General features: G+C 37.4%; 1 pseudogene and 11 gene segments (V, D, J or C); all 12 read right to left on the reverse strand.

Annotated features, from left to right (window-relative positions):
* The window catches only part of LOC120574599, a 540-nt gene extending 337 nt beyond the window's left edge, over nt 1-203 (reverse strand). Inside the window, 2 exon segments of the V gene segment in view lie at nt 1-27; nt 155-203. The exon segment at nt 1-27 is cut by the window's left edge and continues 337 nt beyond it. Of these exon segments, the coding sequence occupies nt 1-27; nt 155-203 (76 nt within the window).
* A 26,383-nt stretch (nt 204-26,586) lies between these two features.
* LOC120574348 lies at nt 26,587-27,118 on the reverse strand. The segment is given in 2 exon segments: nt 26,587-26,972; nt 27,069-27,118. Coding segments are annotated over 2 exon segments (429 nt in total).
* A 507-nt stretch (nt 27,119-27,625) lies between these two features.
* Nucleotides 27,626-28,124, reverse strand: LOC120574641. The segment is given in 2 exon segments: nt 27,626-27,954; nt 28,044-28,124. Coding segments are annotated over 2 exon segments (333 nt in total).
* A 1,946-nt stretch (nt 28,125-30,070) lies between these two features.
* LOC120574662 lies at nt 30,071-30,501 on the reverse strand (the record flags this gene model as incomplete). The annotated part of the segment is given in 2 exon segments: nt 30,071-30,363; nt 30,453-30,501. Coding segments are annotated over 2 exon segments (342 nt in total), but the record flags the coding sequence as incomplete, so codon positions are not given.
* A 715-nt stretch (nt 30,502-31,216) lies between these two features.
* LOC120574349 lies at nt 31,217-31,810 on the reverse strand (annotated as a pseudogene).
* A 1,501-nt stretch (nt 31,811-33,311) lies between these two features.
* Nucleotides 33,312-33,761, reverse strand: LOC120574350. The segment is given in 2 exon segments: nt 33,312-33,616; nt 33,705-33,761. Coding segments are annotated over 2 exon segments (348 nt in total).
* Nucleotides 33,762-45,454: 11,693 nt separating this feature from the next.
* Nucleotides 45,455-46,064, reverse strand: LOC120574657. The segment is given in 2 exon segments: nt 45,455-45,753; nt 45,843-46,064. Coding segments are annotated over 2 exon segments (258 nt in total).
* An 811-nt stretch (nt 46,065-46,875) lies between these two features.
* LOC120574593 lies at nt 46,876-47,388 on the reverse strand. The segment is given in 2 exon segments: nt 46,876-47,256; nt 47,339-47,388. Coding segments are annotated over 2 exon segments (363 nt in total).
* Nucleotides 47,389-49,193: 1,805 nt separating this feature from the next.
* LOC120574351 lies at nt 49,194-49,825 on the reverse strand. The segment is given in 2 exon segments: nt 49,194-49,585; nt 49,717-49,825. Coding segments are annotated over 2 exon segments (438 nt in total).
* Nucleotides 49,826-50,487: 662 nt separating this feature from the next.
* LOC120574352 lies at nt 50,488-52,742 on the reverse strand. The segment is given in 5 exon segments: nt 50,488-50,563; nt 50,652-50,728; nt 51,886-51,987; nt 52,414-52,607; nt 52,694-52,742. Coding segments are annotated over 5 exon segments (498 nt in total).
* A 3,142-nt stretch (nt 52,743-55,884) lies between these two features.
* LOC120574652 lies at nt 55,885-56,315 on the reverse strand (the record flags this gene model as incomplete). The annotated part of the segment is given in 2 exon segments: nt 55,885-56,180; nt 56,267-56,315. Coding segments are annotated over 2 exon segments (345 nt in total), but the record flags the coding sequence as incomplete, so codon positions are not given.
* Nucleotides 56,316-58,279: 1,964 nt separating this feature from the next.
* Nucleotides 58,280-58,819, reverse strand: LOC120574355. The segment is given in 2 exon segments: nt 58,280-58,686; nt 58,778-58,819. Coding segments are annotated over 2 exon segments (447 nt in total).
* Between the last annotated feature and the right edge of the window lie 2,129 nt (nt 58,820-60,948).

Consider the following 60,948-nt stretch of genomic DNA (forward strand, 5'->3'; position numbering starts at 1 on the left):
ATTCTGTCAGAGTCTGACCATCAACACCTGTCAAACCAAAAACGATAAGCATATCATGCATTACCTTGGTACAAAGATCAGAGAAAATCTTCATGTGAAATATGTCAGTAATACAAATGGGGAATGTCAAGTCAAGATCAGTGAAAATCTTCACCTGCCCAGCAGAGAGTTAAAAGCAGCAGTCCTGTCCTATAGTCCATCATGTTAAACTGTGTGTCCACTGTTCTCTGTCCTCCTCTCTGCACTCAGATAAGTAGAGGTGAAGATATCTGAGTTTTGCATTGACTCCTCCTTTTTGGCTTTCGCTTAACTGAATTTTGTGGTTTTCACAAATCATCTCACCGTGATCTCTTACCATTTTGACTTTGTTTCACATTTTTAACCTGATGTTACCTAATCCTCTGTCACTTTGTAACATTTTAATGTATTTATTTACTCTCACTTTTGTCCAATGCAAGTCAAAGAATGGAATAATGTTATTGTTCCTGAATAACAGTTATTAATAATATTTTCATTCCAAAAATTGCTTTCAGTTTATGTAGTAGGTAAATCACCTTGTCAGATTGAGATAGGTAAACAACATCTCGGAGCCTCAAGTTATTTTTGATCAAATTTTGTTTTTCATGTGAATAAAGCTTATGTACAATATCATTAGACCAAACATCGATTTTTAAACTAGTAAAATTCAGAGCACAAAATTCTACTTTTGAAGAAAATTCAGCTGCATTTCTACATAATCGGTAAAATAAGGTAAATTAATGTTAAACAATTTCTAAACGTCTAATTCAGTGTGTCTTGTGGGAGTACAGACAATGATGTATCAGTGATTGAAACTTCCAAGTATTTAAACTAGGGCTGTCAAAATTAACGCCATAATAAAGAGTTAACGCAAACGCTTTTAACACCACTTGTTGTTTTTGTTGTAGGATTAATGTATGCGCGTTTTGGGATTTGGACCTCGGGACGCTCTTTAGTTTTGGGAAACCAGGAAGCGATGCACAGTAATGTTGTGGTTGGCTAGCAGAAACAAGTCTTGAGCAGAAATGGATGAAGAAAAGAGTTTTGAATGGCAAGTTCAGTTTCAAAGCCCTTCCAGATGGTTCTCTTGACAAGACGAGGGGTAGTGGTGGAATTGTGGAAATTGATTGATTGATAAACACATTTTAGATTGTTACTGTAACAGTGAGCTGGTGTTGAAACCATTAGTGGTCTGAGGGTCCTCCTCTGGTGGCTTCATGTTACAAGTGTTCAGGCTCTGAGGGGTTTTTGTTCAGGTCTACTGATGAGTCACTGGGAGAGTCTTAATTTGATACTGAACTTGTTCTTCAATGAATCTTTGTAGTTTGGTGGATGTAACACCACCATGTACAATCACTCCAGTCCTTTCCCTGCATGCTGTCTGATCCAAGCTGTGTAGTAGCTGCTACCTGCATTTATTTTTTCATATATTTGCTTACTGACTGTATTTCGAGGAAACATAAAAACATTGACAGCAGCCACAATCATTTGAATAATAATATATTTTGCAGCTTTTAATAAAATTATTTTAATGGTCTCAGTGTTTGCAGATGTTTAAAGAAACAGACATACAGAGAAACTTGGAGCCCTTTAGAAGGAAAAACAGCTGCTCAGGAACTGAACACGTGACAAAATGAAAATAAATAAATCCTTTAACAAAGATGAAAACTATTGTAGTTCATCCATTTTACAAGTTACTCTTCTGTAATAAACAACATATTTTACCTTGATATGTATGTGGTCATGTCAAAAATAAAATCATATATCTAATATCATGCAGCATGATTTTTACTTGGTTTTATTCAGAGTTCTTAAAAGCCAGTCATACAACAATCATACTCAAATGTCTGTGTTGTCTCATTTTGAATGACTTGACCTGAGGACATTAGTCATGTGAGACGGTAGCAGCAGAGTTTATAAGCCAGCGGAGGGTGAGGAAAGACAAGAAATGTTTCTTACTGCAGGAGCTGAAGTAGTTTCATTTAAGCAACCAGATCGTTGTGAGTGTTTTTGGCACTTTTATCAACAAGTGATCTTTATTGTGTTTTTGTGTGTTTAATGTTGAGTCGTAATATACTCAGGAAAGCAGGAAGATAATAATAATGAAGAGACAAAGGGTAATTTATTATCTAAAAATGAAATCTAATTTAAAATTTAGGGAAAAAACTTATAATGTATAAAATATATGATATAAATATTACATTAATATATTATCTCCATTATTTGGCTTAATCAGCTCAGTAAGAATACTGTAGGATTTTTGTACAGCTGCTCAACCAACTCCGGTCACTGTGGGTGTCGAAGCACAATAATAAACAGCAGAATCTTCAGTCTTCAGACTGTTCATCTGCAGAAACAGCTGCTCTCTGCTGTTGTCTCTGGAGACGGTAAACCGGCCTTGTCTTTGGACCTTGTATCAAGGAGTGATCTTTATTGTGTTATTAATGTGTTTCCGGGTTTGTATATAATGCAGGGAGGATTATTAATTTATAATGAAAACATTTATGAAAGTAGAATTACAGAATATAAAACAACTTAACAAACTGAAAACAACACAAAATGTAATATAAAATGTTTAAATATATACATTTTATGAAATATATTTCAAACTTGTGCACTACCAGTCTGAAAGAATGAGTACTGTAGGATTTTTGTACAGCTGCTCAACCAACTCCAGTCACTGTGGGTCTCGGAGCACAATAATAAACAGCAGAATCTTCCGTCTTCAGACTGTTCATCTGCAGATACAGCTGCTCTCTGCTGTTGTCTCTGGAGACGGTAAACCGCCTTGAACTGACTGAGAGTAGTATTTGCCACTACTACCAGCTTCAGTAGCAATCCACTCCAGTCCTTTTCCAGGAGCCTGTCTGATCCAGGCCATCCAGTAGCTACTGAATGACAATCCAGATGTTGTACAGGTCAATCTGTGAGATTCTCCAGGTCTTTTAACCGCTGGTTCAGATTCTGTCAGAGTCTGACCATCAACACCTGTCAAACCAAAAACGATAAGCATGTCATTCATTACCTTGGTACAAAGATCAGAGAAAATCTTCACGTGAAATATGTCAGTAATACAAATGGGAATGTCAAATCAACATCAGTGAAAATCTTCACCTGCCCGGCAGAGAGTTAAAAGCAGCAGTCCTGTCCTATAGTCCATCATGTTAAACTGTGTGTCCACTGTTCTCTGTCCTCCTCTCTGCACTCAGATAAGTAGAGGTGAAGATATCTGAGTTTTGCATTGACTCCTCCTTTTCTGACTTTCTCCTAACTGTATTTTGTGTTTTCACAAATTATCTCACCATATCTCTTACCATTTTGACTTTGTTTCACATGTTTAACCTGATGTTACTAATCCTTTTTTTCTTTACTTTAAGTCACTTTGTAACATTTGAATGTGTTTATTTATGCTCAGGTTTGTCCAATGCAATGTACCAATTATGGAATAATGGAATATGTATAATATAAATTGCTTTCAGTTCATGTCAGGTGTCAAACTCAAGGCCGTGGGCCGAACCCGCCACTGGCAGGTTTTGATCCGACCGCAAAATCAATTTAGGTTCACGATAAATATTGGCCCGCATTTTGGGCACCAAAACAAAAGTGGCAACTAAACCACATTTAGAGCAGAATTTGGTAGATTTGCGCATTTGAAACTCCCAGAAATTCCCACAGAAGCAGAGAGTTTTGAAATTAAAGCTGGGAAACAGGTTGCTGTGGAGTCGACTTTTAAAATGTAATCTTTGTTTTGCTTGATTTGCTAAATTCTAAGATTTCGAGGAACTATTTGCTGCCTTTTTAGGACTTTATGTGGACCAAACTGTAAGTGAGAAGATTATATGGGACATGGAATAATACAGTCAAAGATATTTGACTTTTTCTAAATAAAAGCTGAAAATAAACTCTACATTTCTGGTCCTTGATGCAATTCTCCTTTTCCAGTGTGGCCCTCTGGGAAGTTGAGTTTGACACCCCCTGATGTAGTAGGTAAATCACCTTGGTGGCTTGAGATAAGTAAACAACATCTCATGTCTCTAAAAGTTATTTTTGACAAAATTGCTGTTTTTCATGTGAATTAAGCTTATGTATAATATTATTAGACAAAAGATCGATTTTTAAACTAGTAAAATTCAAGCAACAAAAATTCAACTTCTGATGAAAATTCAGCTGTATTTATTTTGAATTACTTAAATAAGGTTAATGTTAAACACTTTCAAAAATCTAATTCAGTCTATCTTGTGGGAGTACAGACAATGATGTATCAGTGATTGAAACCTCCAAGTATTTAAACTAGGGCTGTCAAAATTAATTCAAACACTTTTAACACCATTAGTTGTTTTTGTTGAGGATTGTGATTTGGGCCTCGGTATGCTCTTTAGTTTTGGGAAATCAGGAAGCGATGTACAGTAATGTTGTGGGTGGCTAGCAGAAACAAGCCTTGAGCAGAAATGGATAAAGAAAAGTGTTTTGAATGGCAAGTTCAGTTTCAAAGCCCTTCCAGATGGTTCTCTTGACAAGACTAGGGGTAGTGGTGGAATTGTGGAAATTGGTTCTCTGACAAACACATTTTAGATTGTTACTGTAACAGTGAGCTGGTGTTGAAACCATTAGTGGTCTGAGGGCTCCTCCTCTGGTGGCTTCATGTTACAAGTGTTCAGGCTCTGAGGGGTTTTTGTTCAGGTCTACTGATGAGTCACTGGGAGAGTCTTAATTCGATACTGAACTTGTTCTTCAGTGAATCTTTGTAGTTTTGTGGATGTAACACCACCATGTACAATCACTCCAGTCCTTTCCCTGCATGCTGTCTGATCCAAGCTGTGTAGTAGCTGCTACCTGCATTTATTTTTTCACATATTTGGTTACTGACTGTATTTGCTGCAAACATAAATACATTGACAGCAGCCAGAATCATGTGAATAGTAATATAGTAATTTAATAAAAACTTTTAATGGTTTCAGTGTTTGCAGATGTTTAAAGAAACAGACATACAGAGAAACTTGGAGCCCTTTAGAGGAAAACAGCTGCTCAGGAACTGAAACGTGACAAAATGCAAAAAACTAAATTCTTTAAAAAGATGAAAACTATTGTAGTTCATCCATTTACAAGTCACTCTTCTGTAATAAACAACATATTTATCTTCATATGTGTGTAGTTATGTCAGAAATAAAATCATATATCAAATATCATGCAGCATGATTTTTACTTTTTCAGAATTGTTAAAAGCCAGTCATACAACAATCATACTCAAATGTCTGTGTTGTCTCATTTTGAATGACTTGACCTGAGGACATTAGTCATGTGAGACAGTGCAGAGTTTATCAGCCCAGGGAGGGATGAGGAAAGACAGGAGTTGAAGTTTAGTTTAAGCAACCAGATCCTTGTGATGTTTTTGGCAGTTTTACCAACAAGTGATCTTTATTGTGTGTTTTGTGTGGTTTTTTAATGTTAAGTAAAATTATTTCTCAGGAAAATGGGCCATTGAAGAGACAAAGGATAATTTGTTATCTAAAAATTATATTTAATGTACAATTTAGGGGAACAAAGTAGTAATTTTAAAAATATAATGTATGAAATATATAATATAAATATTACATTCATACATCATCTTCATTATTTGGCTTCATAAGCCCAGTAAGAGTACTGTAGGATTTTTGTACAGCTGCTCAACCAACTCCAGTCATTGTGGGTCTCGAGCACAATAATAAACAGCAGAATCTTCAGTCTTCAGACTGTTCATCTGCAGATACAGCTGCTCTCTGCTGTTGTCTCTGGAGATGGTAAACCGGCCTTGAACTGACTGAGAGTAGTAGATGCTAGCACTGTCATATCTTATAATCGCAATCCACTCCAGTCCTTTTCCAGGAGCCTGTCTGATCCAGGCCATCAAGTAGCTACTGAATTACAATCCAGATGTTGTACAGGTCAATCTGTGGGATTCTCCAGGTCTTTTAACTGCTGGTTCAGATTCTGTCAGAGTCTGACCATCAACACCTGTCAAACCAAAAACGATAAGCATGTCATGCATTACCTTGGTACAAAGATCAGAGAAAATCTTCATGTGAAATATGTCAGTAATACAAATGGGAATGTCAAATCAAGATCAGTCAAAATCTTCACCTGCCCAACAGAGAGTTAAAAGCAGCAGTCCTGTCCTATAGTCCATCATGTTAAACTGTGTGTCCACTGTTCTCTGTCCTCCTCTCTGCACTCAGATAAGTAGAGGTGGAAGATATCTGAGTTTTGCATCGACTCCTCCTCACAGGGAGGAAACATCTGGACTGGAGATATTTAATGAAACTGGGTCAGAGTCAACCCTCCAAGTCAGCTGTTTTGACCTTTGTCTATCATGATTTAATTTGTGTAAACATTTTCAGTATTAACACCACAACCAAATTTATTATAATAATATACAAATGACATCTGACACATTGACATACTGTATATATAAGTGTTATTAAAATGTGATAAATCATAATTAATCTTGTTATCAAGGCTGTTTCTCATTAGTCAATTTGAGAGTAATAGGCAGCACATGGAGTATTTACAATCATATACAATTTCATTCAGATCAACATATCGTTTTGTTTTTTGACAATTAAGTTATTGTCATTTAACCATTTAGTTCTATAATAACATCATGGTTTGTACTTGACTTTGGCAATTTAGTATTACAGTAGATAATACTTTGACAATTGAAGAAACTCTGTCTAATACTTTAGTAATGTAACATCATGAACTGAATAAATATTTACTCATCAGTTTAGTAAAACTTAAAATATATAGAAATATAATGTAGATCTATCAAAGTGCTTTGTGGGGAGGTTTTTTGTGCAGCTTCTCCACTGTCTTCAGTCACTGTGTCTCTGCGAGCACAGAAGTAAACAGCAGAATCTGCTGCTGTCAGGCTCTGGACCTCGAGGTACTGAGTGCTGCTGGGAACATCTTCAGTCATGATGAAACGGCTTTGAAAGGAGCTGCCATAGCTAGCAGAGTTTGAACCTGTATCCATCCTCCCAATCCACTCCAGAGCTTCCCCTGGTCTCTGTCGTATCCAGTGAATATAGTAGCTTGCCATGCTATAACCAGATATGATACATGACATCTTCACTGTCTCTCTAGGTCTTTTCACCTCAGAGGAAGACTGGTCATGTTTGATCTCACTCCAAACTCCTGTAAGTTGATAGAAAAAAGTGATCATCATTTAACAGACTTGTAAATCACAGGTTGGACATTTACTAAGGAAGTATTACAGAATTGATTTTCTCAACATGAATAGTAACTAGAAATAATAAACTCCAGATAACGGTATTTTCCATTCTGTGAGAAACACTGTAGTTCACTGCTTTCTGATCTGAGTGTTTCAAAAATACAGTACTGTGCAAAAGTCTTAGGCAGGTGTGAAAAAATGCTGTAAACTAAGAATGCTTTCAAAAATATAAATAATGATTGTTTATTTTTATACATTTACAAAATGCAAAGTGAGCGAACAAAAGAAAAATCTAAAACACATCAATATTTGATGTTACTATGCTTTGCCTTCAAACCATCATCAATTCTTATAGGTACTTGCAAAAAGTCAGGGATTTTATATGATTGTAGTCAGGTGTATGATCAACCAATTATAGTATATAGGTAGTTATACTGCATCAGCAAGGTCTCTCCCAGACAAATATTTCAAAGCAGACTGGTTTTTCAAGATGTGCTGTTCACGCTCTTTTCAAAAAGCACAAAAAACGGGCAATGTCGGGGATTGTAGAGGCAGTGGTCAGCCAAGGAAACTTAGCGCAGCAGATGAAAACCACATCAAGCTTATTTCCCTTCGAAATCGGAAGATGTCAAGCAGTGCCATCGGCTCAGAACTGGCAGAAACCAGTGTGACCCAGGTACACCCATCTACTGTCCGGAGAAGTTTGGCCAGAAGTGGTCTTCATGGAAGAGTCACAGCCAAAAAGCCATACTGCCGACATAGAAACAAGGCCAAGCGACTCAACTGTTTCACCAAAACATAGGAACTGGGGTGCAGCAAAATGGCAGCAGGTGCTCTGGACTGAAGGCAGGTTGTACGCCGAAGGGCTGTAGAGCAGTACAATAATGAGTGTCTGCAGGCAACAGTGAAGCATGGTGGTGGTTCTGTGCAAGTTTGGGGCTGCTTTTCTGCGAATGGAGTTGGAGATTTGGTCAGGATTAATGGTGTCCTCAATGCTGAGAAATACAGGAATATACTTGCAATACCATCAGGGAGGCATATGGTTGGCCCCAAATTTATTCTGCAGCAGGACAACGACCCCAAAGGTCTTTAAGAACTATCTTCAGCATAAAGTAGAACAAGAAGTCCTGGAAGTGATGGCATGGCACCCACAGAGCCCTAATCTAAGCATGATTGAGTCTGAAAGCTTTCATTTCTGAGAGCATTCTTACTTTACAGCATTTTTTCATACCTGCCTAAAACTTTTGCATAGTACTGTATATTAAACTGCCCCGGTGTTCTGGCACAAGTTGCTGTCTAGAGTTTTAAAACAGGAACGGTAGCTACTTTTAACATCAAGAAGATAACTCACTTGTGACACCCAATAAGATTAGTTTGTTATTCAAGCCCTGTGCTTTTTCACTGTTTCCCTTCCACCCATTGCATGCTGGGATACACTCAAGCACCAACATGACAGTGAATGAAAAGCAGAAGATGCATTGTTGTAACTGATGTTTTCATTTTTTTTCATTTTTCATCTTTACAGCTCACAATGTTCTTTATTAGCTGTAGATTTTTAACCCTTGTATGGTGTTCTGGTCTGTGGGACCCGTTTTCAGTGTTTGCTGAAAGAAAAATTATGCTATTATTATTTCTTCTAACTCAAACTCATTGGCCTTGGCTCATATTCTGTGAAGAACATAAAAAATTAAAGCTACAAGCAGCATTGGACAGGCCCTCGCTCCTCTGCCAGCGTTACTGGCGCACACCAATCCACGCGACCCTGCATTTGCGCAACCGTCTGACAGCACACGGTAGAGTGTGCACTGTTTGAGATGATGCATTTCAAAAGTTGTACCAAGTGTAGAAGGTGGGGATAACCATAATCAATGAAAAAGGAACTCACTGGTGAGTTCAATGATACCTCACACAAGAATCTAGGATAAACGCGTCACTAGTTATGAAAGGGGCGGGGCTTAAGCTTAGAGGGCGGCTCAAACCATCACCAATGACGAAGGAACTCTCTGCTGAGTTCAATGATACCTCACAAAAGACTCTACCTTAAATGGGTCACCAGGTTGGTTGTTGATGCTTGCTTTTAATGGCTGTAAAATGTGTGAATAGGAATTGGTGTAAAATTGGTTCTGTCATTTCTGTCATTTTCATGAAAAAAAAACTTGTACAATCTGAAAATCATGTGGAAGCTTTTTCTTTTTAAATGCTACCAAAATGTAGATTTTTGCATGATCTTCATGCATTTACTTGTGGTACTTGTGTACTTATCAGCAGTATGGCACAAAAAAGTAATACTTAGTCAACTATATGATCCCAGTGGTAATTGTAAATAGAGGAAGTAGTTTTTGTATGACTCTCCTATTATCGTCTCTCACTGTGTCTGTCGGGCACAGTAATACACTGCTGTGTCCTCGGTCTTCAGACTGTTCATCTGCAGATATACTTTACTGCTGGAGTCATCTCTGGAGATGGTGAATCTCCCCTGGACTGACTGGGAGTAAAAGAGATGAGAACTGCCTGTGTATACAAAAGCGATCCACTCCAGTCCTTTTCCAGGAGCCTGTCTGACCCAGTTCATATGGTAGCTGCTGAATGTGAATCCAGATGTTGTACAGGTCAATCTGTGGGATACTCCAGGTCTTTTAATCGCTGGTTCAGATTCTGTCAGAGTCTGACCATCAACACCTGTCAAGAGGATAAAAAACATCAAGTGAAATAAGATGATGACACCAAATAAAAGCTATGTTAAATTAAGATCAGTGAAAATCTTCACCTGCCCAGCAGAGAGTTAAAAGCAGCAGTCCTGTCCTATAGTCCATCATGTTAAACTGTGTGTCCACTGTTCTCTGTCCTCCTCTCTGCACTCAGATAAGTAGAGGTGAAGATATCTGAGTTTGCATTAACTCCTCCTTTTTGATTGAACAGTGTCCTTTGTTCAATCTCTCCTCAAAACATATTTGCATGTTATGGCTTTCTCCTTAATTGTTATTCTTACAGTAAGAATAATCTTACTGTATCTTAGAATTCAGATTCTATTTCAATTTTTAACGTAATTATTATCCATGTTTTACTGTTATTCACTCCAACATTTTAACACATTTATTTACTTGGCAGATGTTTTTTGATAAATGCAACTTACAAAAGATGTAATAGTGTAACTAATAAAAGAAAAGAAAAATGTTTTTTCTTTTATTAAATCACCTTGTATGCTTGGTTTGAGATCGCCAAACATTATCTTATGTCTCCTTTTTTCCTTTCCTGATAATAAGAACAGAGTTTCATGCATTTGTTCCAGGAAAACTCTGACATCCAACACATTTCAGTTGTGTGCATTTAACAATGTAAATATGTAATTCAGTTTTTGTTGTGGAAGAAGAGACAATGATCAGTGATCGAAACCCCAAAGTATTTAAACTCAGACAAGAGTGCAGGCTGTGTGCTGGTGTTGAAACCATTAGTGGTCTGAGGGCTCCTCCTCTGGTGGCTTCATGTTACAAGTGTTCAGGCTCTGAGGGGTTTTTGTTCAGGTCTACTGATGAGTCACTGGGAGAGTCTTAATTCGATACTGAACTTGTTCTTCAGTGAATCTTTGTAGTTTGGTGGCTGCAACACCACCATGTACAATCACTCCAGTCCTTTCCCTGCATGCTGTCTGATCAAAGCTGTGTAGTAGCTGCTACCTGCATTTATTTTTTCATATTTGCTTACTGACTTTATTTGGTGCGAACATAAATACATTGACCAGTGGCGCAAAAAGTCTGTCTCATAAGATTCCATCATAGATGAAAAGAGGGAGCGGGGGGCGCTCCCGTTTATATATGTCAATGAGCGCTCCCTACTATGGTCACGCCAAGACCCGATCTATTGAAGGGCGGGTCCGGTCTTGGCGTGGCCGTAGAAAAAAAAAACTCCATGAAATCATATTTTCCATTCTGTAATAAATACTGTAATCCAGTGTTTTCTGATCTGAAGTTTTCTAAAGTGTCCCAGTTGTTCTGTCATAAATTATTATTTATATATTATTATTTAATTATGTCATTAAAATTCTTATTCTTCTTCTGACATACAATTCTTATATATTTACTGTATATGTGGAAATCAAAATCTTTATTTTCTTGGATTCTAGTCTTGAAATTTTGACGAGCAGGTGACATGATATTTTTCATGGCCAAATTACAATAATGTTATTTGGATATGTTTATCTTGCTTTTTTCAAATGTTATTGCCTGATCCAGCTCTTTGTATGTAACAGGAAATCATTTTTTTCTTGTCTGTTCTAAGTATCTAAATACAATTACACAGATACAAAACCTCACATCCTTGTAGCGACAATTTTCTCAAATACATTTAATCATAGACAATCTCTCTATCAGGGAGTAACTGGCCACATATACTCTGCTGTTTCCATTTATTTTACAAACTGTGTGTGATTGAGTCTTGCTGGTTGCTGGGTATTTGTGCAGGTCTGTTGGTGGTTTGTATCACTGTGGGGTGGTCATTCATCTGACTATTCAGTGTTTCTAATGTGTGTATTAGTCTTCAAGAGACATACCATTTTCAATATGTGGATTCCATGAATAAACATCTATATACAAGTATTTAGTCAAAGCAAGATGTGAAGATTAAGAGCATTTCAAAACACAGTTATGAGCCAAAATAATGCTGTCTGTCATTCACATGAATTGTGTTATTCAGACAGAGAAGACACTTTTGGAAAACACCTCCATTTATTTAATAGTATTGTACATATTGTTATATTACTTTTACTTTTCATTGCTAAATATGTCTGTTTCTCTCTTTACTGTAACAGTGAGCTGGTGTTGAAACCATTAGTGGTCTGAGGGCTCCTCCTCTGGTGGCTTCATGTTACAAGTGTTCAGGCTCTGAGGGGTTTTGTTCAGGTCTACTGATGGTTTGTGTTACTGTGGCTCTCTGGCACAGTAATACACAGCAGTGTCTTCAGGCTGCACATTCTGTCCATTTAGAGTCACTGTGTTACTGGAAGTCTCTAAGTCGATACTGAACTTGTTCTTCAGGGAATCTTTGTAGTATGTGGTGGATCCAGCTGCCATCCCAATCCACTCCAGTCCTTTTCCTGCAGGCTGTCTGATCCAAGCTGTGTAGTAGCTGCTGAGAGAATAAGAGACCTGACAGGTGATGGTCAGACGTTGACCTGGCTCCACAGTCACAGAGGCTGGCTGGGTCAACTGTTCACACTTCACACCTGTTAAAATAAGAAAATGATCAACAAATGATCAAGTTATAATGCAAAAGAATAACTGTTGACTTTAACAAATCCAGAGAGACTCACATCCAGCTGCCAACAGCAGCGCAGAGCGCGAGAGCACATGGTTTATGTTGAAACTGAGGTGCTGTGAACTCCACTGACAGCCTGATGTGATGTTTTTATAGCTGAGAAACAAGGAAGGTCACTGAGTTTGCATAAAATCAAACATATGAAGCATCAATGTTGGTCTAACTGGAGTCAATAGAAGAGTTTGTTCAGTGTTATTATATCTGCAGAGTGAAAATATGCATGTCATTTTTGGATTTCTTCATATCTAGGTACAGATAACTTTATTGCATTAAACTGACAATATTGTCTCCACTTATTTTCTAGACTTTAATTTGCATTAATACACAACAATAATTCCTTAATGACTGTATTATTATTCTATCTTCAAATATTAATAATCTTTTTTATATAAATTAGGTATCTCCATACCGATACAAGTAAATTCACTCTAAACAATAATGTTAAAGCCTGTCATCACTCATCTCCACTTTCAGCTGTGTTCTCTTGGAAATAATTTTAATGAAACTACTGTATGTGATAGAAAGAGTGACATATTCTTATTTACCTATTGATTTTATTACAGAGCAATATGAATCATTTCAGAGTTTGAGTATCAGTCAGTTAAGATCAATGAAAACAGCAGATCTGAGTTTCTCCTTTTAGTAACAGAGGAGAGAGAAACTAGACACTGACTGTCCTCTACTGATTTTATTGAAGAAACATTAACATTATTTTTCATTCTTATAGATTCCACATCATATCATTTACTGACAGTATTGTGTCTCACTTTGTAGAAATGTAAAACATTTCTAGAAGTTTAATTTCAGCAACCAGATTGTTGGGCTGCCTTTTATCAATGAGTGATCTTTATTGTGTTTTTAATGTGTTTTCAAGTTTGTGCATAATGCAGTTACGATTATTAATTTATAATAAAAACATATATGAAAATAATATTACAGAATATAAACCAACTTATAAATACTTAAAACAATACAAATGTAATATAAAATGTTGAAATATGTACATTTTATGAACAATATTTCAAACTCATGCACTACCAGCCTGAAAGAATGAGTACTGTAGGATTTTGTACAGCTGCTCAACCAACTCCAGTCACTGTGGGTGTCGAGCACAATAATAAACAGCAGAATCTTCAGTCTTCAGACTGTTCATCTGCAGATACAGCTGCTCTCTGCTGTTGTCTCTGGAGATGGTAAACCGGCCTTGGACTGACTGAGAGTAGTAGATGCTGTTACTGGTATAACTGATAGTAGCAACCCACTCCAGTCCTTTTCCAGGAGCCTGTCTGATCCAGGCCATATAGTAGCTACTGACTGACAATCCAGATGTTGTACAGGTCAATCTGTGGGATTCTCCAGGCCTTTTAATTGCTGGTTCAGATTCTGTCAGAGTCTGACCATCAACACCTGCAAACCCAAAACGATGAGCATGTCATGCATTACCTTGGTACAAAGATCAGAGAAAATCTTCATGTGAAATATGTCAGTAATACAAATGGGAATGTCAAATCTAGATCAGTGAAAATCTTCACCTGCCCAGCAGAGAGTTAAAAGCAGCAGTCCTGTCCTATAGTCCATCATGTTAAACTGTGTGTCCACTGTTCTCTGTCCTCCTCTCTGCACTCAGATAAGTAGAGGTGGAAGATATCTGAGTTTTGCATCGACTCCTCCTCACAGGGAGGAAACATCTGGACTGGAGATATTTAATGAAACTGAGTCAGAGTCAACCCTCCAAGTCAGCTGTTTTGGCCTTTATCTGACATGTTTTAATTTGTGTAAAATGTTTCAGTATTAATACCACAACCAAATATATTCTAATAATACACAAATTACATCTGACACATTGACATACTATATAAGTATTTAAATCATATACAATTCCATTCAGATCAACATCTACTATCATTGTAATTAAGTTATTGTCATTTCACCATTTTATACTATTATAACATTATGGTTTGGCCTGACTTTGGCAACTTAGTATTACAGTAGATAATGATTTGACAAATGAAGAAACTCTGTCTAATACTTTAGTAATGTAACATCATGAACTGAATAAATATTTACTCATCAGTTTAAAGTAAAATGTAAAATATATAGAAATACAATGTAGATATATTAAAGTGTCCAATGTGTAGGAATTTCTCCCATCTAGCACTGAGATTGTATCAACACTCTCGCACCACGCAGTTAAAATTTCGTTTTCCACTGCCCGCTCCGGCCGCCACTGCCCACTGGTCAAACTAACCTGTACGGCGGTCGCAGCAGCCTCTTATTCCGAACATTCATCTCTCCCCCCACGGTCTATGAAATTTCCCTGTAGATTTTTTTGTCCAACTCCACCGCAGAATATATTAAGATAACGTGTGGTCCTCCATGTTTCCTTCTTCAAAGTTGCCGGGGCCGGGAAGCTACGATACCCATTAGCAGCATTAGCAGCACCTGTTAGTTTGTAAAGTGACAGTGAAAACGCAAAAGGCGGAGCAGTATGTCCTATATGTCCCTTACTGACTAACGTATTTCAAGATGCCGCATGATTATGGAGCATCTACCCCAGTTCATGCGAATGCAAACGTAAAATTTCAAGCCAAAAGGAATACTTGGAATTGATGGTGGCAGTACATATTCATGACAAAGGACACGTTTGTGAAGGGGCAACACAGATTTTGATAATGAACAACTAAACACATTACACACTGGACCTTTAAGATCAAATTGCTGTTTGCTGTCTGTGGAGGTTTTGGCAGCTGCTCCACTGTCTTCAGTCACTGTGTCTTCCGAAGCTCAGACGTAAACAGCAGAATCTGCTGCTGTCAGGCTCTGGACCTCGAGGTACTGAGTGCTGCTGGGAACATCTTCAGTCATGATGAAACGGCTTTGAAAGGAGCTGCCATAGCTAGCAGAGTTTGAATCTGTGTTCATCCTCCTAATCCACTGAAGAGCTTCTCCTGGTCTCTGTCGTATCCAGTGAATATTGTAGCTTGTCATGCTATAACCAGATATGATACATGACATCTTCACTGTCTCTCCAGGTCTTTTCCCCTCCAGAGGGAGACTGGTCATGTTTGATCTCACTCCAAACTCCTGTAAGGAAAGAAATTGTGATAATCATCCATCACAGAGGTTAAATATTAGACTAGAGTGTCTTCATTGTGAACAGCAGAAATTACTCTTAACATAAAAAGTAACTATAAAGAATAAACTCAATGAAATCATATTCTAAAGTGTCCCAGTTGTTCTGTCATAAATGTTCTAAGAGCTGTTGATGGTGTGATTATAAGGAAGGAAGAGTTTGCATGGACCTCCCTCTTCAGGTTTAAAAGGGGAACATGGAAAGCAGATGCACTTTATCATCAGTAGTTTTCTACAAGAGCAGGAAACTAAAAATACCAAATACCTGTCAACTATTTCTGCTATGAAATACTACAGGGACAGACAAGATGTATTTTTCTGACAGTATATTGAACTGAGAAATATTTCTTAAATTCAGGTACGGTATGGTGATTAATATCCACGGTAATACAACATGTATTGAATAATAATGTGAATAAAAAGATGCAAACATTCATCAACACCAATTACAATCCAGCTGAATCAATTACAAGATTAACTCAAACCACCACCTGCATTAAGAGGAAGTTTTTCAAATGTTTTCTAAGAAACATATAAATATCTGTCGGCTCTGTTTTCTAGTATGTCCAACATCAATATAAACTATATTAGCTATAAGTTAAACTTCTCTAGCACCAATAATCACATTCAAAAGTAAAAAAATAATCTTCTGACTAATAATATATTGTTTAAATGTGACTTACCTGTTACTGTGACTTCAGTCCGCGCTGCCCCAGTAGTCAAAGTAATCACAGTGCTGCATCTCCACTCACTGCTGGAACAAAAACCTGACATACCAAAAATAATGTGTGAAAACTCCTCATAACGTGACTAAAGAACACATACATCCTGATCAGCATTATCCTCTGATGTCATCCTGGGAGCATGTGTTTTGTGCTGATTCTTAATCAGCTCTTAAAGTTAGGATTTACTGCAAGATGACAATTACATCTGTGCACCAACTCTGACTTTAAAATAGTAATTTGAATATGAATCTGCTCATTAAAAATGATAAACATAGTAGTTACCTCATATTTCAGTAGGAAATATAAAGTAACAAGAATGGGAGAGCTAGATTATTGCTCTTAGGTTTTGTATGGATCTATATCTCAGTGTGTCCCATCCCATCATTGTGTTAAACCCTAAAACAATAAAAACACTGTTTCCTTCACTAGAGGGAAGGGCCTGTATTATCAGCAGTGGGTAAGAATAAAAGAAAATATTCTAATCATCATAACTATATTCAAGGTTGTAAGTTGGTTAAATTGGCGTTTTGCATTTAACATATCTTTTTTCAGTTCATCAAAGTTTTAAATTCAATTTTGTTTTGTTTTATTTATCATTAATATACCATGACATGACTTATGTATGTATTTGAATATGAAGAACATTTTTTTTTCATTTAAAAAAACATTATATATATTGATAGAACACCATGCCAATAAAGGTTGGCCAACATCCTTTATTCAGACCATAATACACATTTTTTATCCAAAAACTCTTCATGAAAATGTGTAGAACTGTGACACTGAGTAAAAAAAGAAACTATATTGGTTACAAATATATATTTTTAATTACATTTTTTAATTAGTCCATCATGTTAAACTGTGTGTCCACTGTTCTCTGTCCTCCCTCTCTGCACTCAGATAAGTAGAGGTGAAGATATCTGAGTTTTGCATTGACTCCTCCTCACAGGGAGGAAACATCTGGACTGGACTTAATCTAACATCTTCTTTGGTGAAACTAGAATGAATGTGTACTTAACAGGAAGTGTCCATATTAGTTTGAACATTTTTAAATGCTATTTAACAATGACTAACTTGGGTATCAACATTACCACAACAATAATTTAAGGACAATGTCATCTGATTGATTATATTTAAACAATAAGCTACAATCAGTGGATCAGTGGTGCCCAGCACACCTGGATGTGGCATTGTGATGGTTTATGGTCATGGCAGAGAAGTTGGTAACAGATCATCATTAGGAGGAGAACATCAATCTCTGGAGCAGTAGGGGCTGAAAATAATTAAATATAACATGTACTGCTTTTCTTCCCTGTCTTTGTTCCTGTATATGGACGTCACTGGGATAAGTGTTAAAGCCAGTCCTTGTCTGCCATCTAGAGTTTTAAAACAGGAATTGTAGCTACTTTTAAACAGAGAATGATAACTCACTTGTGACACCCAATAATATTTGTTTGTTATTGAAGCCCTGTGCTTTTTCCCTGTTTCCCCTTCCTCACCCATTGCATGCTGGGATACACTCAAGCACCAACATGACAGTGAATGAAAAGCAGAAGATGCATTGTTGTAACTGATGTTTAGAGGACTAGAATGTATTTTATTTTTCTTTCATTACAGCTCAGAATGTTTTTTATTAGCTTCAGATTTTTAATTGAAAACAAAACAAATGGCATTTTGTCCTTATATACACTGTAAACCCTGATTGAGGAAATCATTTGCCATTTTTGGGTTTCTAACTAATTTTCATGATTCTGCCCCGCCGTGTTAAATTCTGAAGCATCACAAGGTGTGAACATATACTTTCAACTTGTAAAGGTTAACCTTCAAAGATGGAGAATGTCAGACAGTTGTGCTCTTTAAGTCCATTAAGTTCTTTAGGATTTTGTACAGATGCTCAAACAACTCTGTGGCCATCGGGCACAATAATAAACAGAAACTTCAGTCTTCAGACTGTTCATCTGCAGATACAGCTTCTTTCATAATAGGAAGACTTTTTGCTAAGATCTATTAACAGACAAAAACAATCTTTCAAGTCAGAGTTATTTTAAAACTGAAAGAGACTAAATGGCATCAAGGTTTTGGTTTGTTGATGCTCCTTTTTAATGGTTGTAAAATGTGTGAATTCCAGGATTTGGTGTAAAATTGGTTCTTTAATTTTCATAAAAATACTTGTGTACAATCTGAAAATGATGTGGAAGCTTTTTATTTTTAAATGCTACCAAAATGTAGATTTTGCATGATCTTCATGCATTTACTTGTGGTACTTGTGTACTTATCAGCAGTATGGCACAAAAAGTAATACTTAGTCAATTATATGATCCCAGTGGTGATTGTAAATAGAGGAAGTAGTTTTTGTATGACTCTCCTATTATCATCTCTCACTGTGTCTGTCGGGCACAGTAATACACTGCTGTGTCCTCGGTCTTCAGACTGTTCATCTGCAGATAGAGTTTACTGCTGGAGTCATCTCTGGAGATGGTGAATCTCCCCTGGACTGACTGGGAGTAGTAGATGCTAGTACTGTAGATACTCGAGATCCACTCCAGTCCTTTTCCAGGAGCCTGTCTGATCCAGTCCATCCTGTAGCTACTAAATGTGAATCCAGATGTTGTACAGGTCAATCTGTGAGATTCTCCAGGTCTTTTAACCGCTGGTTCAGATTCTGTCAGAGTCTGACCATCAACACCTGTCAAGATATAAAAAACATTACATGAATTTTTTGTTACACAATTCAGAACTATGTTTAACCAAGATCAGTGAAAATCTTCACCTGCCCAGCAGAGAGTTAAAAGCAGCAGTCCTGTCCTATAGTCCATCATGTTAAACTGTGTGTCCACTGTTCTCTGTCCTCCTCTCTGCACTCAGATAAGTAGAGGTGAAGATATCTGAGTTTTGCATTGACTCCTCCTTTTTTGGCTTTCTCCTAACTGTATTTTGTGTTTTCACAAATCATCTCACCGTATCTCTTACCATTTTGACTTTGTTTCACATTTTTTACCTGATGTTACCTAATCCTTTATTTTTATTTATTTTTACCGTAAGTCACTTTGTAACATTTTAATGTATTTATTTACTCTCACTTTTGTCCAATGCAAAGTACAAAGAATGGAATAATGTTACTGTTCCGGTTACAGTTATTAATAATATTTTCATTCAAAAAATTGCTTTCAGTTTATGTAGGAGGTAAATCACCTTGTCAGATTGAGATAGGTAAACAACATCTCATGCCGCCTCAAGTTATTTTTGATCAAATTGCTGTTTTTCATGTGAATAAAGCTTATGTACAATATCATTAGACCAAACATCGATTTTTAAACTAATAAAATTCCGAGCACAAAATTCTACTTTTGAAGAAAATTCAGCTGCATTTCACAAAAATCGGTTAAATAAGGTAAATTAATGTTAAACAATTTCTAAAAGTGTAATTCAGTCTGTCTTGTGGGAGTACAGACAATGATGTATCAGTGATTGAAACCTCCAAATATTTAAACTAGGGCTGTCAAAATTAACGCCATAATAAAGAGTTAACACAAACGCTTTTAACACCACTAGTTGTTTTTGATGTAGGATTAATGTATGCACGTTTTGTGATTTGGACCTCGGGACGCTCTTTAGTTTTGGGAAACCAGGAAGCGATGCACAGTAATGTTGTGGGTGGCTAGCAGAAACAAGCCTTGAGCAGAAATGGATAAAGAAAAGAGTTTTGAATGGAAAGTTCAGTTTCAAAGCCCTTCCAGATGGTTCTCTTGACAAGACTAGAGGTAGTGGTGGAATTGTGGAAATTGGTTCTCTGACAAACACATTTTAGATAGTTACTGTAACAGTGAGCTGGTGTTGAAACCATTAGTGGTCTGAGGGCTCCTCCTCTGGTGGCTTCATGTTACAAGTGTTCAGGCTCTGAGGGGTTTTTGTTCAGGTCTACTGATGAGTCACTGGGAGAGTCTTAATTCGATACTGAACTTTTTCTTCAGTGAATCTTTGTAGTTTGGTGGCTGTAACACCACCATGTACAATCACTCCAGTCCTTTCCCTGCATGCTGTCTGATCCAAGCTGTGTAGTAGCTGCTACCTGCATTTATTTTTTTCATATATTTGGTTACTGAATGTATTTGCTGCAAACATAAATACATTGACAGCAGCCACAATCATGTGAATAGTAATATGTTTTGCAGGTTTCAATAAAAGACTTTTAATGGTTTCAGTGTTTACAGATGTTTAAAAAAAAGACATACTAGAAACTTGGAGCATTTTGGAGGAAAACAGCTGCTCAGGAACTGAAACTAAATCCTTTAACAAAGATGAAAACTATTGTAGTTCATCCATTTACAAGTTACTCTTCTGTAATAAACAACATATTTTACCTTCATCGGTGTAGTTATGTCAGAAATAAAATCATATATCAATTATCATGCAGAATGATTTTACTTGTTTTTATTCAGAATTCTTAAAAGCCATCATACAACAATCATACTCAAATGTCTGTGTTGTCTCATTTTGAATGACTTGACCTGGGGACATTAGTCATGTGAGACAATGCAGAGTTTATCAGCCCAGGGAGGATGAGGAAAGACAAGAAATGTTTCTTACTGCAGGAGTTGAAGTAGTTTCATTTAAGCAACCAGATCATTGTGATATTTTTGCCAACAAGTGATCCTTATTTGTTTTAGTTTTTTGTAAAGTAAAATATATATCTCAGGAAAAATGGGGAGACAAAAGGGAATTTTCTATCTAAAAATATGTTATGTAAAATTTAGGGGAAGTAGTCATATTAAAAATATTGTCTATAAAATATATGATATAAATATTACATTCTTATATCATCATCATTATTAGGCTTCATCAGCACAGTAAGAATACTGTAGGATTTTGGACAGCTGCTCAACCAACTCCGGTCACTGTGGGTGTCGAGCACAATAATAAACAGCAGAATCTTCAGTCTTCAGACTGTTCATCTGCAAATACAGCTGCTCTCTGCTGTTGTCTCTGGAGACGGTAAACCGCCTTGGACTGACTGAGAGTAGTATTTGCCACTACCAGTATCAGCATAAGCAATCCACTCCAGTCCTTTTCCAGGAGCCTGTCTGATCCAGGCCATCCAGTAGCTACTGAATGACAATCCAGATGTTGTACAGGTCAATCTTTGGGATTCTCCAGGTCTTTTAATCGCTGGTTCAGATTCTGTCAGAGTCTGACCATCAACACCTGTCAAGATATAAAAAACATCAAGTGAAATAAGATGATGACACTAAATAAAAGCTATGTCAAATATAGATTAGTGAAAATCTTCACCTGCCCAGCAGAGAGTTAAAAGCAGCAGTCCTGTCCTATAGTCCATCATGTTAAACTGTGTGTCCACTGTTCTCTGTCCTCCTCTCTGACTCAGATAAGTAGAGGTGAAGATATCTGAGTTTTGCATCGACTCCTCCTCATAGGGAGGAAACATCTGGACTGGAGATATTTAATGAAACTGAGTCAGAGTCAACCCTCCAAGTCAGCTGTTTGACCTTTGACTGACATGGTTTAAGTTGTGTAAAATGCTTCAGTATTAACACCACAACGAAAGTTATTCTAATAATACACAAATGACATCTGACAAATTAAGATACAAGGGTTTTTCAAATGTTAATTCATAAATCATCTTGTTATCAAGGCTCTGTTTCTCATTTTGAGAACAATAGGCAGTACATGGAGTATTTACAATCATACAATTTCATTCTGATCAACATCTATAATTTTAAATAGCCAAATAGCTGTTGGCAAATGACATACTCTAGCATTGCTAGAGATACTCTATGACATACTCTAGCAATGCTAGATTGTGTATTTTTTCTCCTTAGTGTAACATTGAGCTGGTGTTGAAACCATTAGTGGTCTGAGGGCTCCTCCTCTGGTGGCTTCATGTTACATTGACAGCAGCCACAATCATGTGAATAATAATATATTTTGCAGCTTTTAATAAAATTCTTTTAATGGTTTCAGTGTTTGCAGATGTTTAAAGAAACAGACATACAGAGAAACTTGGAGCCTTTTAGAGGAAAACAGCTGCTCAGGAACTGAAACGTGACAAAATGAAAATAAATAAATCCTTTAACAAAGATGAAAACTATTGTAGTTCATCCATATACAAGTTACTCTTCTGTAATAAACAACATATTTTACCTTGATATGTGTGTGATTATGTCAGAAATCAAATCATATATAAAATATCATGCAGCATGATTTTTACTTGTTTTTTATTCAGAGTTCTTAAAAGCCGGTCATACAACAATCATACTCAAATGTCTGTGTTGTCTCATTTTTAATGACTTGACCTGAGGACATTAGTCATGTGGGACAGTGCAGAGTTTATCAGCCCAGGGAGGATGAGGAAAGACAAGAAATGTTTCTTACTGCAGGAGCTGAAGTAGTTTCATTTAAGCAACCAGATTGATATGATGTTTTTGGCACTTTTATCAACAAGTTATCTTCATTGTGTTTTTATGTGTTTAATGTTGAGTCGTAATATATCTCAGGAAAGCAGGAAGATAATAATAATGAAGAGACAAAGGGTAATTTATTATCTAAAATTATATCTAATGTAAAATTTAGGGAAAAACTTATAATGTATAAAATATATTATATAAATATTACATTAATATATCATTTCCATTATTTGGCTTCATCAGCACAGTAAGAATACTGTAGGATTTTGTACAGCTGCTCAACCAACTCCAGTCACTGTGGGTCTCGAGCACAATAATAAACAGCAGAATCTTCAGTCTTCAGACTGTTCATCTGCAGATACAGCTGCTCTCTGCTGTTGTCTCTGGAGATGGTAAACCGGCCTTGGACTGACTGAGAGTAGTAGATGTCAGTAGTGTAGATAATCGCAATCCACTCCAGTCCTTTTCCAGGAGCCTGTCTGATCCAGGCCATCCCGTAGCTGCTGATTGTTAATCCAGATGCTGTACAGGTCAATCTGTGGGATTCTCCAGGTCTTTTAATTGCTGGTTCAGATTCTGTCAGAGTCTTGTGTATGTATTTGAATATGAAGAAAAAAAAAATTTAACATTTAAAAAAACATTATATATATTGATAGAACACCATGCCAATAACGGTTGGCCAACATCCTTTATTCAGACCATAATACACATTTTTTATCCAACAACTGTTCATGAAAATGTGTAGAACTGTGACACTGAATAATCTATAATAGTAAAAAAAGAAACTATATTGGTTACAAATATATTTATTTAATTAGATTTTTTAATTTCTTCAAAATATTTATTGAAATGTTTTGTAAGATATTTGAAAAATACTGGGAGCTTGTAAACATAGAGCTTGTTACAGGACTTGAAGAGCAAGAGAGAGAACAAAACACAGTTAAATAAAAAAAAAATAGATTATATAATTATTGTCATTTGGTGAAATGAAACGAACGCTGTTGTAAAAGTGATGAATAAAAATCTTAACATCAAAGCAATAATTCATGTTTTTATTTTATTTGGACCTTTTGCAAAGCCATCAGTAGTGAGAGATCAGGAAAGACTTAGATCATGTTTTTGTTATTGTTCTTACAGCTCAGCCTCATATAAGAGATGATAATCCTGATGGTGTGTGAACTCCACTTTTTGTTTCTGTTTAGGGCAAGTTGTGACAAAAGCATAGTGTGGGAAATCGTCAAATACTTAGCCTGTAAATCCAGACACAAATCCAAATTCAAATTGTGCTCTTGCGAGAACTCTGGATTTCCAGGGTATCAAATACTGTGAATTATGGGGTATTTAAACTAGCACTTTCTACCAGTGACTGTCACAGTGACATCTGCAGTGGTTTGTGTACAGCTCTGTGGCTTCCTGTATCACTGTGGCTCTCGAGCACAATAATAAACAGCAGAGTCTTCAGTCGTCAGGCTGTTCATCTGCAGATACACCTGGTCCACGTTGTTGTCTCTGGAGATGGTGAAGCGATTCTGGACTGACGTTGAATAAGCTTTGGTGCCTCCACTTGGAGCAGAAATAAAGGCAACCCACTCCAGTCCTTTTCCTTCAGCTTGTCTGATCCAAGCGATATCAGCATTGCTATCTGCTATTCCTGCATATGTACAGGTCAGTTTGTGGGATTCTCCAGGGCGCTTTACCACTGGTTCAGACTCTGTCAGAGTCTGACTGCAAACACCTGGAGAGAAAAGCAGTTTGATCAGAACAGAGCCAAACAACATACCAAGATATATACATATTTTTACAAATAATTAGCCTCAAAGAAAGGTGGTTAAAGTATTCACCTGCCCAGCAGAGAGTTAAAAGCAGCAGTCCTGTCCTATAGTCCATAATGTTAAACTGTGTGTCCACTGTTCTCTGTCCTCCTCTCTCGCACTCAGATAAGTAGAGGTTAAGATATCTGAGTTTTGCATCGACTCCTCCTCACAGGGGGGATACATCTGGACTGGAGATATTTAATGAAACTGAGTCAGAGTCAACCCTCCAAGTCAGCTGTTTTAATCTTTGTCTGACATGTTTTAATTTGTGTAAAATGTTTCAGTATTAACACCACAACCAAAAGTACTCTAATAACATACAAATGAACCTTAACAGATATAAGGTTTATTCAAATGTGTTAATTCATAATTAATGTTGTTATCAAGGCTCTGTTAGTCATTAGTCATTTTGAGAACAATAGGCAGCACGTGGAGAGTATTTACAATCATATACAATTTTATTCAGATCAACATCTACTATCATTTTTGACAATTACGTTATTGTCATTTCACTATTTTATACTATTATAACATTATGGTTTGTACTTGACTTTGGCAACTTACGTATTACAGTAGATAATGCTTTGGCAATTGTAGAAACTGTCTCATAATTGAAGTGATGTAACATCATAAAGAGAATAAATATGTACTCATGAGTAAAAAATAAAATATGTAGAAATATAATGAAGATATATCAAAGTGCTTTGTAAGGTGAGGGGGACTCAGCTGTCATTAATATCACATTGCTGTTTGTTGTCTGTGGAGGTTTTGTGCAGCTGCTCCACGTCTTCAGTCACTGTGTCTCTTCGAGCACAGAAGTAAACAGCAGAATCTGCTGCTGTCAGGCTCTGGACCTCGAGGTACTGAGTGCTGCTGGGAACATCTTCAGTCATGATGAAACGGCTTTGAAAGGAGCTGCCATAGATAGCAGAGTTTGAACCTGTATCCATCCTCCCAATCCACTCCAGAGCTTCTCCTGGTCTCTGTCGAATCCAGTGAATATTGTAGCTTGTCATGCTATAACCAGATATGATACATGACATCTTCACTGTATCTCCAGGTCTTTTCACCTCAGAAGGAGACTGGTCCAGTTTGATCTCACTCCAGACTCCTGTAAGGAAATAAATTGTGATAATCATCCATCACAGGTGAAATAGTTACACTAGAGTGTCTTCAGTGTTTTAAAGCAGAAATTACTCTTACCGTGAAAATGTAAGTATAAAGAATAAACTCAATGAAATCATATTTTCCATTCTGTAATAAACACTGTAATCCAGTGTTTTCTGATCTGAATAGTTCTAAGTTTTCTAAAGTGTCCCAGTTGTTCTGTCATAAATGTTCTAAGAGCTGTTGATGGTGTGCTTATAAGGAAGGAAGAGTTTGCATGGACCTCCCTTCTTTCAGGTTTAAAAGGGAACATGGAAAGCAGATGCACTTTAACATCAGGAGCTTTCTACAAGAGCAGGAAACTAAAAAATACCAAATTCCTGTCAACTATTTCTGCTATGAAATACAGTAGTTTGATGCTACAGGGACAGCAAGATGTATTTCTCTGACAGTATAATGAACTGTGAAATATTTCTTATATATTTACTGTTTAAGTGATAACAAAATGTTTATTTTCTTGGATTCTAGTCTTGACATTTACAAAAGCAGATCACATGACATTTTTCATGGCCAAATTACAATAATGTTATTTGCATACTTAAACTGCATTTTTGAATGGGTATGTTTATCTTGCTTATTTCAAATGTTATTGCCTGATTCAGCTTTTGTATGTAACAGGAAATCATTTTTTCTTGTCTGTTCTAAGTATCAAGATACAATTACACAGATACAAAACCTCACATCCTTGTAGTGACAAATTTCTCAAATACATTTAATCTTAGAAAGTCTCTCTATCAGGGAGTAACTGGCCACATAGACTGCTGGATAATTTATTTGTTAATACACTAATTTTACAAAGTGTGTGTGGTTGAGTCTTGCTGGTTGCTGGGTATTTGTGCAGGTTTGTTGGTGGTTTGTATCACTGTGGGGTAACGTACACAGTAATACACAGCTGTGTCCTCAGGCTGCACATTCTGTCCTTTTAGAGTCACTGTTAGAGCAGAAGTGTCTCTGCTGTAGCTGAACTTGTTCTTCAGAGCATTATTTTGAATAAGGCTACCTCCACCCCACTGATGGGAAATCCAGTCCATTGGTTTTCCTTCACTCTGTCTGATCCAACCTGTTGCATAGCTGTCATCAGTCAAAGAATAACCAGAGACCTGACAGCTGATGGTCAGAGACTGTCCAGGCTGCACAACCATTGAGTCTGTCTGGATGAGATCAATACTGTTCACACCTGTGGAAACACAAATCAACATTATCTCCATCATTCATCTGACTATTCAGTGTTTCTAATGTGTGTATTAGAGTGAATCCACTGAAAGCTCCTCACAGGATCCAGCAGCCAGCAGCAGTATCAGAGCTACAGAGAACATGTTGATGTTGAAGCTGAACTGATGTCAGCTCTTCTGTCTCTCACTGACACACACACTTCACTTCTTTATGAGGCAACACACAAGGAGGCTGATTTACATACTGATGATAGTAAATCAGCTGACTAAAGTAAATTTGAATAAATCAAAATGAAGATGAAATGTTCAGGTGTTCTCACATAAAGAGAAGGTGAAACCTGAATCTCTGATGAACGTACGTATGTTTGGTTGTTAATGAAAAGTAAATAATGATATGATAGAAGATGAACTTTTCATTTATACTGCAGTTAAATCACTGAATTTATTCCATCACTTAAAAGGTTATACATATATTCAATGATGTATCACTGATTGTTATGTCACAGTATTTAAAATGATTGATTGTACTGATAATGTTACATTCTATTAAGAACCTAATACTGTTTCTCTCTTTACTGTAACAATGAGCTGGTGTTGAAACCATTAGTGGTCTGAGGGCTCCTCCTCTGGTGGCTTCATGTTACAAGTGTTCAGGCTCTGAGGGGTTTTTGTTCAGGTCTACTGATGGTTTGTGTTACTGTGGCTCTCTGGCACAGTAATACACAGCAGTGTCTTCAGGCTGCACATTCTGTCCATTTAGAGTCACTGTCTTACTGGAAGAGTCCAAGTTTACACTGAACTTGTTCTTCAGTGAATCTTTGACGTTTGTATCACTACTAATCCACTCCAGTCCTTTCCCTGCAGGCTGTCTGATCCAAGCTGTGTAGTCGCTATCAAGAGAATAAGAGACCTGACAGGTGATGGTCAGACGTTGACCTGGCTGCACAGTCACAGAGGCTGGCTGGGTCAACTGTTCACACTTCACACCTGTTAAAGACAAACATGTTGTGTGATAAATGATCAAGTTCTAATGAAAAAGAAGAACGGATGACTTTAACAAATCCAGAGAGACTCACATCCAGCTGCCAACAGCAGCAGCAGAGCTCCAGAGAACATGGTTTATGTTGAAACTGATGAGATGTGAGCTTCTGATCCTCTTAAACCTCCACTGACAGTCTCATGTGAAGTCTTTATAACTGGGTCAACAGGAAGTTTTCTGAGTTTGCATAGATTCAATCACATGGCATGTTATTGTGGGTTGGTCTGGAGCTAAAAAAATAAAAAGAAAAAAAAGAAACTTGTTATTATTTGGGCCTAAACACCTACGGGTGCGAGGTACAAAAAAACCTCTTGAAGGTATAACCTAAACCCAACAGGAAGTCAGTCATTTTTAATTAAATGTGCTTTCTTTTTTGCTATTTCAGGGCGCTGTGCTTTAATCAACTTCTCCTAAAGACCTTAACCATGAAAAGTAATTAAAAGTTTCATTTTTCGTCAAACAACATGGCTGTAACATGGTGGCAGTTTTGTGCATTTTGCCATGAAAAAGGAAGTTGTTGTATCTCCAATATACATTGTCCAATCAGCCCGGAATTTGTGATGCTTGATAAGAGTCAGGCCTGAGGACATCTACATGCCATTATAGATATAGTCATAGCGCCAACCGCTGGCAACAGGAAGTCAGCCTTATATGACAAACAAAAATCACATTTACATGGAATTTACAATGTGTGGTCTACTCTTCATTTAGAAAATATTATTGTTTTTCATCAACAGATTCAGCAGATTTGTTCTTTTTTTTTACTTGACTGACTCAGTTACATTATGGCTTCACTTTTGTTTAAACACTGGTTTGATTTATTTTTTGAAGTGAAAGCAAGTTAAACTAAATGAACACTATAGTTTGCTGCAGACCTGGATTAGTTTTTCTTTTAAATGTTTCAGTATTCAATTCGAGGCAGTTTCACAGACATGGAGAGAAACTTGGAGCCTCGAGAGGAAATGAACTATTTAGGAACTAAAACCTGTGTGACGATATTAAAAAAAAATAATTGCTGTGCACAGAAAAATACCTGCTGGCGTACCTGTTAAATTATGTGTATGAAAGTGCTGCTTTATATAAGATAAATAAACAAAACAATAGACAACTTGGACTGCTAAGTGAATGTACAGCTGAAAAACAGTTTTAATTTTAATTTTAACCCAAATCCAAACTCCTGCTAAAAGAAGTAAAAGACTTGTAAATCTCAGGTTAGACAATTACCAGAACCATTTACCTACACAAATGCTGTTTATTGTTCAGCTGCTTTCTTCTCTGAGGAGTTGTTTTAATGGAGCTCTGTTATTGAATAAGCAAGATATGCTTATATAGTAATATGACTTCTAAATTCATATCCATGTTATGCTTAGAACTAGTTTTCTAATTAAACAATAGTGGTTCTCACAAAGTGTTTGGTTCAACTGTATTGTGTTATTTTGTTGGACTACAAAGGACATTAATTATGGGAGGTAATGATGGTAAGAATGAGTTGTGTAGGATGTTGTACAGCTGCTCAACCAACTCAGTTAAGATCAATGAGAACAGCAGATCTGAGTTTCTCCTTTTAGTAACAGAGGAGAGAGAAACTAGACACTGACTGTCCTCTAGTGATTTTATAAAAGAAACAGTAGCATTATTATTCACTTTTAAATATCACTCTCTTTAGGTTGCACATCATTTACAGACATAATTGTGTCTTAATTTGTAGAAATGTAAAGTATTTGTAGTGGTTAACCTTCAGCAATTATGTATATATATATATATATATATATATATATATATATATATATATATATATATATATATATATTCATATATAAAAATGTGCCTGTGGTTCACAACAATTTGTATATATAAATAAAATAATCATGCAAGGATTTACAGCACAGTAACAATGAATCTTGTAGAATTTTGTACAGTTTAAGATTACAGTGAGTATAACCTCCACGTATTTAAGTATAAATGATTAATTAGTAGTAATATTTATTAGGATATAGTCATAGAAATGAGTACTGCAGGATTTTTGTACAGCTGCTTAACCAACTCCAGTCACTGTGGCTCTCGAGCACAATAATAAACAGCAGAATCTTCAGTCTTCAGACTGTTCATCTGCAGATACAGCTGCTGTTTGCTGTTGTCTCTGGAGATGGTAAACCGGCCTTGAACTGACTGAGAGTAGTAGATGCTAGTAGTGTAGATAATCGCAATCCACTCCAGTCCTTTTCCAGGAGCCTGTCTGATCCAGGCCATCCCGTAACTACTAAATGTGAATCCAGATGTTGTACAGGTCAATCTGTGGGATTCTCCAGGTCTTTTAATCGCTGGTTCAGATTCTGTCAGAGTCTGACCATCAACACCTGTCAAATAAAGAAATCAAAAAATCACATGAATTTAGTTGTTACACAATTCAAAACTAAGTTTAATCAAGATCAGTGAAAATCTTCACCTGCCCAGCAGAGAGTTAAAAGCAGCAGTCCTGTCCTATAGTCCATCATGTTAAACTGTGTGTCCACTGTTCTCTGTCCTCCTCTCTGCACTCAGATAAGTAGAGGTGAAGATATCTGAGTTTTGCATCGACTCCTCCTCACAGGGAGGAAACATCTGGACTGGAGATATTTAATGAAACTGAGTCAGAGTCAACCCTCCAAGTCAGCTGTTGGACCTTTGTCTGACATGTTTTAATTTGTGTAAAATGTTTCCGTATTAACACCACAACCAAATTTATTCTAATAATATACAAATGACATCTGACACATTAACATACAAGGGTTTTTAAGCTATGTTAATTCATAATTAATCTTGGTATCAAGGCTCTGTTTCTCATTAGTCATTTTGAGAACAATATGCAGCACATGGAGTATTTACAATCATATACAATTTCATTCTGATCAACATCTACTATCATTTTTGACAATTACATTATTGTCATTTCATAATTTTATACTATTATAACATTATGGTTTGTACTTGATTTTGGCAATTTAGTTTTTCAGTAGATAATGCTTTGATAAATGATGAAACTGTCTAATACTCTAAGTGATGTAACATCATGACGAGAATACATATTTACTCATAAGTATAAAGTAAAATATATAGAAATATAATGTAGATATATCAAAGTGCTTTGTAAGGGGGACTCAGATGTCATTAAGATCACATTGCTGTTTGTTGTCTGTGGACGTTTTTGTGCAGCTGCTCCACTGTCTTCAGTCACTGTGGCTCTCGAGCACAGAAGTAAACAGCAGAATCTTCAGTCTTCAGACTGTTCATCTGCAGATACACCTGCTGTCTGCTGTTTTCTCTGGAGATGGTAAACCGGCCTTTGACTGACTGAGAGTAGTAGATGCTGCCACTGCCACTGCTGATAAGAGCGATCCATTCCAGTCCTTTTCCAGCAGCCTGTCTGATCCAAGCATTACGAATATTACCACCAAACCCAGAATATGTGCAGGTCAGTCTGTGGGATTCTCCAGGTCTTTTAACCACTGGTTCAGACTCAGTCAGTGTTTGACCCTCAGTACCTACAGACATTTAAACAGCTCATTAGTTTCTGTAATGCAGCCATGTTGCCTTTGTACCAGGAAGTTTGTCAGAAAAACATCTATTGTTCTTACCTGCCCAGTTAAATGACAGGATGAGAAAAACAACCAAATAATCAGGTCTGATCATTGTTAAAGCCAGTTGTCTCTGTCCAGTCTACAGTGTGTATGTCAGTGATTTAGTGTCTGTCCTTCACTCTGCAACACATATGTAGAGATGGAAGAGGTCAGAGATTTGCATTGACTCCTCCTCCTCAAACAGAAACTCAACACATCTCTGGAAAATATGATTTATATCATTCTTTCATTATATGATTATACGTATGATTTTCTCAATAATGAAGATACATTTATTTATACTCAAATGACATGTATTTATATACTTTTCTCAGCAGTATTTGATGGCCATCCATATACTGGATATATCATGCATAAATGTCGAAATATATTCTCAACATCTGCATTTCAAAATCAAAAAAAGGAACATTATTACCATTTTTTTTGTGGAAAAGCAAATTTCAAATGTAAAACTACAAAACAGCAAGTCACAAACCACGACATCAGCTGTTGCTTCCATTGTGGTCATGAATTTGTGTGTGTGTGATTAGAGACACTGTTATATTCTCCTTTGTGTAATCTGACATATTATCTTCTACTGCCACCTGTAGGTACTTGGAAAAATAATTTGTATGAGGTTTTTGTCAAGCCTCTCTGCTTCCTTTAACCAGTGTGTTTCTCTGGCACAGTAATACACAGCAGAGTCCTCTGGCTTTAAGTTGGACAGTCTCAGATACACCATGCTGTTGCTGTCATCTCTACTGATTTCTACACGGCCCTGCACACTGCTGGCATAAGTGTTTCTGCTTGAAGTAGAGAAGCCGCTCCCTATCAATTCCATTCCTTCTCCTGCAGGTTGTCTGATCCAGCTCATAACACAGCAGCTAAATGTGAAGCCAGATCCCCTGCAGGAGAGACTGAGAGTCTCCCCAGGCTTTTTCACTACTGAACTGGAAGGAATGGACTCCATACTCTGACCTGTACAACTTGATGAAATAAAAGGGAGAGAGGAAACACAGAAGAAATTAATCATCTGGGAAGTTTTCTGGTGTCACTGACTGACCATCAGTCCATGTTGTCTGAGAAAAGATAACACAGCAAGAAGCAGGAGAACTCACAGGGCAGAGAGAGAGCAACCAGCAGAAGAGTGAGTGTGTTCATCATCCTGAGGCTGGAGATGTGACATCTGATGCTCCACACAAAGTACAAGAGCAGTCAGCAGGACAGAAGTACACTGCACAGACTGGAGATTTGCATCAGGACATAATGGGGAGGGAGTGGCTCCTTTTTTGTAGTGTTTTATCATATAACCCCAAAAAAAATGTAAGGTAAGGTTTATGTTAAATGAACTCACAAATGAATGATGTAATTTAAAATGTATGATTGAGTCACATGGGTGCTGGGTATTTTTGCAGGTTTGTTGGTGGTTTGCATGACTGTAGAGCTATATTTTTAGGAAAGAGCTTATATTATAATATATTTAATTTATTTTCTAATTTCAATAATATTTTTACAAATGCAGGCTCTTTATCTCATGATAAACTGTCCCAACATATTGACAAATGCAGTTTTTATTGATGAAATATCTTTCATCATAAATTGTCGATCATTCAGTGGAACATGTGTTTTCACAGCCCTGACATGCTTCAGTGCTTCTCACACAGAGATCAGTGTTATTCAGTTGTTGTACAGTTTAGTAGTGTTGTGTGTCACTGTGGCTCTCGTGCACAATAATAAACTGCAGAGTCTTCTTGTTTCAGACTCTTAATCTCTGTGTGCACAAGGTTTTGGGAAGTATCTTTGGTTATGGAAAACTGGCCTCGGACACTTTGAGCAAATATTGTGCCAGTTCTGCTATCAATGCGTCCGATCCATTCCAGTCCTTTCCCTGGTTTCTGACGAATCCAGTGCAGCCAAGCTAGAGACAGTCCGTCCACCTTACAGGACAGAGTGACTGGTTGTCCAGCTCTGCTCACCACTGGCTCTGAGGAGGTGAGGGACTGGCCCTGAGCAGCTGGAAGAGACAGAGTTTAGATTACAGGGAGCCAGCCGACATCCAAAGCTCCTTTTCTCCTCCTTCACTCAACACCGACTTCACTCACCTGAAATGAGAGCCAAGAGGAGGACACTCTGTACAACTGTCATGGTGGGAACTTGACTCAGTCTGCACCTGCAGAGGCTTTTATGGGGATTATATATTGTGTTGACAGAATGGGTGGGGATTATACATCAGTGTGTGAATTTACATTTTAGCAGTGAAAAGTAGGAATGCTGGACTCTGAGAGAGAGAGAGAGAGAGAGAGAGAGAGAGAGAGAGAGAGACAGAGCTTTTTCGAAACAGACTGATATACAACGTTAAAGATGCTGTTCATTGTTTCTCTTATTTTCCGTGTGTTTGGACAGTTTTTCAGCTGTGTGCATTTCTAAGAGGGTAAGATTGTGTGGTGTGTAGTTCAATGTATACAGTACAAGCTGTAATGTCAGTCTAAGACGTTAATTTAAAAGGTTATTGTTCACCTACGTGAGGTGGATTACTGCTAATAGAGAAAACAATGTGAACAATGAATACATAGTTTTTCCTCTAAGAGCCAATGAAGTAAAAGTTTGCCTTATTACAGTATTACTACAGTATCCATTCAGCTTCCAACGCAATGGCTTACATACACAAGAATAAACAGCAGCTCCTTCAGTCTTCTAGCTGTTTATATTGAAATTGATTTGAATTGATGAAATGGATGTAACCCAAACACTACTTCATACACAAGTGCTAGAACGAACCGGAACCAGAGGCTGCTATACCAGGGCCCTGTACTACGAAGCAAAATCAACATGGCCTGGATTTCTTTCAGTTATCCGGCTTCACTTAACTAACAACCACGGTCCCGCATAACCTGTGTCACGAAGGTGGTTATCAACTAGTTCAATCAACCCAGGTTTTTAAAATCTAGAGACGCACGCATTCACATAAAAGGGGCGGTGATCACGCCGTATGTCCAATCGCAAACATGGACAAAACTAAAGCTGCATATTTCACTCAGGAGGAGCAGACAATAATTCTACAAACATATCAGGAATTTAAATACAGGCTAAAAGCAACACAGTCGCTGCAGCCAAAGCACGGAGGGAAAGCTGGCAGAAAATAGCAGACACTGTAAATGCGTAAATTTCATGACTTATTGATATAAGTGTCACAGGAGAAAGATCTGACCATAATTACACTTGTGCATTACATAACGTTTAACTTGTGTTGCTGTATTATTTTAGTTGCAACCCTGGCAGTGGCAAATGATTCTGGGAGCAAATAAAAATTAAATATAAAAGCATAATTCAAACTGGTAAGTAGCAGTAGCAATACTTGCACATATTTTAAGGCCAACAAGTACAATGCTGAATTGCGGGATCCAGTCCCTTTTGTAGGATATTGGTATACAAAGGGCCTATAGAACAATGAAATGGCTTGCAAAAAAATGAGGCAAAGAAGACTGGAGGGGGCCCTCCCCCACAGGACTTCACTCCTGCTGAGGAGCTGGCACTCTCCAGCAATCAGGGTAAGCCCCTGATGGAAGGAGTGGAAGGGGGCATTTCTTCTGACCCTGGTGGCAGCAGCTCACAGACCCAGGCATATGTACAGGGTATGTGTCAACTAATCTACGGGACCATGTTCATTCAACAATTCTTTATGAATATTGTAGGAGTGAAATGTATTACTGTTCCCTGCAGTGACAGGAAATACAGTGGTGTTGCTGCCACCACCACCCCCCACTGTCGTCCCACTGTGCCATACAGAGGTAACAGTGAAACTAATAATCATACGCCAGTATGTATGCCATTTCAATCAGGAGAGACTTCGTTTGCAGATATGCAAAAATATTTATTGTACAACTGTATGATATTGACTGTACAAAGTCTTTTGGAGATTGGACTCCATTGAATTAATCTTCTTAAAGGGGTAGGGAATAGGAACATAACCCCCGATGGAGTCCAGACACTGGTGGCGGCGGTGAAGAGACCAGAGACTGGACCGAAAGAGGCAACGGAGTCGCAGCTGGGAGAAACACAACTACCGGAGGAGGCAGGGGAGGAGGAGGGACGAGCGCTTTGCCTGAAACGACAGCTGACAGCACAAGGAGAGAACAGATTTAAAGCAGAGTTGTAAGGCTGTGATTGGCCCTTGAATCTCGTGGTCGAGTCTGATTGGTTTAACTGACACGTCACTTCTTGAACAGCTGATTTGATTTAAGAATGGAGTAGTGACTGGGGTAATGACGTCTTCCTGAAAGAATTTGCGCTGAGCTTCATATGTGGTTGCTGAATATTGATCAAATAGACCATTTATTTCCTCAGGTGGAGGTCCTAGTCCTAAATGACACTGTCTGCCAGAGAGCGCTATGGAGGTACACTTTTGAATATTTTTACCACTTGCAACACAGATGGTGAGAGTGTGTGAATGTGTGGTTGTGATTGAAGTGTCTGTAATGACTTGCTAATGGTGGTCTGAACATGAGACACAAGTCCTTAAAGTGCTCATTTCAAATATGACTCAATTGATGAAATTGCTATGGTGTTATTACTCAGCAGGAAGAGGAACCTATTCCACCCCCTGAGCCTAGGGCCTCCACATCAAGGCCAAGACAAAGACACATGGTAAGCAACGGACCTTAAAACACAGTAGTCAAATGGACACCTTAAACTTCCTCGCCTTGCAAAGGGACAATGGGCCTCATTCACCAACCGTTCTTACGAAGAAATGTGTTCTTAAACCCTTCTTACGCACTTTTTACGAAGATTCTGGCATTCACTAATGTTTTCTTAACTTGGATTTGTTCTTAGGTAAGAACAAAATCTACGAACACTGAAAAGCACTCTTACGCACATTTGATTGATGACAATTTGCTCCAAATGATTGCTTACTGCATTTTATTTAATTCTACAGTCGTTTACAATGATAGTATTGTACTGTAATGTATTTCTGATCATTTGTTGAAAAAAAAATCATATTATGCAAAAAAAAAACACTAACACTGCAATTTACATCAGCAATTAAACTGATTAAATCCTGCGTTATTGGTGATTGATCGCTATTTATAGGGCCAAAATGCAGTGGTAGAATGTAACAAAGTACAAATTCGTCGTAACTGTACTTCAGTTATCCGGGCCATGTTTACTTAAGTAGACTCAATAGTGCATAGCTTACTTTTGACTTTTACTTTGTTACATTTTGCAGCAATTATCTATACTTTCTACTCCACTGCATTTCTACAATGTTCCGTTTTCAGTTTCCCCCCTGCCAAAACGTCTTCCTGACCATCACACGTTTGTCTCACCAGTAAAGTTTGGTTGCCGTAGATACTGTATATATGGAGAACCCTCGGTAATACAGAAAATAACATAAAATACATCCATAAATAAAACCAACCGCATTCCGATTCTAACAACACATTTCTGTTTTATGCTGGTTAGGATAGGAACTTTTAAAAGCCAGACCTTGTTTGTGGTAGTGGATACCTTCTACTTTTACTAAAGTAAATATGTCTCTGGTTATTGTACTTTTTACTTATGTATTGAGATTCAGTACGTACTTCCTCCACCGCCCTGGCAATCCGAAAACCTGCTCTCCGGAGATGCACGAAGTGTCATGTGCCTTACATGGGAATTTCGGCGTTTTCTCATGCTAATTAGGAACAACTGGCACGCGCTTTCAGTTACGAAGACGTGGGATTCATCAATCCTAAAAACACAGATGCGAAAAAATCTGCTGTTTAAGAACACGTCATGAATCCGACGTAGACTTTTCTTAGGAACCTTCTTAAGAACATATTTAAGAGAAAACTTAGGAAGATATTGGTGAATGAGGCCCAATGAGAACAGCAGATCTGAGTTTCTCCTTTTAGTAACAGAGGAGAGAGAAACTAGACACTGACTGTCCTCTAGTGATTTTATGAAAGAAACAGTAACATTATTTTTAACTCTCATAGATTCTACATCATATCATTTACACACATAATTGTTTCTTTGTCACGAAACACAAGGATTGAACCCAGCAGCAGACCAGGACAAGGTAGGTAGATTAAAGGTGAGTATTTATTTGGTGATTTGAATGTGAAAGCAGGAGAATCCAGGTGATGGAGCGAGCAGTGGAGGTGAGTAGGTTGGAGGGAATGAGCAGATCCGACATTGTTTCTGACGGCAAGGCAGAGGTGAAGTGAACATCCCGGGAGAGTAACTGCAGACAGAGGAAACGGAGGTAGGTTAACAGCAGGCAGAAAAAACTGAACTGAACCGAAGCTGATACGCAGGCACAACATAGTGTTTAGGCTAACGATCCAGCAGGGAACGGATGTCAGGTCAGGGCTTCTGAAGTGAAGAGGTGATGATCAGGACCAGGTGTGTAGATAGCGGATGAGATGCAGAGGAAAAAACTCAAGCAAAAACAGACTCCAGGACAGAATACAGGAAACTCAGGCAGAAAACAGACTCAGGAAGCGGGTTTCATCACAGTCTTACTTTGTAGAAATTTAAAGTATTTGTTGAAGTTTAATTTCAGCAACCAGATTGTTGGGCTATCTTTGGACCTTGTATCAATGAGTGATCTTTATTGTGTTTTTAATGTGTTTTCAAGTTTGTGTATAATGCAGGGAGAATTATTAATTTGTAATAAAAGCATATAGAAAAAACTACTTAACAACCTGGAAACAACAAAAATGTAATATAAAATGTTTGAATATATACATTTTATGAAAAACATTTCAAACTTGTGCACTACCAGCCTGAAAGAATGAGTACTGTAGGATTTTTGTACAGCTGCTCAACCAACTCCAGTCACTGTGGCTCTCGAGCACAATAATAAACAGCAGAATCTTCAGTCTTCAGACTGTCCAATCACAGAAGAGTTTTTTTTGCTTTTGGCGCGAGTGAGAGAACAATAATTAAGTATTGGTAGGCTGGTGAGTATTTTCAAAAGTGTGTTCTGGGGACCCACAGGGGTCCTTGAGGGTGTCTAAGGGGGTCCCCAGCAAAAAGGGGATTTGTTTATTTTTACTATATTTCCTAAGTACAATGACAGAAGTTCATACACAATGACAGAATGTATAACTATTTGGGTCATGGGTTTAAACACTTTCTGTAGTAAAACATCAAAGAGAAGGTCAGATGGGGGATCCGGGAACAAAATCTTATCAAATGGGGGTCAGTGGTCTAATTTGTGTCAGTGTAGGGGACCTTGATGTGAATAGTTTGGGAACCACTGCAATAAGCCATAAGTTTACATTATACATGCAGACGTCACTAAAACTGAAACCCATTCATTTTATTTGGATTGAGTGAAGATGTTTTTAAATAAACCCTAAGAAATACAAAAACCCTACATTCTTTTTTTAAGCTGTTCCAACATTTCTGCTTATTCAATGTGTCAAAAACTCTGTTACTTGAACAGAGTTCTCGGACGACACCAAATTCTGAACATAGCCATACTGAGAAATCCAGAGAGAGTTGTGTGGAGCTGACAGTCTTAATTAGCTTTGTATCAACACATTTTGGTAATGGCTTGAATGTAATGGACGTTCACTAATATAAAAAAGTTACGCACTAAAGCTTTAACATGCTTATTTCAGACAACATGTCTCCTGAAAAAAAGGTATTCATGTTTTCTAATGATTTTTAGTTCTGACTACTTAGTCTATATCCTTGACGTTGCACTTCAGGGATTGCTCCATTGCCGTCGACGGATTTCACTCATTTAGGCCGTATATCCGTTGCCTTGGGATTTCTTTGTGTTGGTATTTTAAACTCTGGTCGATTTATGAGGACTAAGGTTAACCTTTTCTCAGATCTCTGCAAGGTAAATCCAGACAGCTAGCTTGACTATCGGTCCAATCTTGTCTTCTGTTGTACGACTAAAACAACTTTACAAGTTCCACCAAAACAAGTTCCAGGCCCATGACTATTGTGATTGGTTTATAGAAATGCCAATAAACCAGAGCAGAGATGTTTTTCTCCCATCCAGGAATGCTGTGTGGACTAGCCAGACCCTCCTCCACAGCACTGTGGTGGAGGAAGGTCTGGCAAAGCGAGACTACTGACTACTACAGTAATGTAGACTTGATTTGTCTACTGCATCAACTTACCGCTCTGTATTAATATAACTTGACCTGTTAAGTTTCATTTCCACCTTGAAAAATTTAGGGGTTTTTTAAAAGGCGTGTTTTCCCCCATTTATAGTAAAGTCAACTAATTCGGGATAACAGTGTACACCCCTCTGAAGTCTGTAACAGACTTTGAGAACTCAGCTGATCCCTGATTTACTCACAAATCCTTTATATGACCAGGCCCCATCTTAGCTCACCAACCTTCTTCATCTCCACACTCATTCCTACAGCTGACTGATTCTGATAATAAGTGTGTGTTGTTGTTTTTTCAGTAATGATGAATCAGACTTTGAAAAAAAATATTATTAAATATTATTAGATGATAAGCATTGAAGCTAAGTTGTCAACAAAATTGTTTTTGTTGCTTTAACATGTTAATATAATATATAAAGTGTAATTATTTTTTTTCATGTGGGATAACAATACATTAAAATAACAGTGACTATAACCTCCAAGTATTTAAGTATAACATATTAATAAATATATTATTTCTTAGGATATAGCCATACAAATTAGTACTGCAGGAATTTTGTACAGCTGCTCAACCAACTCCAGTCACTGTGGCTCTCGAGCACAATAATAAACAGCAGAATCTTCAGTCTTCAGACTGTTCATCTGCAGATACAGCTGCTCTCTGCTGTTGTCTCTGGAGATGGTAAACCGGCCTTGGACTGACTGAGAGTAGTAGATGTTATTACTGTTGTAGCTACTCGCAATCCACTCCAGTCCTTTTCCAGGAGCCTGTCTGATCCAGGCCATCCAGTAGCTACTGAATCACAATCCAGATGTTGTACAGGTCAATCTGTGAGATTCTCCAGGTCTTTTAACCGCTGGTTCAGATTCTGTCAAAGTCTGATCATCAACACCTGTCAAATAAAGAAAATCAGTAGTTGCTTTTAATTTTGGTAATGTTTTAAAGACAACTTCAAATTAAGATCAGTGAAAATCTTCACCTGCCCAGCAGAGAGTTAAAAGCAGCAGTCCTGTCCTATAGTCCATCATGTTAAACTGTGTGTCCACTGTTCTCTGTCCTCCTCTCTGCACTCAGATAAGTAGAGGTGAAGATATCTGAGTTTTGCATTGACTCCTCCTTTCTTGTCTTTCTCCTAACTGTATTTTGTGTTTTCACAAATCATCTCACTGTATCTCTTACCATTTTGACTTTGTTTCACATTTTTAACCTGATGTTACTAATCCCTTTTTTTATTACAGTAGTCGTTTTGTAACATTTGAATATGTTTATTTACTTTCTCTGCTTTGCCTGCCCAGAGAATTTGGCCCACCCATGAGAGAGAGACATCATGGTTTCCAAATGAGTGAAGTGGGTCAAGGCCACACCCCCACCCTCCACCTTGCACCCCCCTCTCTCCTCCTCAATAGCTACAGACACAGAAATGGCACATACTAATGAAAGCTCATTGAAAGCTCTAGTGGCTGTAATTCTGCACCAAGGCTGAATTTCGGGAAAGAGACTTCAGATACAGTATTAGGGGACCACTAAGGTCTATATAAAAGCATCCAAAGAGCACCATGTCATGGGACCTTTAAACGGTTTCTAAAAGTGTAATTCAGTCTGTCTTGTGGGAGTACAGACAATGATGTATCAGTGATCGAAACCTCCAAGTATTTAAACTAGGGCCGTCAAATTGAACGCCATAATAAAGAGTTAACGCAAACGCTTTTAACACCACTAGTTGTTTTTGATGCACAGTAATGTTGTGGGTGGCTAGCAGAAACAAGCCTTGAGCAGAAATGGATAAAGCAAAGAGTTTTGAATGGCAAGTTCGGATTCAAAGCCCTTCCAGATGGTTCTCTTGACAAGACTAGGGGTAGTGGTGGAATTGTGGAAATTGGTTCTCTGACAAACACATTTTAGATTGTTAGTGTAACAGTGAGCTGGTGTTGAAACCATTAGTGGTCTGAGGGCTCCTCCTCTGGTGGCTTCATGTTACAAGTGTTCAGGCTCTGAGGGGTTTTTGTTCAGGTCTACTGATGAGTCACTGGGAGAGTCTTAATTTGATACTGAACTTGTTCTTCAGTGAATCTTTGTAGTTTGGTGGATGTAACACCACCATGTACAATCACTCCAGTCCTTTCCCTGCATGCTGTCTGATCCAAGCTGTGTAGTAGCTGCTACCTGCATTTATTTCTTTCATATATTTGGTTACTGACTGTATTTGGTGCAAGCATAAATACATTGACAGCAGCCGGAATCATGTGAATAGTAATACATTTTGCAGTTTTTAATAAAAGACTTTTAATGGTTTCAGTGTTTGCAGATGTTTAAAGAAACAGACATACAGAGAAACTTGGAGCCTTTTAGAGGAAAACAGCTGCTCAGGAACTGAAAAGTAACAAAATGAAAAAAACTAAATCCTTTAACAAAGATGAAAACTATTGTAGTTCATCTATTAACAAGTTACTCTTCTGTAATAAACAACATATTTTACCTTCATATGTGTGTGGTTATGTCAGAAATTAAATCATATATCAACTAATTTTTCTTGTTTTTATTCAGAACTGTTAAAAGCCAGTCATACAACAATCATACTCAAATGTCTGTGTTGTCTCATTTTGAATGACTTGACCTGAGGACATTAGTCATGTGAGACAGTGCAGAGTTTATCAGCCCAGGGAGGATGAGGAAAGACAAGAAATGTTTCTTACTGCAGGAGTTGAAGTAGTTTCATTTAAGCAACCAGATCGTTGTGATGTTTTTGGCACTTTTACCAACAAGTGATCTTTATTGTGTTTTTGTGAGTTTAATGTTGAGTAATAATATTTCTCAGGAAAATGTAACATTATATAATGAAGAGACAAAGGGTAATTTTTTATCTAAACATGATATTTAATGTAAAATATAGGGTGGAAAAAAGTAGTAATATTATAAATATAATGTATAAAATATGATATAAATATTACATTCATATAACACCTTCATTATTTGGCTTCATCAGCCCAGTAAGAATACTGTAGGATTTTGTAGAGCTGCTCAACCAACTTCAGTCACTGTGTGTCTCGAGCACAATAATAAACAGCAGAATCTTCAGTCTTCAGACTGTTCATCTGCAGATACAGCTGCTCTCTGCTGTTGTCTCAGGAGATGGTAAACCGGCCTTGGACTGACTGAGAGTAGTAGTTGCTACTACCAGCAGTATTAGTAGCAGCAACCCACTCCAGTCCTTTTCCAGGAGCCTGTCTGATCCAGGCCATCCAGTAGCTACTGAATGACAATCCAGATGTTGTACAGGTCAATCTGTGGGATTCTCCAGGTCTTTTAATCGCTGGTTCAGATTCTGTCAGAGTCTGACCATCAACACCTGTCAAACCAAAAACGATAAGCATGTCATGCATTACCTTGGTACAAAGATCAGAGAAAATCTTCATGTGAAATATGTCAGTAATACAAATTGGAATATCAAATCAACATCAGTGAAAATCTTCACCTGCCCAGCAGAGAGTTAAAAGCAGCAGTCCTGTCCTATAGTCCATCATGTTAAACTGTGTGTCCACTGTTCTCTCTCCTCCTCTCTGCACTCAGATAAGTAGAGGTGAAGATATCTGAGTTTTGCATCGACTCCTCCTCACAGGGAGGAAACATCTGGACTGGAGATATTTAATGAAACTGAGTCAGAGTCAACCCTCCACGTCAGCTGTTTTGACCTTTGTCTGACATGTTTTAATTTGTGTAAAATGTTTCAGTATTAACAGCACAACCAAATGTATTCTAATAATATACAAATTACATCTGACACATTGACATACTGTATATATAATGGTTATTAAAATGTGTTAAATCATAATTAATCTTGTTATCAAGGCTCTGTTTCTCATTAGTCATTTTCAGAACAATAGGCAGCACATGGAGTATTTACAATCATATACAATTTCATTCAGATCAACATCTACTATCATTTTTGACAATTACGTTATTGTCATTTCACTATTTTATACTATTATCACATTGTGACTTTGGCAGTTTAGTATTACAGTAGATAATCCTTTGACAATTGAAGAAACTCTGTCTAATACTTTAGTAATGTAACATCATTAACTGAATAAATATTTATTCATCACTTTATAGTAAAATGTAAAATATATAGAATTATAATGTAGATATATCAACATGCTTTGTAAGGGGGGGAGCTCCGATGATTAAGATCACATTGCTGTTTGTTGTCTGTGGAGGTTTTTGTGCAGCTGCTCCACTGTCTTCAGTCACTGTGTCTTCTCGAGCTCAGAAGTAAACAGCAGAATCTGCTGCTGTCAGGCTCTGGACCTCGAGGTACTGAGTGCTGCTGGGAACATCTTCAGTCATGATGAAACGGCTTTGAAAGGAGCTGCCATAGCTAGCAGAGTTTGAACCTGCGTTCATCCACCCAATCCACTCCAGAGCTTCTCCTGGTCTCTGTCGGATCCTGTGAATATAGTAGCTTGTCATGCTATAACCAGATATGATACATGACATCTTCACTGTCTCTCCAGGTCTTTTCACCTCAGAGGGAGACTGGTCCAGTTTGATCTCACTCCAAACTCCTGTAAGAAAAGAAATTGTGATAATGATCCATCACTGAGGTTAACTATTAGACTAGAGTGTCTTCAGTGTGTAAAGCAGAAATTACTCTTACCATGAAAAGTAACTATATATATATAAGAATAAACTCATTGAAATCATATTTTCCATTCTGTAATAAACACTGTAATCCAGTGTTTTCTGATCTGAATATTTCTAAGTTTTCTAAAGTGTCCCAGTTGTTCTGTCATAAATGTTCTAAGAGCTGTTGATGGTGTGATTATAAGGAAGGAAAAGTTTGCATGAACCTCCCTCTTCAGGTTTAAAAAGGGAACATGGAAAGCAGATGCACTTTATCATCAGTAGTTTTCTACAAGAGCAGGAAACTAAAAAATACCAAATACCTGTCAACTATTTCTGTTATGAAATACTACAGGGACAGACAAGATGTATTTTTCTGACAGTATATTGAACTGTGAAATTTTTCTTATATATTTACTGTTTAAGTGATAACAAAATGTAAATTTTCTTGTATTCTAGCCTTGACATTTAAAAAAAGCAGATGACATGATATTTTTCATGGCCAAATTACAATAATGTTATTTGCATACTTAAGCTGCATATTTGAATGGGTATGTTTATCTTGCTTGGTTTAGTTATTGCCTGATCCAGCTTTTTGTATGTAACAGGAAATATTTTTTTCTTGTGTAAGTATCTGAATACAATTACAGAGATATAAAACATCACAGCTTTGTAGTGACAAATTTCTCAAATACATTTAATCATAGACAATCTCTCTATCAGGGAGTAACTGGCCACATAGACTCTGCTGGATAATTTATTTGTTAATACACTAATTTTACAAAGTGTGTGTGGTTGAGTCTTGCTGGTTGCTGGGTATTTGTGCATTCATTTAACTGTAGTTAACTCACTGAATTCATTCCATCACTTGAAAGGTTATATAGACATTCAATGATGTATCACTGATTGTTATGTCAGAGTATTTAAATTGATTGATTGTAATGTTAATGTTAAATTTAATTAAGAACCTAAGACTGTTTCTCTCCTTGCTGTAACAGTGAGCTGGTGTTGAAACCATTAGTGGTCTGAGGGCTCCTCCTCTGGTGGCTTCATGTTACAAGTGTTCAGGCTCTGAGGGGTTTTTGTTCAGGTCTACTGATGGTTTGTGTTACTGTGCCTCTCTGGCACAGTAATACACAGCAGTGTCTTCAGGCTGCACATTCTGTCCATTTAGAGTCACTGTCTTGCTGGAAGTCTATAAGTCGATACTGAACTTGTTCTTCAGTGAACCTTTGTAGTGTGAAGCTCCAGTATGTTTCATTCCAATCCACTCCAGTCCTTTCCCTGCAGGCTGTCTGATCCAAGCTGTGTAGTAGCTGCTGAGAGAATAAGAGACCTGACAGGTGATGGTCAGACGTTGACCTGGCTGCACAGTCACAGAGGCTGGCTGGGTCAACTGTTCACACTTCACACCTGTTAAAAAAGAAAATGTTTTGTAACAAATGATCAAGTTCTAATGCAAAAGAAGAACTGTTGACTTTAACAAATCCAGAGAGACTCACATCCAGCTGCCAACAGCAGCAGCAGAGCTCCAGAGAACATGGTTTATGTTGAAACTGACGTGCTGTGAACTCCACTGACAGCCTGATGTGATGTTTTTATAGCTGAGAAACAAGGAAGGTCACTGAGTTTGCATAAAATCAAACATATGAAGCATCAATGTTGGTCTAACTGGAGTCAATAGAAGAGTTTGTTCAGTGTTATTATATCTGCAGAGTGAAAATATGCGTTTCATTTTTGATTTCTTCATATCTAGGTACAGATAACTTTATTGCATTAAACTGACAATATTGTCTCCACTTATTTTCTAGACTTTAATTTGCATTAATACACAACAATAATTCCTTAATGACTGTATTATTATTCTATCTTTAAAAATTAATAATGTTTTGTATATAAAATAGTTATCTCCATACACGATACAAGTAAATTCACTCCTAATAACATTAAATGCTGTCATCACTCATCTCCACTTTCAGCTGTTTTCTCTTAGAAATGATTTTAATGAAATTACAGTATGTGATGGAAAGAGTGACATATTCTTATTTACCTATTCATTTTATTACAGAGCAATATGAATCATTTTAGAGTTTGAGTATCAGTCAGTTAAGATCAATGAGAACAGCAGATCTGAGTTTCTCCTTTTAGTAACAGAGGAGAGAGAAACTAGACACTGACTGTCCTCTAGTGATTTTATAAAAGAAACAGTAACATTATTTTTCATTCTCATAGATTCCACATCATATCATTTACAGACAGTATTGTTTCTTACTTTGTAGAAATGTAAAGAATTTGTAGTAGTTTAATTTCAGCAACCAGATTATTGGGCTGTCTTTGGACGTTTTATTAATGAGTGATCTTTTTTCTGTTTTTAATCCGTTTTCAGGAATGTGTATAATGTAAGGAGGATTATTACTTTATTTTAAAAAACATTTCAAGTAAATCACAGCATATGAAAGAAATTAACAACCTCAAAACAACAAAAGCTAATATAAAAATAAATAAATACATAAATGTTATGAAACATTCTTCATGCTTGGGTTCTACCAGCCTGAAAGAATGAGTACTGTAGGATTTTGTACAGCTGCTCAACCAACTTCAGTCACTGTGTCTGTCGAGCACAATAATAAACAGCAGAATCTTCAGTCTTCAGACTGTTCATCTGCAGATACAGCTGCTTTCTGCTGTTGTCTCTGGAGACGGTAAACCGGCCTTGAACTGACTGAGAGTAGCGGATGCTGCCACTGCTACTGCTAATGTAAGCGATCCATTCCAGTCCTTTTCCAGCAGCCTGTCTGATCCAGTGCATGCTGTAGCCATTAACATCCAATGCAGAGGCTGTACAGGTCAATCTGTGAGATTCTCCAGGTCTTTTAATTGCTGGTTCAGATTGTGTCAGAGTCTGACCATCAACACCTGTCAAGAGGATAAAAAACATTGTATGAAAAAAATTAAAAAATAAAAGATATTTAAGATTAAGATCAGTGAAAATCTTCACCTGCCCAGCAGAGAGTTAAAAGCAGCAGTCCTGTCCTATAGTCCATCATGTTAAACTGTGTGTCCACTGTTCTCTGTCCTCCTCTCTGCACTCAGATAAGTAGAGGTGGAAGATATCTGAGTTTTGCATCGACTCCTCCTCACAGGGAGGAAACATCTGGACTGGAGATATTTAATGAAACTGGGTCAGAGTCAACCCTCCAAGTCAGCTGTTTGACCTTTGTCTATCATGTTTTAATTTGTGTAAAATGTTTCAGTATTAACACCACAACCACATTAATTTGAATAATGACACAAATTACATCTGACACAATAACATACAAGGTTTATTCAAAAGTGTTAATTCATAATTAATCTTGTTATCAAGGCTGTGTTTCTCATTAGTCATTTAAAGAACAATACGCAGAACATGGAGTATTTATAATCATATACAATTTCATTCTGATCAACATCTACTATCATTTTTGACAATTAAGTTATTGTCAATCCACCATTTATTTTCCAACATTATGGTTTGTACTTGACTTTGGCAACTTAGTATTACAGTAGATAATGCTTTGACAATTGAAGAAACTCTATCTAATAATGTAAGTGATGTAACACCATAAAGAGAATACATATTTACTCATAAGTACAAAGTTAAATATTTAGAAATATAATGTAAATATATCAAATAGCTTTGTGGGGGGGGGGGGGGGGCTCAGATCTCATTAAGATGATTATATTCTTTAGATTAAAAAAAAAAGCAGGTAACATATTTTTTATGGCCAAATTACGAAAATGTTATTTGGATACTTAAACTGCATAAATTTGAATGGGTATGTATATCATGCTTTTTAAATGTTATTGCCTGATCCAGCTCTTTGTATTTAACAGGAAAAAAAATCTTGTCTCGTAATGGCAGAACATTTTATTTTAACATTATTGGTTTAATGATTGTTTAATATTCTACAAGATATTCTTACATTTTGTGAAGACTGTGGAAAGTGAAATAGCTGAAATTATGAACCTTGGGTCTAGCTGAAGTTATTTCTTGTTGAGAAGACCTCGGTCTCTCATACTGTTTATTTTTAGCAGATAAAGTGAAGAAGGCTATAACACTGTCTGAACCGTATCTCTTTCTGTCTCCTGAGATAAACTGTTGTTTAGGCTAATGAAAAGAACAGGAGCAGAGGGGAAGGTGATCAACTATGGCCATGCTAAAAGATAAATTTAGAGGGGTGGCTTAACTGAGGTTTTCACTATATGATGTTTGGATGTTTAGACTTTAGGTTAGAAAGACTTTTTCAGACGTGCTGCGTATACCTGTGAAACTGAATTTCTCTATTTGCAAATATAATAAATACTCAAAGACCAAACTTTGGTTTAATTCTCAAACAGTCTTTCATTCGTTTCATCTCGTATCATTGATATTTATCAAAAAACTTCCACCACAATTTGGCGTTGTCCGGCAGGATTGGATGAGAAATGGATGGATGGATTGTAAATTTAAGATTTTGAACAAACATTCTAAACTAAATATGATTATACGCATGATTTTCTCAATAATGAAGATACATTTATTTATACTCAAATGACATGTATTTATATAATTTGCTCAGCATTATTTGATGGCCATCCATATACTGGATATATCATGTATAAATGTCCAAATATATTCTCAACATCTGCTGTTCAAAATCAAAAAAGGGAACATTATTACCATTTTTTTTCGTAAAAGCAAATTTCAAATGTAAAACTACAAAACAGGAGTCACAAACCACAACATCAGCTGTTGCTTCCATTGTGGTCATAAATAAATTGTGTGTGTTTAGAGACACTCATTTTCTCCTTAGTATCATCTGACGTCTTATCTTCTACTGCCACATGTAGGTACTTGGTAAAATAAATTGTGTGAGGTTTTTGTCAAGCCTCTCTGCTTCCTTTAACCAGTGTGTTTCTCTGGCACAGTAATACACAGCAGAGTCCTCTGGCTTTAAGTTGGACAGTCTCAGATACACCATGCTGTTGCTGTCATCTCTACTGATTTCTACACGGCCCTGCACACTGCTGGCATAAGTGTTACTGCTTGCAGAAGAGTATCCGCTCCCTATCCATTCCATTCCTTCTCCTGCAGGTTGTCTGATCCAGCTCATAACACAGCAGCTAAATGTGAAGCCAGATCCCCTGCAGGAGAGACTGAGAGTCTCCCCAGGCTTTTTCACTACTGAACTGGAAGGAATGGACTCCATACTCTGACCTGTACAACCTGATGAAATAAAAGGGAGAGAGGAAACACAGAAGAAATGAATCATCTGGGAAGTTTTCTGGTGTCACTGACTGACCATCAGTCCATGTTGTCTGAGAAAAGATAACACAGCAAGAAGCAGGAGAACTCACAGGGCAGAGAGAGAGCAACCAGCAGAAGAGTGAGTGTGTTCATCATCCTGAGGCTGGAGATGTGACATCTGATGCTCCACACAAAGTACAAGAGCAGTCAGCAGGACAGAAGTACACTGCACAGACTCAAGATTTGCATCAGGATATCATGGGGAGGGAGTGGCTCCTTTTTTGTAGTGTTATATCATATAACCAAAAAAAAAGATTAAAGATGTAATTTAAAATGTATGGTTGAGTCACATGGGTGCTGGGTATTTTTGCAGGTCTGTTGGTGGTTTGCATCTCTGTAGAGCTATATTTTTAGGACAGAGCTTATATTATAATATATTTAATTTATTTTCTAATTCCAATAATCTTTTTACAAATGGAAGCTCTGAGTCATGATAAACTGTCCTAACATAGTGACAAATACAGTTTATATTGATGACATATCTTTCATTATAAATTGTCAATCATTCAGTGGAACATGTGTTTTCACAGCCCTGACATGCTTCAGTGCTTCTCACACAGAGATCAGTGTTATTCAGTTGTTGTACAGCTTAGTAGTGTTGTGTGTCACTGTGGCTCTCGTGCACAATAATAAACTGCAGAGTCTTCTTGTTTAAGACTCTTAACCTCTAAGTGCACAAGATTTTGGGAAGTGTCTTTTGGACACTTGGACTTGGACACTTTGGGCAAATATTGTGCCAGTTCCGCTATCGATGCGTCCGATCCATTCTAGTCCTTTCCCTGGTTTCTGGCGAATCTTGACAGTCTGACAGTCCGTCCACCTTACAGGACAGAGTGACTGGTTGTCCAGCTCTGCTCACCACTGGCTCTGAGGAGGTGAGGGACTGGCCCTGACCAGCTGGAAGAGACAGAGTTTAGGTTACAGGGAGCCATCCGACATCCAAAGCTCCTTTTCTCCTCCTTCGCTCAACACCGACTTCACTCACCTGAAATGAGAGCCAAGAGGAGGACACTCTGTACAACTGTCATGGTGGGAACTTGACTCAGTCTGCACCTGCAGAGGCTGTTATGGGGATTATATATTGTGTTGACAGAATGGGTGGGGATTATACATCAGTGTGTGAATTTACATTTTAGCAGTGGGAGATACAGTTTTCTGTCAGAATAGGAGGAGTGCTGGACTCTGAGAGAGCAAGAGAGAGAGAGAGAGAGAGAGAGAGAGGTTTTCGAACAGACATTAAAGATGTTCATTGTTTCTCTTATTTTCAGTTTTTCAATGTGTGCATTTCTAAGAGGGTAAGATTGTGTGGTGTGTAGTTCAATGTATACAGTACAAGCTGTAATGTCAGTCTAAGACGTTAATTTAAAAGGTTATTGTTCACCTACGTGAGGTGGATTACTGCTAATAGAGAAAACAATGTGACAAATGAATACATAGTTTATCCTCCAAGAGCCAAGGAAGTAAAAGTTTGCCTTATTACAGTATTACTACAGTATCCATTCAGCTTCCAACCCAATGGCTTACATACACAAGAATAAACAGCAGCTCTTTCAGTCTTCTAGCTGTTTTATTGAAATTGATTTGAAATGATGAAATGGAGAACTAGACAACTAAATGAATACATGAAGAATCAGTCACTGCTGATCCAGCACCTAAATGTTCTATTTTTGTTGGGGTGAAGCAAGCTCTCAAAGGGTCTGAGTATAAAATTGTAGTTTTGAGTGGCAGTCAGTCAAAATCAAAGAGATAAGCAGAACTAAGTGTTTCCATATAGAGGACAGAGAAACTTGAGACTGAAGCATTCTAGGGATTTTATGAAAGAAAATGTAACATTATTTGTCACTATCACTTTAGATGCCACATGGCTAAAATGTGTATGTAGTATTTATTTTATTCATACCTGGACAAGGATTGTTTTCATGTCTTTGGCTGTTTTGTTAGGAAGTGATAATTGATAGGAACCCCTCCAAAATGATATGCTACATCTCAAGGGGCTATCCTTTCAATGAATTCAATAAATTGAAATTAAAGATTTATTAAGATGCTTTTGTTGGTTGTTAATAATGTCTATCTTTTTCAGGGCATATTTCATGATTTTATTAAAAAAAGGAAAAGCTAAGAAAAAAAATATATTTTAACTAAGAATATATCTATAAGTACAGGATCTGTAGGATTTTGTACAGCTGCTCAACCAACTCCAGTCACTGTGGGTGTCGAGCACAATAATAAACAGCAGAATCTTCAGTCTTCAGACTGTTCATCTGCAGATACAGCTGCTCTCTGCTGTTGTCTCTGGAGATGGTAAACCGGCCTTGGACTGACTGAGAGTAGTAGATTCTGTCATTATCAAATTCAATAGTTGCTACCCATTCCAGTCCATTTCCAGGAGCCTGTCTGACCCAGGCCATCCAAGAGAGTTAAACCTTCAGAGGCTGTACAGGTCAATCTGTGGGATTCTCCAGGTCTTTTAACCACTGGTTCAGATTATATTAGAGTCTGACCATCAACACTTGTCAAGACAAAAAGAAAATGTGAACTATGTCAGTTATAGAAATTAAAACTGTGTCAAATAAATATCAGTGAAAATCTTCACCTGTTTAGCAGAGAGTTAAAAGCAGCAGTCCTGTCCTATAGTCCATCATGTTAAACTGTGTGTCCACTGTTCTCTGTCCTCCTCTCTGCACTCAGATAAGTAGAGGTGGAAGATATCTGAGTTTTGCATCGACTCCTCCTCACCGGCCTTGAACTGACTGAGAGTAGTAGTTGCTACTACTACTAGTATCAGCAGCAATCCACTCCAGTCCTTTTCCAGGAGCCTGTCTGATCCAGTGCATCCAGTAGCTACTAAGTGTGAATCCAGATGTTGTACAGGTCAATCTGTGGGATTCTCCAGGTCTTTTAATCGCTGGTTCAGATTCTGTCAGAGTCTGACCATCAACACCTGTCATGATATAAAAAAACATCACAGGAATTTAGTTGTTACACAATTCAAAACTATGTTTAATCAAGATCAGTGAAAATCTTCACCTGCCCAGCAGAGAGTTAAAAGCAGCAGTCCTGTCCTATAGTCCATCATGTTAAACTGTGTGTCCACTGTTCTCTGTCCTCCTCTCTGCACTCAGATAAGTAGAGGTGAAGATATCTGAGTTTTGCATCGACTCCTCCTCACAGGGAGGAAACATCTGGACTGGAGATATTTAATGAAAGTGGGAAATTAATGTGCAAGAGTCTTAATTTGTGTAAAATGTGTATCAGTATTAACACTACAACCACATGTATTCTAATAATACACAAATTACATCTTTTTCATCCAGGTTTATTCAAATTTGTTAAATGATGTTTAATCTTGGTATCAAGGCTCTGTTTCTCATTGGTCTCTGTGAGCAGAATGGGCAGCACATGAGAGCATTCACAATAATATAAATAATCAGTTTCATTCTGATCACCCACATCTAGTATCATTTATGACAACTGCTTTGTATTGATCTCACTGTGTCATACTATTATACCATTCATGGTTAGTACTTATGAATAAGACTTTCGCAATTTAGATAATGGTTTGACAATTGAAATAACTATGTATATTACTGTAGAGGATGTAACATCATTATAAAAATAAATATGTACTTGTGAGTTTAAAACATTTTAGTTTAGAAATTGTATGTGGCTATATCAAAGTGCTTTTCAGGTGGTGAGAAAACTCAGATGTCTTTACAGTAAGATCAAATTGCTGTTTGTTGTCTGTGGAGGTTTTTGTGCAGCTGCTCCACTGTCTTCAGTCACTGTGTCTCTTCGAGCACAGAAGTAAACAGCAGAATCTGCTGCTGTCAGGCTCTGGACCTCGAGGTACTGAGTGCTGCTGGGAACATCTTCAGTCATGATGAAACGGCTTTGAAAGGAGCTGCCATAGCTAGCAGAGTTTGAACCTGTGTTCATCCACCCAATCCACTCCAGAGCTTCTCCTGGTCTTTGTCTTATCCAGTGAATATTGTAGCTTGTCATGCTATAACCAGATATGATACATGACATCTTCACTGTCTCTCCAGGTCTTTTCACCTCAGAGGGAGACTGGTCCAGTTTGATCTCACTCCAAACTCCTGTAAGGAAAGAAATTGTGATAATCATCCAACAAACTTGTAAATCACAGGTTGGACATTTACTAAAGAAGTAAAGGAGAATTATTTCTTTTCTCACCATGAATAGTAACTACAATTAACAAAGTCAAAATAATGGTATTTTCCATTCTGGGAGAAGCACTCGTCGTTCAGTGCTCTGATCTGAGTGTTTCAGAAATATATCAAACTGTCCCACTTGTGTGTTTATAAGAGAGGAAGAGTTTGCATAGACCTCCCTCTACAGGTTTTAAATGGGAACATGTCACACAGATACATTTCCATAAGTAGAGTATCTCTACAACAGCAGAGGAAACTGTGAAATATTAAACTGATTTCTGGACTGATAGAAAATAATGGGAAATAAACTACAATGTTCTACAATGATAGTTAACTGACGGTGTAGCAGTTTAGAGCTTTTTTTCATCTAGGCCAAATTTCAGAAGGGAAATTTACATCCTATTTGTGAAGATATATAGCTGCTGTTTAAAATTTGTTAGAAAAAAATCACTCCATAACCATTAATGTTTATTAACCCTGCAAACAGTCCCGTCTTAATTCATTTTCAAAGTCAGAACGTGTATGGTTGAGTCTTGCTGCTTGCTGGGTATTTGTGCAGGTCTGTTGGTGGTTTGTATCACTGTGGGGTAACGTACACAGTAAGACACAGCTGTGTCCTCAGGCTGCACATTCTGTCCTTTTAGAGTCACTGTTAGAGCAGAAGTGTCTCTGCTGTAGCTGAACTTGTTCTTCAGAGCATTATTTTGGTAAAGACCACTTGTTCCCCACTGATGGGAAATCCAGTCCATTGGTTTTCCTTCACTCTGTCTGATCCAACCTGTTGCATAGCTGTTATCAGTCAAAGAATAACCAGAGACCTGACAGCTGATGGTCAGAGACTGTCCACACTTCACTTTTTTACATACTGATGATAGTAAATCAGCTGACTAAAGTACATTTGAATTATTCAAAATGAAGATGAAAAGTTCAGGTCTTCATCTCACACAAAGAAAAGGTGGAAATTGAATCTCTGACAAAAACATATTTGATAGTTAATGAAAAGATAGTTTTTGTAGTTTGACTAATTATCATCAAAATTATGTTTCCTAAAGATTATTCTGTTTCTGATGCAGTTATGATTTACATAATTATTAGATAAAATTATGGAAGAGAGACTGACTTTGAGGATTAATTTCTACTTTAGTTAGATTACATTCTTTTAAAATGAAGATGTGAGCTGAATTTATTCCATCACTTGAAGATTATACAGTATATACATATTATGATGTATAATTGATTGTAATTTTAAAGTATTTAAATTGATGAAAACTGTGGCTGATAAATTGAATTAAGAACCATAAAAAATAATAATCTTTTTTATATAAAATAGTTAGCTCTATACACGATACAAGTAAATTCACTCTAAACTACGTTAAATGCTGTCATCACTGATCTCCACTTTCAGCTGTTTTCTCTTAGAAATAATTTTAATGAAATTACAGTATGTGATGGAAAGAGTGACATATTCTTATTTACCTATTGATTATATTACAGAGCAATATCAATAATTTTGGAGTTTGAGTATCAGTTAGTTAAGATCAATGAGAACAGCAGATTTGAGTTTCTCCTTTTAGTAACAGAGGAGAGAGAAACTAGACACTGACTGTCCTCTAGTGATTTTATAAAAGAAACAGTAACATTATTTTTCATTCTCATAGATTCCACATCGTATCATTTACAGACAGTATTGTGTCTTACTTTGTAGAAATGTAAAGTATTTGTAGAAGTTTAATTTCAGCAGCCAGATTGTTGGGCTGTCTTTGGACCTTTTATCAAGGAGTGATCTTTATTGTGTATTTAATGTGTTTTCAAGTTTGTGAATAATGCAGGGAGGATTATTCATTTATAATAAAAACATATATGAAAATAAAATTACAGAATATAAAACAACTTAACAACCTGAAAACAACAAAAACGTAATATAAAATGTTTAAATATATACATTTTATGAAACATATTTCAGACTTGTGCACTACCAGCCTGAAAGAATGAGTACTCTAGGATTTTGTACAGCTGCTCAACCAACTCCAGTCACTGTGGGTCTCGAGCACAATAATAAACAGCAGAATCTTCAGTCTTCAGACTGTTCATCTGCAGATACAGCTGCTCTCTGCTGTTGTCTCTGGAGACGGTAAACCGGCCTTGAACTGACTGAGAGTAGTAGTTGCTACTACTACTAGTATCAGCAGCAATCCACTCCAGTCCTTTTCCAGGAGCCTGTCTGATCCAGTGCATCCAGTAGCTACTAAGTGTGAATCCAGATGTTGTACAGGTAAATCTGTGGGATTCTCCAGGTCTTTTAATCGCTGGTTCAGATTCTGTCAGAGTCTGACCATCAACACCTGTCATGATATAAAAAAACATCACAGGAATTTAGTTGTTACACAATTCAAAACTATGTTTAATCAAGATCAGTGAAAATCTTCACCTGCCCAGCAGAGAGTTAAAAGCAGCAGTCCTGTCCTATAGTCCATCATGTTAAACTGTGTGTCCACTGTTCTCTGTCCTCCTCTCTGCACTCAGATAAGTAGAGGTGAAGATATCTGAGTTTTGCATTGACTCCTCCTCACAGGGAGGAAACATCTGGACTGGAGATATTTAATGAAACTGAGTCAGAGTCAACCCTCCAAGTCAGCTGTTTTGACCTTTGTCTGACATGTTTTAATTTGTGTAAAATGTTTCAGTATTAACACCACAACCAAATATATTCTAATAATATAGAAATGGCATCTGACACATTGACATACTCTAAGATATATTTCGTAACATTGCCAAAATTAAGAATATCCTGTCTCAAAACGATGCTGAAAAACTAGTCCATGCATTTATTACTTCTAGGCTAGACTACTGCAATTCCTTACTATCAGGTTGCTCAAATAAGTCCCTTAAGACTCTCCAGCTGATCCAGAATGCTGCAGCACGTGTTCTGACGAGAACTAAGAGAAGAGATCATATTTCTCCTGTATTGGCTTCTTTGCACTGGTTTCCTGTGAAATCTAGGATCGAATTTAAAATCCTCCTCCTGACCTACAAAGCTCTAAATGGTCAAGCACCATCATACCTAGAAGAGCTCTTAGTACCTTATTGTCCTAGTATAGGAGACTGCACTACTCAGTATGACACAATGTGCCCTGCTATGACATGAACTTCCACGATGACCTTCGAAGTCACTGTTCCATTATCTTTAATGTGACTATTATTTGACACTGTTCATCACACCCCCAACCGGCCCCGTCAGAGACCAAGAGTCTGAGTCTGTCCAAGGTTTCTTCCTAAAAGGGAGTTTTTACTCGCCGCTGTCGCAACAGCCACTGCTAATGTTTGCTCTTGAGGGAATTACTGTAATTGTTGGGGTTTTGGAATTTATAGAGTGTGGTCTAGACCTACTCTATCTGTAAAGTGTCTTGAGATAACTCTTGTTATGATTTGATACTATAAATACAATTGAATTGAATTGAATTATATATAAGAGTTATTAAAATGTGTTAATTTATAATTAATCTTGTAATCAAGACTCTGTTTCTCATTAGTCATTTTGAGAACAATAGGCAGCACATGGAGTATTTACAATTAATTAAGTTATTGTCATTTCACCATTTTATACTATTATAACATTATGACTTTGGCAGTTTAGTATTACAGTAGATAATGATGTAACAAATGAAGAAACTCTTAGACTTTAGTAATGTAACATCATGAACTGAATAAATATTTACTCATCAGTTTAAAGTAAAATGTAAAATATATAGAGATATAATGTAGATATATCAAAGTGCTTTGTAAGGGGGGGGGGGGGACTCAGATACTTAAAGGTCCAATGTGTAGGAATTACTCCCATCTAGCGTTGAGCTCGTATATTGCAATCAACTCTCTTGCACTACGCAGTTTAAATTTCGTATTACAGCTACAGTAGCCTTCACACATCAAAATCAATATATAATTTCCTCCATGTTTCCTTCTTCAAAGTTGCCGGGGCCGGGAAGCTACGATACCCATTAGCAGCATTAGCAGCACCTGTGAGTTTATCAAGTGACAGCGAAAACGCGAAAGGCGGAGCAGTATGTCTAGTATGTCCCTTACCGGCTAACGTATTTCAAGATGGCGCATGAATATGGAGCGTCTACCCCAGTTCATGTGAATGCAAACATAACATTTCAAGCCAAAAGGAATACTTGGAATTGATGGTGGTGGCAAATATTCATGAAAAAGGACACGTTTGTGAAGGGGCAACACAGATTCAATTCAATTCAATTCAAAAGCTTTATTGTCTATCCCCACAGGGGGTAGAAAATTGTCTTCAGACAAAAGGCTCAACAAACAATATACAGCAAACAAACAATACAAGACAACCACACAATTTAAGATACCCCCCCCCCCCCTCCCCTATTTCCTATTAAAAATATCAACGGCGGTTGGGATAAAAGATTTTGATGATAAACAACTAAAACACGTTACACACTGGACCTTTAAGATCACATTGCTGTTTGTTGTCTGTGGAGGTTTTTTGTGCAGCTGCTCCACTGTCTTCAGTCACTGTGTCTCTTCGAGCACAGAAGTAAACAGCAGAATCTGCTGCTGTCAGGCTCTGGACCTCGAGGTACTGAGTGCTGCTGGGAACATCTTCAGTCATTATGAAACGGCTTTGAAAGGAGCTGCCATAGCTAGCAGAGTTTGAAACTGTATCCATCCTCCCAATCCACTCCAGAGCTTCTCCTGGTCTCTGTCGTATCAAGTGAACATAGTAGCTTGTCATGCTATAACCAGATATGATACATGACATCTTCACTGTCTCTCCAGGTCTTTTCACCTCAGAGGGAGACTGGTCCAGTTTGATCTCACTCCAAACTCCTGTAAGGAAAGAAATTGTGATAATCATCCATCACAGAGGTTAACTATTAGAATAGAGTGTCTTCAGTGTGTAAAGCAAAATTACTCTTACCATGAAAAGTAACTATAAAGAATAAACTCAATGAAATCATATTTTCCAATCTGTAATAGCATTTTTATTAAATAACATTTAAAAAACCTATATAAACTGAACACCAAAGAACAATATTAACTATACAAATTATTAACAATATACCTAAGTCAAATAAATAAATAGCCACAGCTATAACACTTCTGTTCTCTTTGTAACAAAATGCTGTTGAAAAACAAACAGAACTAAACTCCATTGTGGAGATTATTCGAGCATGTTGAAAATTCTTCTTCAATCAAGTTCTAGTAGTAGATCACGTCAGCTAGTTAGCTCCATAGACAGTAAAAGAAAGGCTGTTTCTCCAACTTCGGTCAGTTACAAGGCAGGATTATTGTCAGGGTACAATGGCGGACTCAAATGCACAACTCAGAGCAGGGAGTAAAGGTAGGTAGTTTATTGTTCAGAGAACAATCCAGGCAAAGGTACAAAATCGTCAGGCAGTAGACGTGGTCAAAATGCAAACAAAAAGTCAGAAAACACTGGAACAAACAATCACTGGGAACAACGCTGGAGAGTGAGACACACAAGGTTCAACAACAATCTGGCACAGGGAAGTGGGAATGGTGAGTATTTTTGCATCGGGACTGGGGAAGCTGAAAACAAACAGGTGAAACACATTAGGGCAGAGACAGGTAATCAAAAAAGGCAGGAAACAAACAAAGGCAGGAAGACAAGTGAAGTGAATGAAGACAAACAACGGATTACAAAATAAAACAGGAAGTCCATGAACACAAGCAGAAAACACAAATAAGAGCAGGGCAGATGTGACAATTAGTTGGGAGACTTCTAAACGAGGGCGCACATGTAGGTAGTTCTTTTGTAGATTATGGTGAACTTGTGTGTGTTGTAGCAGTGCTTTGCTATTGAGAACGAGGTAGCATGCTAGCGTTAGCTAACGGTTGTGGTTAGCCAGCGCGTTTTGGCTTGTGATGTAACAAGCCCTGCCGATTTTGACCAGCTCACCCAGAGACTGAAGGCAGGACACATTCAGAAACCGTATCTCACTCAAAACAGCATGGATGGATTTTTTTCAAAGTTTGTATGCATGTGGAAGCACCAGAGACACAAAAGAACAAGAAACCCAAATCCCAGAAAAAGTGTTTTTTTCATAATATGGGCACTTTATTAGCTAGTAAGAGGCGATTTTGGGGCAGCATGCAGCCTTCCAAAAGAAAGCCCAGGCAACAGAGTCTCAGTTCACCTGTCCGGGAGGCTCTGACACACTTTCCGCACTCCGTGTCCGCGGACAGCTGTAGGCTTGTACCGGTGTTGATGCTTTGTACATCGTCGGACACAGTAGTCACTTTCCTGAAACCGCTTGCGGGACTGCACAAGTCCACAGCGGTCTCCAGTGTCTGCCTCTCGACGGCCGATTTAACTCGACGGTCGTCAGTGATATAGTGTCATGTGTCACATAGCTCTCCACAAGCAGAAAAAAGAGGAGCTTAAAACGCAACTTGCCATGTGATCTTGTGATCTGGAAGGTGTGTGTCGCGATTCTGCCTTTTCACAGCGCAACACAGGTTCATGGATCTGAGTGTCGCGATTTCGGTTTCATATTGCATATTGTTACAGCCCTGGTTTTCTGATCTGAATATTTCTAAGTTTTCTAAAGTGTCCCGGTTGTTCTGTCATAAATGTTCTTAGAGCTGTTGATGGTGTGATTATAAGGAAGGAACATGGAAAGGGAACATGGAAAGCAGATGCACTTTATCATCAGTAATTTTCTACAAGAGCAGGGAAATCAAATACCAAAAAAAAATACCAAATACTTGTCAACTATTTCTGCTATGAAATACTACAGGGACAGACAAGATGTATTTTTCTGACAGTATATTGAACTGAGAAATAGTTCTTAAATTCAGGTACGGTATGGTGATTAATATCCACGGTAACAACATGTATTGAATAATAATGTGAATAAAAAGATGCAAACATTCATCAACACCAATTACAATCCAGCTGAATCAATTACAAGATTAACTCAAACCACCATCTGCATTAAGAGGAAGTTTTTCAAATGTTTTCTAAGAATTAGAAAATTATAAAACATGCATTAAAAACATCTGTCTTTGCTGTTTTCTAGTGTGTCCAACATCAATATAAATCTAAATAGGACTATAAGTTAAACT

Source organism: Perca fluviatilis, chromosome 15 (assembly GCF_010015445.1).
Source record: "Perca fluviatilis chromosome 15, GENO_Pfluv_1.0, whole genome shotgun sequence".
In the NCBI taxonomy this organism is placed as follows: Eukaryota; Metazoa; Chordata; class Actinopteri; order Perciformes; family Percidae; genus Perca; species Perca fluviatilis.